Source organism: Rhinolophus sinicus, linkage group LG05 (genome assembly GCF_036562045.2).
Source record: "Rhinolophus sinicus isolate RSC01 linkage group LG05, ASM3656204v1, whole genome shotgun sequence".
Lineage (NCBI taxonomy): Eukaryota > Metazoa > Chordata > Mammalia > Chiroptera > Rhinolophidae > Rhinolophus > Rhinolophus sinicus.
The window spans coordinates 71,238,773-71,310,861 of record NC_133755.1 but is presented as its reverse complement, the minus strand read 5'-3'; the positions used below and the strand labels follow the sequence as shown (position 1 = coordinate 71,310,861).

Sequence of the window (72,089 nt, the reverse complement as noted above, 5' to 3'; positions counted from 1 at the left end):
TCTTGACGCACCTCCCTTCAATGCCTCCACAATCATATTGTAATATGTTAGCACTATCTGTCAGTTTTACCTCTGTGAATCTCATTTCTATAGCCACGCTTCTGGTTCAGAAACATATTTCCACTTGTCTAGACTACTGTGAGCTTCCCAACTCATTTCTCTGTTCATCACACAACTGCCAAAGTTATTTTCCTACAACAAAACTCTGCTTATATTTCTCTTTAGCTCTAAGTTCTTCAACGATTCTGAATTTTACTACCTGAAAGATAAATCTCAAACTTTTTAGCCATGAATTCCAAGACAGCTGTAACCATATGCTAGTTGATCACATCCTCCAAACCAACTTTCCAGCTTGATTTCATCTTCTAAATCACCTCCACACTTCAGCAAATTACCCTGTGATTCACTGAGCCCTGATCACATCCTGCAGGTTCCTACGCTATGAGTTTCATTTTCATTGTGCTTCCACCTGAAATTGTCTTTCCTTTCTTTCTACCAAAACATGTAACAGGCGTCACTAACCAGCACGTGCCCTCCATCCCTCCCATCCCTCCTATTCCTGAAGAGATCTTTTGCTCTTCTGAATCCACTACACTTGGTATAACTCTTTTTTTAAAATTAAGATTAAAGTATATTATAGTCTTTCTTGTGCTTAATAAATTTTGTTTTGTTTATTTTTCTCCAAGATAGGGACATTGCTATATACTTCATTGCACGCCAAACAGCATATACATGCTCAAAAATAAGTAACTGAAGGAATACACCACTCAAGAAAATTCTAAAAAGCTTACTTTTTATATTCTAAGTAGTCCCTATAACAGCTGTCATCTATAGCTGTGCTGTCAAATACAGTAGGTACTAGACACATGTGGCTATTTAAATTAATTAGAATTAAACAAAATTAAATTTCAGTTCCTCATTTGCAGCAGCCAAATTTTAAGTGTTCAGTTGCTGTATGTGACTAGGGGCTATCATTTAGACAGTGCATAATATAAAACATTTTTATAATCAAAGAAAGAGCTATCAGACAAGACCTTTTATTTTTACAAAAATCCTTTGAGTGTGGCATTATTAACCCAATGAGAAAACCAAAACTAAAGTTAAAAGGTATTACGTAAGTCATTCAGATGGGAAATACTAACGTGTAGTTTCAAACACAACTCCAGTGGCTCCAAATCCTGGGCTTTTAACTGCTCAAAATAGAGCCTCTCCCTTCCTGTTCCTGCTACAGTCTCAACACAGGTGTCCATCATAATAATCTAACTAAAGACTTCACAACCCTGTCCCTGACCTGAAACCAGCCCAGACTGACAAGATGTTGGTCATTCTCCATCAATGATCAAGTGAAGTTTAACAATAGTCTACTTAATGGCTACACCATTCCTATTGTTAGTATGTTCTGAAGTAGATAGAGCCCTAAGCTGACTATTGCCTCCCACTTGGCTCCCACTGCATGTGTCCAGTCTAAAACCTGTCCTTTATAACTTATATCTCTAAGCTCACCTCCTTGAAATTGGGTACAGCAAGGATCTGCAGGCCCTGATCTGTATGTGATGCCTTCTGTGGCTGTGTTCCTGTTTTCCCCTTCACACCACCACTCCCCAGGACACCAAAATCTATGTTCTACACTGCTGCTTTGGATAAACAACTCAGGGGGAGTGGGCCTGAGCTCAGCCCATGGCTCTTGGACTTTTGACCTTGCATTCAAGTGGCTACCTCTTACTTTCCTCCAAACCACCTACACAGCCTTGGCAAGCAAAACCAATCTATACCTTTTGGTTATGTAACCCTAGTCCCAAACAGATCAACTCAAACTGGCCTTAACTTGACCTTTCCCCTCAAGTGTTTTGAAACAGTGATTAGCATATCATATTATTGACCTATTCAAGATAATTTCCATTTGAGTAGAGAATTACAATAATGTATTTGGACTTTGTAACCTTTCTAATTCATCAACTCTATGAAAACATGGTGCATATTCTGTTTTATCACACCTGAGCAATAATCTTTGATTCCTGTGGAGGAAGTCTGGGTATGAGTCAAGAAAATATTTTTAAAAACAAACAACATGTACAGATATGCAAAAAGTAAACTAGTACAAAAAGTCAGTATTGTGATTCTATGTAAAAAATTTTAAAAACCCTCAAATTTATCAGCTATGTTAAGAGATTTGGTATAACTGACAGCCTCAAGAGGCCACCTGGCTCCTGTCCATTTGTGAAGGACCAGTAAAAACACAATTTTAATACATACCACACCAATTCAAACTTAAATTTACACCAATAAAAACTCATCCGTGGATTAGAAATACCACAATGAAATAAGAAATTTGAAATTAAAGCATTTCTGTCTCACTAGACTCAGAGTACTAATGGAAAATGCAGTATACTTTGAATACCACATTGGGAGATGTTCATAACAAGGTAAGTACCACTGCTTCCTACAGTACCAGAGAGATCGCAGTCTGGTAGACAGACACCAAAGTGAACAAGAAATTATAAGTTCCTGAGGGAAAAATAGACACAACCCTCTTTAACTGGGAAAGTGCATGATAAAGACCACAGAGGTTGTTTCCCCCATAAATGATTTGAGAGGTCCCCTGAATTTATAGCTAGACTAATTGGTGAAAGTTTTTCTCTTCAAAGCAAATCTATAAAGACAGGAGAAGTGGCAGTTTTGTTCAAATGCCCAAATCTCAACATAAGATCCCAATACATACAAAGATACAGAGAAACATGGCCCATTAAAGGAACAAAGTAAATCTCAAGAAATTAACCCTAAAAAACAGATATCTATGAATTACCTGACAAAGAATTCAAATAATCATCTTGAAGATGTGTAATGAGCTAAAAGAGAACACAGAAAGACAGCTTAATGAAATCACAAAATGCATGAATAAAATAAGAATATCAATGAAAACAAATAAAGAAAAAGAAAAAAAAAGAATATCAATGAAAAGACAGAAACTATAAAAAAAAGAACTAAACAGAAATCCTAGAGCTGAAGAATGCAATAGATTGAAAATTCACGAGAGGGGTTCAACATCAGACTTAATCAAACAGAAGAAACAATCAGAGAACTTGAAGACAAATCATTTAAAATTATTGAGTCAGAAGAGCAAAAAGAAAAAAGCATGAAGAAAAGTGAAGAGACCCTAAAGTACTTATGAGACACTGTCAAGCAAAATGACATACAGTAATCTCCCCTTATCCAACCAGTTTTGTTTTCTATGGTTTCAGCTAACCATGGTCAACTGCAGTTTGAAAATATTAAATGGAAAATTCCACAAATAAACAATTCATAAGTTTTAAATTGGCCACTGTTCTGAGTAGTGTGACGAAATCTCACACTGTCCCGTTCCATCCTGCCTGGGATGTGAATCATCCCATTGTCCAGCATATCCACACTGTATACACTATCCACCCATTAGTCATTTAGTTGCACCTCAGTTATCAGACTGATTGTTTTGGTACTGCAGTGCTTGTGTCCAAGTAACCCTTATTTTACTTAATGAGGGCACCAAGGCACAAGAGTAATGATGTTGGTAATTCAGATATTCCAAAGACAAGCCACAAGTTGCTTCCTTTAAATGAAAATGTGAAAGTTCTCAACTTAACAAGAAAAACAAAAAATCATATGCTGAGGTTACTGAGATCTATAGTAAGAACAAATCTATCTATGAAATAGCGAAGGAAAAAGAAATTTGTGCTAGTTTTGCTGTCACACCTCATACTACAAAAGCTACAGCCACAGTATGTACTACAGCCACGGTACCTAAGTATATAAGTACATAATTAAAACAGAAAAAGCTTTAAAATTTGTAGGTAGAAGACATGACATCATGGCTTGATGATCCTCCTTCTGACATATTATCAGTCAGTAGCAGCCTAACACCACATCACAATACCTAAGTCATTCACCTCACTTCATCTTATCACATAGGCATTGTATTATTTCACATCATCACTAGCGGAAGGGTAAGTACTGTACAATAAGATTTTGAGAAAGAGAGAGAAACCACATTCACATAACTTTTATTACAGTATATTGTTATACTGTACTATTTTATGATTGTTGTTAATCTCTTACCATGCCTATTTTATAAATTAAACTTTATAATAGGTATGTATGCATACAAAAAATATAGTATGTATAAAGTTCAGTACTATCTGTTGTTTCATGCATCCACTGGGGGTCTTGAAACATATCCACCGTGGATGAGGGGGGACTACTGGACCCATTGTGAGAGTCCCAGAGAGCAAGAAAGGTTATTTCAAGAGAATAGCTGAAAACTCCCCAAATCTGAGGAAAGAAGTAGAAGGACAAATTCAGGAATCTCAATGAACTCCACTAAAATAAACTGAAATAAATCTACACTGAGACACATTATGATAAGCTGTCAAAAGTCACAAAGGGCCGGCCCAGTGGCTCAGGTGGTTAAAGCGCCATGCTCCTAACGCCAAGATCGCTGGTTCAATTCCCACATAGGCCAATGAGCTGCGCCCTTTACAGCTAAGTTTGTGAACAATTGCTCTCCCTGGAGCTGGGCAGCTGTAAGCAGCTGGAGGTCAGCATGGGCTGCCGTGGAGCTTCCATGGGCTGCCATGGGCTACCATGGGCTACCATGTGCTGATACGATCGGCTGGAGGCCATTGTGAGTGGCTGGCAGCCAGCCAGCGAGAGCTGCTGTGAGCTGCTGTGAGCATCCAACTGACGACCGGTGACTGACTGCGTCAGCAGGGAGGAGTGCAAGGCTCATAATACCAGCATGGGCCAGGGAGCTGTGTCTTACACAACTAGACTGAGAAACAACAGCTTGAACTGGAGTGGTATGTGGAGGGTGGGCAAAAGAAGGGGAGGGGAAAGTCACAAAGAGGGAATTATGACAGCAGACAACAACCCATCACATACAAAGGAGCCACTATAAGATTGTCAGCATATTTCTAGGCAGAAAACTTGCAGGCCAGAAGACAGATGATATATTCAAAGTGCTTAAAGGAAAAAAAATAACAAAAAAACCCTGCCAACCGAGAATACTATACCTGCAAAAAAAAAAAAAAATGAAGGAGAGAAGGACTCTGGGAAGATGACAGAGTAGGAAGCACTGGGAATCTGTCTTCCCACCTAAAGAACAACTGCACTGACAGAATCTGTCTGAATTAACTATTTTGGAACTCTGGAATCCACTAAAAGCTTGGAAGATGAATTGTGGTTAATTTTAGTCAATTTCAGTTAGTACAGTAGTAGTTCCCATGGCAAGCAACTATACATATGTTCCTAAAGCAACATGCACACAGGTTGTGGGGGTAGCCAGAGTGGGCAAAAATGCTCCTCTCCTCCAAATATCAGGTGTCTGATTGCTGCTAATGATCAAATAGGTGCAAAGAGGTAGGCAGCCATTGTTCTTATACCTCCCCCACTGTTGTTAGCCTTTCCCTGTCTGGATAAAGTAATTTCCAGGGGTTTTAAAGGGCCATTGCCCTTTTTCCCCTTCATTTTTATTTTTCCTCCTTTGGGACTCAGACATTAAAGACTAGAACATTCAAAAGCTACTACAACTACTGGGAAAATTAGAAAGTGGTTGTATATGCCCAGGGAAAGGTGCAGGCTCATAAAAGACCAGAGACAGCTTAATACAATTAAAAGACAGTAATAAAAAAACAGAATACCCTAAGGAAGAGGAGAATCTGATATCCAAGTTATCATAGCATTAAATTCAAATGTCTAGACAAAAAACAAACAAACAAACAAATTAAAAAAAACCCACAAAGTATGGCCCCTCCAAAAGAAAAAAATGAATCAACAGAAACTATTCCTGAAAAATACCTGATAAGCAGCTCTAGTAGACAAAAACTGTAGTCACACAACAGCCTAGCCAACTGTCCCCCCATGTCTTTCCTTAAGGAAAGAAGAGTCTGTAAGACTGTGCCTTTCTGGGACTCTGTTCCATCCTTGTGTTTACACCTTATGTCTCTCTGTCTGGTCCCCAAAAGATGGTTTGCAGACAAAGATGGGTAATCTCACGGGAGATACAACCTAAGTCAGGCGGAACTGAGTGGGGACCCCCAATGAGCTGCCTTAGAAAAATATGGGAAGGAGCCTTGCCTCCCCTTCTCCCTGCCTGGGAAAAGCTGTTGCCGGCTCTGGCTTTTCCCTGGCACCTGTTTGTGAGAGAAGTCATGAGGACAACAAAGATCAGTTCTCTCCACTTATCTCAACGGAGTTGTTACAATATGAGAGACTTGACCCTGAGAAGGTACATACCTTAGGTAAGACATTTTGGGACCTTGTCCTTTGGCTGTTTACAAATAAAGGGTGATTGGAATAAACATTTTTCTGCTATGATGTATGAGTCTCACAGACCGTGTAAGAAACAATGTTACTTTCTTGTTTTTGTATACCTAGCAATAAAAACCTTTAGTTGGCCTTATTCTGGGCTCCAGTCCTCTGAGACTGAGAGACCCCTGGCCTCCTGAGAGATTTAACTGCATTAAGTTTCTGTTTGTTTCTTTCTTAAAAACTTAACCCAAACCGCCACTTCTCACACCCTCACTGCCCGTGTTGCTCTGGATGCAACAAAAAAACGATAAAACAAGTATATTAAAGATTCTCAAATAATTTAAAAAAGATGTGACTAAAGTCAAGAATGTGAGTTCTGAACAAAATGAAATATCAATAGATAGAAAACCTAAAAAGAAAGGAAAAAACAAAAACAGAACTTCTAGACCTGAAAAGTACAATAACTGAAATGAACAACTCACTAGAAGTGATCAAAGACAAATTTCAGAAGGAAAAAAAGAGAATCAGCAAATTTTCAGACAACATGATGGAAATTACTTAATCTGAGGAATAGAAAGACGAAGAATGAAGAAAAGTGAACAGAGCCTAAGATACCTGTGGGAAACCATGAAGAGAACCAACATACATATTGTGGGAGTCCCAGAAGGAGAAGAGATAGAGAACTGGTCAGAGAGAATACTTGAAGAAATAATAGCCAAAAATATCCCAAATTTGATGAAATACATGAATAGGAATATCACCAAAACTCAAAAATTCCAAGCAAGCTTAACTCGAAGAGAACCATGCCAAGACACTTTACAATCAAACTTTCTTTTTTTGTTGTTGTTTTTGTTTTTTTTGTTTGTTTGTTTTGGTTTTTTTGTTTTGTTTTTTTCATTAAATTTATTGGGGTGACAATTGTTGGTAAAATTACATAGATTTCAGGTGTACAATTCTGTATTACATCATCTATAAATCCCATTGTGTATTCATCACCCAGAGTCAGTTCTCTTTCCATCACAAACTTTCAAAAGAAAAAGACAGACAGAACTTTGAAGAAACAAAAGACGAGAGACTCTTAATATGTAAGGGATCTTTCATAATAGTAGATATGTCATCAGAAACTTCAATGGCCAAAAGGCAGTGGGCTGATATATTCAAAGTGCTAAAAGAAAAAACTGTCAACAGAAATCCTATAGCCAGCAAAATTGTCCAAAAGTGAAAGAGAAATTAAGACATTCCCAAGTAAACAAAAGGTGAGGGATTTTGTTGCCATTAGACCTGCCCTGCAAGAAATGTTCAATGGAGTTCTGCAGGGTGAAATGAAAGGATGCCAGACAGTAACTCAAAGACATATGAAGGAATAAAGAATTACTCAATGAATGTAAATACATGGGCAATATTACTGTAACAACAGTTTGTAACTCCACTTTTTGTTTCTTATACGATTTAAGAAACTAATACATTAAAAAAAATTTATTAAACTAAGAGCTAGTATTATAGTAATGGTGGTTTGTAATTCCATTTTTTCCACATAATTTGAGAGAGTAATGTATTTAAAAGAATTAGTTGTCTATGTTTTGGGGCAAACAATGTATAAAGATGTACGTTTATGACAACAACTAATAGGGGGATTACAAACTCTGCTCCTTTCACAGTTTCATCCCAACAACACAGTTGGGATGAAACTGTGAAAGGAGCAGAGTTTGTATGTTATTGATGTTAAGCTGGCATAATTCAAATGAGATTGTTATAACTTTAGAGTGTTAAAGATAACTCCAACGGGGGGGTTCAGTCAAGATGGCAGAGCAGGTAAACGCTGTGCTTGACTCCTCGCATCACTGCATTAAAACTACAACTAAATTATAGAACAATCAATCTGGAAAAACATCTTAAGACTAGTTGAACAGAAGGCCTATAACTAAGGATATAAAGAATAAGCCACATTGAGACTAGTAGGAGGGGCAGAGATGTGAAACAGGCTTGCCCCACACCAAGGTTGGAAGAGATATCTTGGCTACGGAGGTCCCTCCTGAGGAGCCTGGGGTCCCAGCCATACACTGAGCTCCCCAGTCCAGAGCACCACTGCTGGGAAGAGGATTCACCACATCTGGCTGTGAAAATCAGTGGGGATTCCATCTGTCTGGGTGAGATGGAAGGCTGTGGAAACCCAGACATCCTCTTAAGAGGCCAGTGCACAGAAGCTTTCATTCCCAGCAGCCACTCACTCTGGGCTCCAGTGCAAGGACAGTGGACCAGGAGGTGCCAGAGACATATAGGGAAAGATTGATTTATGTGGTTTCAGGGCAAGGGCTGGAGGGACAGCCATCATTGTTCCTGTTTTGAGCCCTCCTTCCCTACAGCCTGTGGGCAGGCACCATCTTTCCAGTGTTGAGTCCTCCCCCAATATCGCCAAGTCTAAATCTCCATTGGCCTGCTGAAATCCACTTGCTCCACCTTTGTAAGTTTCTGGGACTTCATACCACCCAAGTCATACATCATCAGAGGCTCTTTCAACAGTGGATAGACTGTGCTGCAATCTTTCATGGACAACTCTTTGGGGTTCATAGGCCCCAGGTGGGCAAGAGTTGGCCTCAATGTGCTCTGAGCCTTTTGCTGAGTGATCCCAGGTTCAACACTGTTGCCAAACCTGAATCTGCATTAACCTAGTAATCACCACTCACCCCACCCTGGTGACTCCCTGAGATTCCACCTCACACAAATCACGTACTTCCCAAAGCTCTTTCAGCGGCTGAGCCTTACAAACAGCTGGCAGGTAGCATCAGGCCTCAGAGTGCCCTCGACCTTTTGTTAAGCTGCCTTAGGCCAGTACTGGTGGCGGCTGGTCTCGGTTTCATTAAAATGCCAAGGTTAAAGACAAAGAAAGAATCTTAAAAGCAGCAAGAGTAAAGCAGTTATCTACAAGGGAGCTCCCATGAGACTATCAGCTGATTTCTCAACAGAAATTTTGCAAGCCAGAGGGATTGGCACAAAATATTCAAAGTGATGTAAAGTGAGGAACAACAACCTAGGGCTACTCTACCCAGTAAAGCTATCATTTAAAATTGAAGGAGAGATAAAAAGCTTCCCAGAGAAGGAAAAGCTGAAGTTCATAAGCACCAAACCAGTATTACAAGAGATGTTAAAGGGACGTCTTTAAGAAAAAGAAAAAGATAGAAAATATGAATAATAAAATGGCAGTATCTACATATCTACCAATAATTACTTTAAATTTAGATTGATTAAATGCTCATCAAAAAATAGGGTGGCTGAATGGATAAGAAAACAAAACCCTCACATGTGCTGCCTACAAGAGACGCACTTCAAATTGAAAGACACACACAGACTGAAAGGGATGGAAAAAGATATTTCATGAAAATGAAAACAAACAAACAAAAAAGCAACCTGGGGTAGCAATATTTATATCAGACAAAATAAACTTTAAAACAAAGTCTATAACAAGAGACAAAAAGGACATTTCATAATGATAAAGGTATCAATCCAACAAGAGGATATGACCGTTGTAACATTTATGTACCCAACATAAGAGCACCTAAATATGTAACACAAATATTGACAGACATAAAGGGAGAGATCAAAAGTAATACAGTCATAGCAGGGGATTTTAACACCCTATTGACACCAATGGATAGATCTTCCAGATAAAATCAACAAGGGAACAGCACCCTTAAATGAAATACTACACCAGACGGATTTAATTGGTATTTTTAGAGCATTTCATGCCAACGTAGAAGAGTATACATTCTTTACAAGTGCACATGGAATATTTTCCAGGATAGAACACAATAGGCTATAAAAAAAAGTCTCATTAAATATAAGAAGACAGAAATCACATCATACATCTTCTCTGAGTACAATGGCAGGAAACTAGAAATCACAAGGAGAAAGCTGAAAATACACAAATACATGGAGGCTAAATAACACGCTACTAAACAGTGAATGGATTAACAATGAGATAAAGGAAAAAATCAAAAGATACTTTGAAACAAATGAAAATGAAAACACAATGACCCCAAATCTATGAGACACAGAAAAAACAGTCTTAAGAGGGAAATTCATAGTAATACAGGCCTACTTCAAGAAAGAAAAAATATTTCAAGTAAATAATCTAAACTTACACCTAAAGGAACTAAAAAAAGAACAGTAAAACCCAATGTAAGTGAAAGGAAGGGAATAATAAATATCAGAACAGCAATAAATGAAATAGAATCTAAAAAATATATTTAAAAAATCAATGAAACCAAGATCCAATTCTTGGAATACATAAACAAAATTGATAAACCTTTAACCATACTTATCAAGAAAAAAAGAGGACACAAATAAATAAAATCAGAAATGAAAGAGGAGAAGTGACAACCAAAGCCACGGAAATACAAAGGGTTATAAGAAAATACTACAAAAACTTATGTGCTGACAAATTGAACAAGGTCAAAGAAATGTAAAAATTCCTACAAATATAAAGTCTTCCAAGACTAAATCTAAAAGAAACTGAAACCCTGAACAAACTGATAACTATTAACAAAATCAAATCAGTATTCAAAAAGCTCACCAACAAACAAAAGTCCAAGACCAGATGTCTTCATGGATGACTCTTACCAAACATTCAGAGAAGAATTAACACCTATCCTTCTCAAACTACTCCAAAATATTCAAAAGGACGAAAGTCTCTCAAGCTCACTTTATGAAGCCAGCATTACCCTGTCCAAAACTAGACAAAGAGAATACAAAAAGAAAGAAAATTATAAGCCAATATCCCTGATAAGCACACATGCAAAAATGCTAAACAAAACATTAGCAAATGAAAGTCAGCAATACATTTAAAAGATCATATATCATGATCAAGTGAGATTTGTTCCTCAGAGACAAGGTTGGCTCAATATCCACAAATTAATTAACGTGATACACCACATAAAAAAAGAAAAAGGAAGGATAAATATCATGTGCTTATATAAATAGATGCAGAAAAGTTTTTGACAAAATCCAGCATCCATTTATGATAAAAACTCTCAGCAAAGTTGAAATGGAGGGAATATATCTCAACATAATAAAAGCTATATATGATAAACCCACAGCTCACATCATACTTAGTGGGGAAAAGCTAAAACTGTTTTCCTCAGGAATAAGACAAGGATGTCCACTTTCATCATTTTTATTCAACGGAGTATTGAAGGTACTAGTCTACAGCAATTGGACTAGAAAAAGAAGTAAAAGGCATCTGAATTGGAAAGAAAGAAGTAAAACTGTCATTAGTTGCAGATGACATGATACTATACAAAAAAACATAAGAAAATATATAAAGCAGTTTTATTCACAAGGCCAAAACCTATAAGGGCCCAAGATGACTTTTAATAGGTGAACGACAACCAGGCCTGGTACAGTGGGTGGGGACATCTGAGGTACACAAGGGCGGCAGGCACAGGGGAAGGAAACATAGAGTTCAGACGGGTCTAGAGGAACAGGGAAGGGAAGCACTGGTTGTCTAGACGGATTGGAGCAGAGAAAATGTAGACAAGCATGAGCTGATACAGGCTGAAACACTGAAGACGAAACACTCAAGATGGAATGGGATGCAGACACACGGAATGAGACAGGTGAGGTCTGGACTCAGATGCGGGCACAGGAGAGAGAGAAACTCCAGGAAAGAAATGTGCAGCCGGCGCAGGGGAGAGTGACACTAGTTGCCTGACGTGGGTTTTAGGAACAGGAGAAGGAGACTCATATGGGTTGGCCCTGGCTGCAAGAACAAGAAAAGGAAACTTTTGAGACCTGAATGGAACAGGAGGGATGGTGCTACTACACAGAAGATATGAGCTTAGAGTCATGAAGACTGGCACACGGGCTGGAGACACTGTGAGGCAGACATGGCATGCACCTACAGGGTTTTGGAAATACACTAGAGAAGACAAGAGATAACAGCTAAATTTGTGCTTAGAAGGATATTATATATATTCTTAAATGAACATATTAGAATGGAAGAAAGCTCATCAATCATCACTTTTGATATTAGAAGTTTAAAAACAGTAATCAACTGAAAAACACAGAATGAAAGCAATAATAAAGATATGAATCAATGAAAGAGGGAAATATACAACAGAAATAAATCAGACTAAACGTTTTTTAAAAAAATAACATTAATAAAGTTAATAAACCACTAGCAACACTGATTAAGGAGAAGAACAAGAGAAGAAAAACAAATAACCAGTATTAGAAGTCACTTAAGTTTTCTTTATACAGCCCTTAGACCAGAACAAGATACTCAGAGGATTTTGTAAAAGCTTTAGTACTAATAATTAGACCATAGATAACAAAATTTACCATGTTATAAAAATCAATGCATCAAACTGACACACACAAAAATAACATAAATAGGAAAACTCATATATCTACTAAATAAATTGTTAAAATGTCAAACCAACTAACCAACAAAACAAAACAAAAACTTCTCACATGTAAAACTCTAAGCCGGAATTGTAAAATATTCCAAACAATTAAAAATAAAACACCTACATTTCCCAGGTTTGCCCAATGTAAAGAAAAACAGGGAATATCTTTCAATTTCTTTAGTGACGACACCATTACATTGATAGCATAATCTTACCAGGACTCTAAAAAACAAGAAAGTAAAGGGCATGGCCTTCATAAGTAGAAACAGAGCTATTCTAAGCAAAATATTATTATATGAATTAAGTTATATAGGAAACTATATAAGGAAAACAGAATAGATCAATACCAAGTAGAATATACTAGATCAATACTAAGTAGAATAGAATATACTAGAACATGCAAGAGTGGTTAAAATTCAACAATAAATCTTGTAAAACATTCCATTTGCAGAAAAATACAAGGAGAAAAAAATCATATGATCAGTTTGAATAAATGTAAAAACACATTTATAAAATGCAACACCCAGGCATAAAAACAACTCTAAGCAAAATCATAAACGAAAACAATTTCCATATGTGATCGCTTATCTGAAATGAACGTTAAGCAAACATCAAAATTAATCACAATTCTTGAAAGCTGTTTCCCTGGAAGCTGAAATGTGCAAGGTTGCAGGCTTTTCTTACTTCTATTTAGTACTATTCTAAAGGGGAGTAAAGCAAGAAGAAAGAAATAAAAAGTCATAATGATAAACTTGTAAACAATAGTATCATTATTATATATGTATGACACTTCCATATACATAGACAATCCACCATAATCCAAAATGATTACAATTAGTAAATGAATTTCCATACATAGAATCGAACGATTACTATGAACCAGCAAAAACAGAAAATAAAGTTAAGTGAGTAAGACTGGACTAAGAAACATGTATCGACAAGAGAAAGGGCCAGTAAAGGGTTAATTTATGGAATTAAAAAAATAAAACTTCAAGTCAATATAACAAAAGTACATATGACCCAAGAAAAAATGAGCAGAGAATGTGAGGAGAAATAAAGATGCAGAGGTCAAGAAATAACTGTGAAACATTAACTCACCTGAAGCAGGTAATTGCAAGTTCCAGGTGAGAGGATCCCTGCAGGGATTCAGGAGGGTAGGATTCCAGGAGGCAGGACCACTGGGGAGGTAAGAACGCCCTCTGCTGAGGGGAGGGTCCAAGTTCCAGGAGAACAGGGCTGCTCTGAACCTGCTGCCCACAGCCTGTGCCCTCACTCCTCCATCAGGCACCACCCCATGTGACCTCCCCCGTGCCAGGAAGGATTCTGATTGGCCGCCTCTTCTAGGACCTCATGCATGTGCATTGCGTCATCACTGGGATGGATGCCTGCATTTCCTCTGAGTGGTGGCCTCCTTGGCTATTTCCCAGCTCACTCCAAGAGTTCTCTTAGAAGTCCCATTTTCTCCTTACTCTCCTGGGCCGCAACCGAAGCATCCCCAGCTTGGGTGTGGTGAAAGAGCGTCCTTGTCAAGTGCCAGATCTCAGGGGAAAGCTGTCTTTTGCCATGAAGTATGCTGTTAGCAGTAAGCTTTATGGAAATTCACTTGATCGGATGATGGAAGTTCCCTTCTGTTCTTGCTGTAATGAGAGTGCCTACAATGACTGGCTGTTGAATTTTGTCCTATTCTTTTCCCACATCTTTTGAGACAGTCATAGTGTTTTTCTTAAATCTGTTAATACAGTGAATTACATTAACTTAAAATATTGAATCCACCTTCAATTTCTGGAATGATTGCTATTTGATATTGACATTTTATATTTTAATAGATACTGTATACTATATACTCATATATGCTATATACATATATTTAATTAACTTTATTTCAAAATTATTTTAGATTTACATGCTACTGTAAGAAATAATATGTGATCTCGTGTGCCCTTTACCCAGGTTCCCCCAATATAAAACAGTTTGATTCAGACCAGAATATTGATCTTGATACAGTTCAATATACACATTTCCACCACAAGTTTCCTTCCAGTTGTCTTTTTATATTCACAATCAATTCCCTTCAGATTCCACCCTACCTTAAAATTTGGCAACCATTAATCTGTTATCTGTACTTAATTTCTATAAATCCGCCATTTCAAAAGTGGCATTTAAGTGGAATCATGATGTATGTAACATTTAGGTTTGAATTTTTTCACTCAGAATAACTCTCCTAAGATTCATTCATGTTGCCGCATGTATCAATAATTCCTTTGTGTTGTTTAGTAGTATTCCACAGTAGAAAGATACCAAGATTTTTAAACATTTAAACATTAAACATGGTATTAAACTACAGGGAAGTGTATCTGGATTGTTTGTGCCTAAGGTCAAAGTTGTCATCAGAGTAAGAGAAGGAATTAGAAGCCAGAAAATATTCAGTGAACAGAGAGAAGGGTCTAACATCCCCTCAATGTTGTGATTTCTCTCCTCTACCCCACAATGTCTCTTGGGTGGGCACAGAAGATGAGTGGCATTGGCAAGGGGACAGGCTCCCAGGCACTTTTGGACCATGTGGATTGAAAAGCAAACTTGGAAAGACTTTTGTAGGGAAATAAGACTGTACACATCTAATATAAAAATTGCTTGGCCATTAGCTTACATCAAATTCGAAAATGACGTTGCCGTTAGCACCAAGAATTTTATTATATATTTAGGGAACTTTAATAGCAAAAATAAGTATATACCCACAGGAAGTTTGTAAAGATTATTCAACATGACACAGTTTGTATTACCAACAGTAGAGGAAACATTGTTTGTGCCCATCAACTGGGGACGCTTCAAAAATATCAGCCATTCATTACATAGAAGATTATGTGACAATTACAGTTAAATGGGACAGGCTTATAGTATATAAGTATTATAGTATATAGTATATATAGTATATAACTTAATAACATTCTTATATAAAATATACATACTACATATTATAATATATACATATTAGATTTCAAACTATATTACAAAGCTATAGGAATCAAAACAGTATGGTATTGGCATAAAAAGCATACACATAGATCAACAGAACAGAATAGAGAGCCTAGAAATAAACCCATATATCCAGGGTCAATTAATTTATGGCAAAGGAGCCAAGAATATACAATGGTGAAAGGTGAGTTTATTCAATAAATGGTGTTGGGAAAACTGGACAACCACATGCAAAAGAATAAAACTGGACCACTGTCTTGTACCATACACAAAAATGAACTCAAAGTGGATTAAACACTTGAATGTAAGACCTGAAACCATAAAACTCCTGAAGAAAACAGAGGCAATAAGCTCCTTGATATTAGTCTTGGAGATGATTTTTTGTATCTGACTCCAAAAGCAAAGGCAACAAAAGCGAAAATAAACAAATGGGACTACATTAAACTAAAAAACTTCTGCATAGCAAAGAAAACTGATCAAGAAAATGAAGAGGCAACCTACCAAATGGAAGAAAATATTTGCAAATCATATATCTGATAATGGGTTAATATCCAAAATATATAAAGAATTCATACAACTCAAAAGAAAAACAAACAATTCATCAACAAGTGGGCAGATAATGAATGGACATTTAAAAAATAAAATAAAATGGCCAACCATCATGTGACAGATGCTCAACATCATTAGTTATTAGGGAAATACAAATCAAAACCACAATAAGATATAACCTCACATCTGTTAGAATGGCTATCAAAAAGAAAAGAAAAAAGCAAGTGTTGGTGAGGATGTGGAGAAAATGGGACCCTGGTGTACTGTTCGCGGTAATATAAACTGAGGCAGCCACTAAGGAAAATTTAAAAATTTAAAAAATTCCTCCAAAAAATTAAAATATAAGATTCAAGATGGCAGACTAGCTAAACACTGTGTGTGCTTCCTTCCGTGAACACATTAAGTTTCAAACTAAATTATCGAACAATCAACCTGGAGAACCATCTGAAGTCTACCTGAACAGAAGTTTTATAACTAAGGATATAAAGAGGAAGCCACGTCAAAACTGATAGGAGGGGCAGAGACACAAAACGGGCTGGCCCCAAACCTCCGTGTGACAGTTGAGAATTAGGAGGGGTATCTCAGCCACAGAGTTTCCCCACCAGAGGAGTGGGAGACCCCAACCCCTCACCGAGCTTCCCAGACCAGAGTACTGGTGCTGGGAAGATGAGCCCTCACAACATCTGGCTGTGAAAAACAGTAAGGACTCCAACCATCTGGGTGGGACAGAAGGCTGGGGAAAACATAGGTGTCCTCTTAAAGGGCCCATGCACAGACTCTCTTACTTGCAAGCACTCACCCTGCCCTCCAGCAGAGGCACAGTGACTCAGGAGGCATCAGAGGCATATAGGGGGACAGACTGAGGGCAAGGGCTGGAGGACAGTAGCCATGTTCCCTGTGTGTAGTATTCCTTCTGTACAGCCAGCAGGCAGGCACCATCTTTCCTGTGTTGAGCCTGCCCCCACACGGCCAATCAAATGTGATTGGCCTGGTAAGCTCCGCTGGGATCCCCCACCCCACCCAACTCCCCAAATGCAGGAGGCACTTCCTTGAGAGCAGCCAGCCCTGCCTACATTGCACTGTTTCTTGGAAAACTATCAGAGTCCAGCAGGCCCCCAGTGGACATTGACTGGCCTTGGCGTGCTCTGAGACTTTTGCTGAGTAACTCCAGGCTCAGCTTTGGCACCAAACCAGAAGCTACATTAACCTGGTGACCACAACTCTTCCCACTCTTGTGACTTTCTGAGACCCTACCTCACCTAACTTGCATACTACATGAGGTTTTATCAATGGCTGAACCTTAAGGGAGCTGGCAGGTGACAACAGGCCTCAGTGTGTCCTGGCTTTTTACAGAGCTGCCCCAGGCCTGGTACTAGTGGTAGACATCCTCAGTTTGCAGCATGGCCTCTCCCACGTGCCTCTAATTTTAGCATAGGCAGTGAACAACCACAGATTACTTTGTAGCTCCTACCAGATATCCCCAGCCAGCCACAGTCAGTGGGTGACCTGAGCCTGCACTGGAGCCTCTACCAAGAGGCCCCAGAACCAATGTACTTGGAAGTTGGCTATAGACCACAGCAGAGTACTGCCCAATTAGTCCCACACAGCACACCCAAAGGGTGGTTTCAACAGGCACCAGAGGCCCCTGGGGTGAATCCTACTCAGTGGGGTAAGTCCCCTGCACAGCAGCCCATAATCTGTGCATGTGGCCAAACCCCACAGCCAATCAGCCTGAGGGCCAATATTACCTACTGATGTGTCAATAGCAATCAAAGCTCAACTATAACAAGAGGGCATACACAATCCTAACAAGAAAAACTCCTGGAGCACCCAGAGCAGGTGACCAGGGAGCCTGCACCACAGCCCCACAGGGCATCTACTACATAAGGCCACCTGGCAAGACTGGGAGACATAGCACATCTACCTAATACACAGAAACAAATACAGACAGGCAGCCAACAAGAGGAAGCAAAGAAATCCATTGCAAATGAAAGAATAGGAGAAAACTCCAGGAAGAAATCTAAACAAAATGGAGGCAAACAACCAACCAGAGACAGAGTTCAAAACAATGGCTATAAGGATGCACAAAGAACTTAGTGAGAACTTCAACAGAGGAATAGCAAACATAAGCATAGAAACCATAAAAAGTAACAAGTAAAAATCGAAGAATACAATAACTGAAATGACGAATGCACTAGAAGAAATCACTAGCAGAACAGCAGATGCAGAGAACCTAATCCTCCATTTGGAAAACAAGGTAGCAGAAAACACCAAGTCAGAACAGCAAAAAGAAAAACAAATTAAAAAAAAAAAAAAAATGAGGTAGTTTAAGAGACCTCCGGGACATCAAAAGTAACAATATTTGCATCATTAGTGTATCAGAAAGAGAAGAGAGAAAGGAAGGGATTGAGAACCTGTTTGAAGAAATAATGACTGAAAACTTTCATAACTTGGTGAAGGAAATAGACACTACTGCAAGTCCAAGAAGAGCAGAGAGTCACAAACAAGATGAACCCAAAAGGCCCCCACCAAGACACATCATAATTAAAGTGGCAAAAATTAAAGACAGAGAGAATTCTAAAAGCAGCAAGAGAAAAGCAGTTAGTTACCTACAAGAGAGCCCCCATAAAACTATCAGCTGATTTCTCAACAGAAACTTTGCAGGCCAACAGGGAGGGACACAAAATATTCAATATGATGAAAAGCAAGGACCTACAACCAAGGGTACTTTAACCAGCAGGGCTATCATTTAAAAATCGAAACATGGATAAAGAGCTTCCCAGACAAGAAATAGCTAAAGGAGTCCATCGCTACCAAACCAGTATTACAAGGAATCTTAGAGGGACTTTTTTAAGTTGAAAAAAAGGATCAAAATTACGAATCATAAGATGGCAATAGCTACATATCTATCAAAAATTACTTTCAACGTAAATGGGTTAAATGCTCCAATCAAAACATATAGGAGGGCTGAATGAATAAGAAAACAAAACCCTTACATGTGCTGCCTACAAGAGGTACACTTCAGATTGAAAGACATACACTGACAGAAAATAAAGGGATGGGAAATGTTATTTCATTAAAATGGAAGAAAAAAAAAAAGCTGGGGTAGCAATACTTATGCCAGACAAAATAGACTTTAAAACAGAGGCTATAACAAGAGACAAAGAAGGATCCAATAATCCCACTTCTGGATATTTATCTAAATAAACCCAAACGCTATTTCGAGGGAACATGTGGATCCATATGTTCATTGTAGCATTGGCCAAAATGTGGAGGCAGCCTGGGTGCCCGTTGATGGAAGAATGGTACATATATATAATGGAACGTTACTCGGCCATGGAAGGGAATGGGTTCTTGCCATCTGTGGTGGAATGGATGGACCTGGAGGAGATTGTCCTGAGTGGATATGTTAGACAGAGAAAGACAAATACCATATGACCTCACTTATATGTGGAATCTAAAGAACAAAACTCATGTAACTCATAGATACAGGGAACATTTTGATGGTTGCCAGATGGGAGGGGTTTGGGGTGATAAATGCAAGGGTGAAAAAGGTGAAGAGATTAGGAAGTGCAAATTGATAGTTACAAAGTAGCCATGATGATGTAAAGTAAAGCATAGGGAATATAGTCAATGATATGGTAAAAACTATCCATAGTGCTAGGTGGGTACTAGACTAGCCAGGGGTATCACTTTTTATGCTGTACACCTGAAATTAATATAAAATAATATTGAATGTCAACTATAATTGAAAAATTAAAAAGGGTGGGGAAAACGGTGAAGGGGAATAACAGGTCCAAATTTCCAGGTATAAAGCAAATAAGTCATGGGGATGAAATGTACAGCATAGGAAATAAAGTCAATAACATTGTGATAGAATAGTACAGTGTCAGATGGTTGTTGATCACATCTTTTTTGGGGGGGGAGAATTGGGGAACAGTGTGTTTTTCCAGGATGTCAAGTCGTTGTTTTTTCAATCTAGTTGTGGGGGCGCAGGTCAGCTCCAAGCTCAAGCAGTTGTTTTCAATCTAATTGTAGAGGACGCAGTTCACTGGCCCATGTGGGAATCGAACTGGTGACCTTGTTGTTAAGAGATCACGCTCTAACCAACTGAGCCATCCGGTCGCCCCAATCACTTCTTTAGGTATATAAATGCTGAATAACTATGGTGTACACCTGAAACTAATGTAATATTGTATGCTAGCTATATTTTAACAAAAATCTTAAAAAATAAATTTAAAAATTCAAAATATAACTACCTTATGACCCAGCAATTCCACTTCTGGGTATTTATCTGAAGAAAACAAAAACACTAATTCGACAAGATATATGCACCCCTATGTTCACTGCAGCATTATTTACAATAGCTCAGCTATGGAAAGAACCTAAGTGTCCATCTATGGATGAATAAAGAAGAATAAGTGAGAAACACACACACACACACGCACACACACACACACACACACACACACACAATGTAATACTATTCAGCCATTAAAAAAAGAAAGAAATCTTGCCATTTGTGACAGCATGGATGGCCCTTGAGGGAATTATGCTAAGTAAAAAGTCAGACAGAAGAAGACATATTCTGTATGATTTTACTTATACGTGGCATCTAAAAAAACTAAAAAAACAAAAGAAAACTCATAGACACTGAGAACAGAACTGTGGTTGCTAGGTTAGGAGGTATGGAGGTGGGCGAAATGGGTGAACAGGGTAAAGAGGTACAGATTTCCAATTATAAAGTTAGTGCTAGAGATGTAAGTACAGCACAGTGACCACTGAATACTGTACTGCATACCTGAAAGTTGCCAAGAGAGTAAATCCTGTAAGTTGTCATCATAAGAAAACAATATTTTGTAACTTTGTATGATGATGCGTGACACCTAGATTTACTGTGGTGATCATTTCACAGTGTATACAACTGTCAAATCATGTTGTTTACCTGAAACTAATGTAATGTCAAATGTCAATTATACCGCAATAAAAACAAGCAGTTGTGATCTAGAAGTCAAAATCACGGAGAGCAAAAGTAGAATGGTGGCTGCCAGAGACTGGCGAGCAGGGAATGGGGAGTTATTGGTCCATGATTATAGTTCCATTTGGGACGATAAAAAGTTCTGAAGGTCTGTTGCAAAACAATGTGAATATAATTAACACTACTGAACAGCACACTTAGAAATGGTAAGATGGTAAATTTTACGATATGTGTCTTTTATTACAATTAGACTTTTTAAATAAATGAAATAAAGTAAAATAAAATATATCCCTTTTAATTTCCCAGAAGGGGCATATCGCTGCACTGGGAGATTTCTGGCTGGGGAAAGTGACCTCAGAGAATGAGTTATTCAAAATATGGCTAGAATAGTAATTTAATTAAAGAAGCTTTATGAGCCTCCTCCCCCAAAAGAAGTAACTGAGACAGAATTTTATTTTCACAATCACATTTTCTTCATTTTGAATAAACCTTGCATCTGAAAGCTACTGTACTAGAACGTATTCATTACCATATTTAAATATTCAAAATTCTTTCACCTAACACTGTAGCATAGTATTTGTTTTCAGAATAGCAAAATACCATATAAGAGCAAATGAAACGCTTTCATATACCCACTGAAAAGACTTTACACATGTACATGTATGTGTACAATGTGTGCTGCTCACAATCTCTTCATGAATTTCTCTCCCCACTTCCATGATGAGACCTGAGAATGACTCCAGCTGGGGCACACCTTTCAGCTGAGTCAGGACAGATGAGGCCCATTCACAGGCTGATCAGAACAGAGAAGAAACCTGGGCAGGAAAAATCATCTCTCGATAGCATATGTAAAAGGGACGACAGCTTAGCTTATTTTGGTTTCCAATTGTGGACCCTTATAAGCCCAATGTCATGCACTGTTTTCAAAGTTGGGATTCTTGGGATACATGTCACTGGAAGAGAAACTCAGAATCTCATCCAGGGAGGGGCCTTCATCCTCTGGAGCAATTTCAGACTCAAACATCTGCTGCAGCAAGGTGTCCACAGTTCTGTACTCTAGGAGGAAGGAGAAATGTTGTCACGCAGCAGCCTAACTGTCTGTCCCCTCGTGCCTATCCCTAAAAAAAGAAGAGTCTGTGAGACTGCTCCTTTCGGGGACTTTGCTTCACCTTTGTGCTTACACTTCACGTCTCTCTGTTTGGCCCCCAAAAGATGGCTGGTCAGTCAATGATGGGTAAGATTCCCCACGGAAGGAACAATCCAAGCCAGGAGCAGCCACATGGGAACCAACAGAAGAATTCATGGGGTCGACAGAGGTGGGCATAGCCCCTACCTTCCCCCGGCTAAGGAGAGCTTCTGCCTATGTGTCTATATTCCTTCCCACAACCTGCTTGGGAAGTGAGTCAATGATGTGATAACATCAGTTCTCCTTCCATTCTTGTCAATAAGTTTCAGCATAAAGGATTTGTCCCTGGGGAGGCACATACCACAATTGTTAAGACATCATGGGACTTTCTATTCCAGTTGTTTGCAGGCAAGGGTGATTGGTTTGAATCAGTTTTCTGATATGATGTATGAGACTCACAGACCGTGGAGAAAACGATACTACTTTCTTGTGTGTATATCAATAAAAGCCACAAGGTGGCCCAATTCAGTCCTCTGAGGCTGGGAGACCCTTGGCCCCTGTTTCCAAACTTTTTTGATTTCTGTTTCTTTCTTAACCCTTCGCCAGCCTTTTTCTTTCACTCACTACCTGTGTTGTGCTGGACACAACAGAGACAGAGGCATGTGGAACCTGCAAGTGTTGGGGTCCGAGGGGAGCATCCAGCCTGGGCAGAGCTGGGCTCTCCTGAAGGATAGCCTCTGAATGGAATACAATGCTCTGGGCCTGCTAGCCGAACACTGTGAAAGGAAGGAGAAAGAGTCGGGAAGAATCATTCATGTCTCCTGGTGCGGACTCCACTGAGCTCTCCAGCTATTGCAGGCTCTGGAGACCAAGGAGAAGGTCTTCCCTGGAGGATGGAGGAGGACGGCCACCTCACAGGGGCTGCATACTCATGCCACTCCACCTGCAATCTCTGCTGCAGTCTTCAGTCTAAGATTATTAGAGGAACTGCAGCCAACACCCAAACTAACACCCAGCTTGGTTTGGGTTGACTCAGCCAATCGTTAATTCAGTAAGAATTAATAAAGAAATTACACAAATAGTTGTGAAGGCCCCCATGTCCCAAGCACATTGTTGGACCTGGGCATACAATGGAGAAGAAAAAAGCCATGGCCTTGCACATGTGGAGACTTGAGTCTGCAAGAAAGACAGATGGCAACCAAATAGTGACTCAGCGATGAATGTGCCCCTGCTGTGCACTGAGAGCAGGGGAAGGTGTGAGAAGCAGCATCTGCAAGGCCCTGGGCAGGACCAGAGAGCAGAGCCAAGACACAGAAAGCTGACGGGCGTGGTGGGTCACAGGAGGGGAGAGGCTGAGATCTGAGAGGAAACAGGCATGCCCTGGGAGACCACGGCACGGGGCCTTGTCTTTATCCCTGAGAAATGGGAAGCCACTGAAGGTCAGATTTGCATTCTCCACACATCCCATTGGCTACTGGGAGGAGGATGGATTGGAGACAGTTTTGCTTTGGGTTAAAACTTACTTCTGGATGCAATTCTGAAGTATAATCCTTTCAAAGCCTCCCTTTTGTTGTCTTCACCATCCCCACTAAAGCCACTGTCCTTGGCATCCATGTTATCAGTGAGCTTTCCGTCCTGCACATCTTCCCTTCAAGAAGAAAGAGACAACACAAACATGGTCGGGTCCCTGAGCCAAGTCCCTCATGTGCCCCCCTGGCCATGGCCCCAGGTCACTCTCCAGACACATCCAGCGTTCTCATTCAGCCAGCAAGGATCCCTGAGAGCTGGCACAGGACCAGCTGGACACACGGGGATTAAACATGGTCAAGGCATTTTCTGCATGTTCCACTTCTAAATGTCTGTGAGCAATATCAAGGGGCACGGGCTACTCACTCTTGGACTCCTACGCCGAGCTCTTGGATCTTCTTCTCAATAGCAGTTTCTACTTCACTTTTTTCTAATGAATATGCCACAAAAAATGCCTCCAAGATGAATGCTATGAAGATACTGAGAAAAAGTAAGAATACAGGGTGTAAGATGGTATCAGCAGTGGCCCAGGTGATGGGGAATGCTGGCTCCAAGAGCATCTGAACCCCAATGAAAAAGCCGCCTCCGTTGTAATATCCACACGGAAAGGGGAGGGTGACAAATACATATAACCCCTCTCAAGGACTGGACACACTTTTGTTCATGTGCAAAACCATCTTCCCATACATCCTATTTAATTAATGAATACTAGGAAGAAATGCAATTTATTCTAAGGGGAAGCTTGGGCCAAACCATTGCTGAGCGATGATTCTCCAGGAATGTCTCAGGTTCCTGCAGTCTGGGTCCTCTGAGCAAAGGCCCCGAGAGCCATCTTAGGAATGTCTGTCTCAGGAGACATCCCAGGACAATAAAGCACAGTGATGCCTCCCTCCCCAGACATCTCAGGGCAGCAAAGACAAAGCCCTCCCTTTTCCCTTCCTGGAGACATGCTCATATTCCAGAGAAAAAAATCAAGTCTCTCACTCCCTCTCTCTCCGGAGGGGACGGTGGGCAGGTCCAGCAGCCCTACAGAAGATGGGAGTTCCCTTCCGGGCTTGCAGCCACTCCAGCCCCTTGGTGGGGGTTAGAGTTCAGGGAAAGGACACAAAACTTGCTCCGCTGCAGCTTGTGCTGTGAGTAATAACCACCTTTGTCTCTGACCCAAAATGTCATGCTTCTGTCAGTGCGTGTCTGTGGCATATACACGCAGACTAACCTGTTAGCTTGCCAGGAGGGGAGACTCTCCCCATTCCTGACTTAACAATGATGCTGAAGGAGCCCAGAGCTGTCACAGCACCCCATGCTTTTGAGAGGAGAAAAGCAGAAAAAGCCCTACAGCCTTTGCATGTTCTTGCCTTGGCCGGTCCCAGCCGCTGTGTGCCATTCAGAGGGCATTTCTGTCTTGTTCCCGCTGCACCTTCCACTCAGGCTGCATAGGACAAGTAGCCTGATGACAGCCACACAGGGTTCCTCCTCCCAGCCCTTAGCTGGGACATTGTCAAGGCAAAGTCAGCAGGGTGGTGGGTGGCCAAAGCAGCTCTGATGAGACAAGGAAGGCACTGATGCTGAGCTGTCACCCCAAGAATTGCAGGCTCCGGGCTCTGAGAGGGGTTTGACAACCAGAACGCACCTTTCAGAGAGAATCCCAGTGATCGGGGACTCATACGCAGGTCCCTGAGGATCCAGGGAGCTGGAACCAGATGTTCTTAAGCAGGAAGGAAAGCCCTTTGGAGTGGGGACGTGTCACAGCTGCTTTCAAACAGTGACTGAGCTATACCCTGACAGAGGGTCAGGATGGAACTGGACCCAGTGAAGGCGTCTCCATGGGGCACATTTCCCTTATACCCGGGCAAGATAGAGAAGGACTTTCTTAGGTTCTAACACGTCCCAGCAGGTGGGCGTGGTTAAGCAGAGAGTGGACACAGTTCACAGGGCTGTTGTAAAGGTGATTCAATCCAGGTGGGGAAGGTGGGGAGACTGGCCAGGACCCAGAGTCCTTCTGACGACAACTGTGAGGCTGTGAGATGTGTGCTACCCCCTGATGCACAGGGCACTGGGGACACTGTGACGAACATGAGTGCGAACAAAAGTAAGAGCCCTCTTCCAGCACCTAGCACCCAGCAGGGGGATGGCCCTGGAGAGGAGCCCGGGCGAGGGAGGTCTGAGCAGTACACATTCCCGGGGAAGGTATGGACTTGCCAGCATGGCAGGAGTGAACTCACTTCACCACGAGGATGACGCCCACGACGTGGAAGCCGATGAAGTACAGCTTTGCCGCCTGGTGAGTCACCAGGGCGAAGCCGTCGGCCAGGAGTAGGAAGCTAAGGAACTAAACCTTCCAGAAACGCGCTGGTCCCCGAGCTCAGGGACACCCAGGCGGACCGTCCTCTGCCCCGCCCATGGAATGACTGTCAGCGGTCCCTGCAGCCGTCCCTCTGTCTGACCACTTCCCCCGGAAGGATATTGTGCCACTGGTTGACCACCGTGAGCTCCATGAGCACAACGAGTGAGGAGGCGAGGTCATTGAAGTTGTTCCTGCAGTACCTGTCCCGGGCAAACGCCGAGTCTTTGAGGGCCGGGTTCCCACACACCAGGGCATCAGGAGCAGTGAAATTCGGGTCAAAGAACCGGACTTTGCCATGGAACGCTTCCATCCCAATGATGGCAAACACGTAGTAGACCACCTAGAGGGGTACACGGTCAGCAGTGGGCACATGCGCTGCAGGACTGCGGGCTGAGAGTGCAGGGGCACCAGGAGCAATGGGACACCGGTGGGCCCAGCCCAGGGCCCAGCAGGAAGGGCTGTGGCTCTCATTCCGGGGGATGGCTCCTTCCCAACCAAGAGCTCCTGCAGCACAGGGAAGAACGTGGGGGCCGCGGCCGATGGGCTGTCTGCTGGGCAAGCACAAGCTATCCGCGCAGGGACAGAGGCCAGCTGGACCACACCCTGACCTGTCCTGTGGGTTCCATTGACAAAGTCAAAAACAAAGCTGCTAGCAAGTTGGTGGGTTAAATACTCAATAAATAACATCTAGTCCACTAGGGGAAAAATTAATAAAGTTGGATCTCTAACTTTCTTTTAATAGCAAAATAAATTCCAAAGGTACAGAAAGGTCAAATATTACAAACAAACAGTAAAGGAAATAGAAAAAATCAAGTTGAAAAAGGCCTTACTGCAGTGTGGAGGTTCCTCAAAAAATTACAGATAGAATTGCCATATGACCCAGCAATCCCTCTCCTGGTATCTACCCAAAAAATCTGAAAACATTTATACATAAAGACACGTGTGCTCCAATGTTCATTGCAGCTTTGTTTACGGTGGCCAAGACATGGAAACAACCAAAGTGTCCTTCAATAGATGAATGGATAAAGAAGTTGTGGTATATATACACAATGGAATACTATTCGGCGGTAAGAAAAGATGATATAGGAACATTTGTGAAAACATGGATGGATCTTGAGAGTGTGATGCTGAGCGAAATAAGTCAGACAGAAAAAGCAGAGAACCATGTGATTTCACTGATATGTGGTATATAAACCAAAAACAACAAAAGAACAAGACAAACAAATGAGAAACAGAAACTCATAGACACAGACAATAGTTTAGTGGTTTCCAGAGGGTAAGGAGGGTGGGGGATGGGGGGGGTGGGAGATGAAGGTAAGGGGGATCAAATATATGGTGATGGAAGGAGAACTGACTTTGGGTGATGAATACACAATGGGATTTATAGATGATGTAATACAGAATTGTACTCCTGAAATCTATGTAATTTTACTAACAATTGTCACCCCAATAAATTTAATAAAATACAAATAAAAATAAATAAAAAAGAAAAAGGCCTTACTATGCATGACACAGAACCTACAAACTATAAAAGATTGACAAGTGTGACTATATCATTAAACATGTATTCAGTCGAAAAAAAAACTACCTTTATGTAAAAAGAAAAAAAAAAGAAACACAAGTGACAGACCTATTTCCTTAATGCACAAAACACTTGGACAAACCATATGACAAATAAAACTAATCAAAGCATGGACCCAGGATATGAATAGGCTGTTTACCAAAAAAGAAGCATAAGTGGCCAAAACACATGGGTAAAACATTCAGCATCAAGAAGCACCAAAGAAATGCATGTCCTAACAACACAGAACCATTTTCTCACCCATCAGATTGGAACATATTGAAAATGTTTTTTTCAACCCCACTTGTGAGAAACAGAAGCTGTCACACTGTCATTTGGAATATATAGGGAACACATATTTGGGAAGACAACTTGCCACCATCAATCCAAATTTTGAACACGTGTCACTTGTAGCAGTTCCATTCCAGGAATGTACCCAATAGGCTTACAGCAGCACAGGAAGGTGCATGCATGAGGACGGTCTCCACCACATTATCTGTGATGGCAAAAGGGCAAGACCGCCCAGTGATCTGTCAGCAGAGGGACTGGGCAGACATGTTCTGGAGTCTCCCTCAGGCGGACACTTTTGGTCACAGCAGAGTTTACTTACATGGATTCATGTGACCTCCAGGATGTATGACAAATACATTAGGTAGAAAAAAGTTGTGAAACATTTTGTACCGATTACCCCATTTGACACAACAATAAACTGGATATATACATGCATGTGTATGATATTTTTGCTGTATGCATAGAAATATTTAGGAAGAGTAACAAGAAACCATTGATAGTGGTTGCCTGTGGGAAAGAGGTGTGTGGGGGGTTGGGAATGGGTGACTTGCAGTGTCCTTCATTCTTCTGAACTTACTGAAGTGTTTACCCTTACAACAGAAAAGAAAACAGTACGCTGTAGTAGAGTGTCCACCACTATCCGAGCTCTCTCATCTGTACTGTGCAATCACTCCTGAGTGGAGGCCACAGCCACCTTGCCACCTGTGTGGCTGTGTTCTCACCACTGGGGTCTTCAGGAGCAGGTGGGCTTTCCGCATGAGTGGAACAAAGAAGATCTGAGGCCTGGGGGGGCAGTGTCACGAGCTGGAAGGAGCCTGCATCCCCGAGAACCATCTGCTACCTAGGAAAACCCACCTGGACCACGGGTGAGAAAGAAACTGCAATGGGATGAGCCCACTAAAGTTCTGGTGTTCATTACAGCACCCAGTGTCTCTTAACTTACACCTGCCCAGTGTTTGTAGACACTTGATACTTCTAAAAACTGCTACAAGAAACCAGTGAATTTCATTTACTTAATCTCCCTTTCTTTTCCTCACTTAAAATAAGGCTCACTGAGACTTGCTATGAATGAACGTCTTACCACTTATCTCCCGTAGAATAGCAACAGGAACACCACTTACTAAGACAAGTCCACCAAACGTGAGCATCGTGGGGCCAATGTTAATCAAAGTGGTCACGATCACCCGGAATCTAGGATAAAACAAAGTTTCCAATGCAGGCAAAGAAACGCTGACAGCGTGCTGGCACATCTGGTTCAGTGCCCCTCCCCCAGCCCTGGACCTGCACTCCAATGCTCTCAGGAACTGGCCTTTACATCAGTCCATCTACCATGCTGAAGGGGGAGTCAATTGTTTCCCCTGAAGCAGAGCAAGGCCGGTTTGAAAAATCATAAGAAAGCTGGTCACAGAGTCCTTTCCTGGTACGACAGATGGGCATCCAGGCTGAAAAGCTAGTGAACCCCGCTTCTCCTCTCTCCCAGGTTTTCTCCATCGAAATCCAGCCTGTTTTGAGACTGACCTGGGGTCTTATGCTGACACCAGAAGCCTTTCTGGGAAGCAGGCCCGTCTTCGGACAAAGGCATCTCCCACACTCCTTGAAGGCCCTGGCCTATCAAAGACAGAGTGGGGCTATCTGGACTTTGGGGCTAGACTCCGGGGTTAGCTTCCTAGTTCTGCCTCTTCCGGGCCATGCACCACTGAGGCAGTCACTTAACCTCTCTGAGCTTCACTGTCATCACCTGTAAACTAGGGATAACAAAATCCCCCGTCTGAAAGGTTGTTGGAGGGCTGTAACAGGACAACGGCGAGCACACCACTGGGTTAGCCTGGGCTGCCGTCACGACCACTGTTATTCAGTAAGTGCAGCAGGCACAGCTGAGGAGCCCACCCACAGGGACGAAAGTGACCTGCAGAAGCCCTGCCCTCAGGCAGCTGCCATGCGAGCACTCTTCACCATCCTCACGTGCTTCCCCCAACTCCCACCTCCCTGGAGAACCCCATCCTCTATACAAGTTACATTCTGGGTTCGGTGGGGCATGTTTTATAGTTCCAAGGCAGGAGTGTTTCCACCAGTCCCCAACGCAGGGAGCCACTGAGGTGCAGTGTTTCATGTCACTCCATTTTTACCTCTGAATGCTGACAATGACCCTTAAGAGCCGGAGTATTCTCAATATCAAGATCATATCCAGGACCTGCTGACTGCTGTATTTCCTTGCTGGAAAAAGAACACAATCATTGAACATTCCATTTTCTGAGCACCCCTGGATCCTCCCTTTTAACTGATGATGTGTGAGACCCTGTGGGTACTGGGGAAAGATGGGGCAGCACTCGAGAACGGGACAACGGCTCTGAGCAAGAGGAAGCCAGTGCTGCCCTGAATCACTCATTCCTCCAGCAAATCAAAGATGAGCAGGCAAGTGTACAACCCACGTGTTCCCTCTGGTCCCGAGCTAAGGAATTCTGAGTGCAGGTGTGGGCTTCAGACTGTCATCAGGAAGGAACTGTGGATCCAGTTCTACAGAAGAATACATTTCCATACACCCTTCTTTCCCAGAATTCATTTCATAGTTATGTTCCGAAGTGGCATTCTCTGTAATAGCCCCCTCTGCCGTCTACAGGAGGAGTGTGTGGGCCGTGGGGGGCCCCACATGCAGGTGGGGGCAGGAGGGTGATGGGCCTGGGACATGCAGAATTCTTGCTATGCCTGGACCCTGCGTGGAGGCCAAGATGGGGTCAAAGATGTGGAGGTTAGCCCTGAGACCAAGGGCAGTGGGGAGAGGGATGACCAGGTGAGTACGTGGTGCGATGGACGCCTACAAATGAAATCTCTGATATGGAGCTCAACACAGACAAAGCCACCACGCCCCTCCAAAGCATGGAACATTTTTACTAATTTTCTTGTGTCCCCACTGCCTCACCCCAAACAGCTTAGTGGTGCAGGTGAGTTGAAGGCCGGATCCCAGGAGGAGGTGAAATTGAGAGCCAGTGACACTGACCTGACTGAATGGTGGTGTTGGCCACTGTGGCCAGAAGGGCTGCGATGATGATGAGCGTGTCAAACCTAACAGAGCAGACGCAAAGGCCGAGTCAAGGGGAGGGCCTGCCAAGCCCAGGATACCGGCTCCCAAAGAAACTTCACATCCAGTATCACACACAGCAACGATCCAGCCAAAAAACAGACTACCATAACGGTTAGCATGGTGGATATAAAGCAAGAAACACCACGTCTGAGCAATCCAGTCCTCACTCACTGGCTGCTCCAATGAACCAGCCACGGGAATTTGTAGGAACCGCCAGATCGTATCATTCGATCTTCCAAAGTAACCATATACTCGCAAGAACACTTTGACGCACTTTCAGAATACATAGTATAATCTTTCTTGGTATTAACCTTATTAAATGCATTGTAATGTTTTAATTAAAGAGAAAATTCATCTCTGTTTTTTGACAACCGTGTAAAAGGACAACAAAACATTGAACAATACTATTCAGTTTCCCTTCAGCCACACACTCCTCCCAGCAAGTTTCCTGGCACTGAGAGCAGTGATGACATCCAACCCTGCCAAGCTGTGTACTACTTAAGTCAGGCCTGCGCCTTGTGAGTTTTGTGCGCAATGTCTGACACCCACCACAGCGCTCGCGACGGATGGGCTGGTTTCCAGCATGTGGGTGATGGCTTGAGACGGGGTGAGGCGGGGTGGGGTCAGTGCAAAAACTGGAGATTTGAAGGCCAGAGGGAGACACATCCAGTCCAGGAAAGAGCTTGCTAACAGTGCTTGTGGTCCTGCCAGGCAGGCTAAGTTTTCTGATAACAAGATTGGGGAATAGCTCAGGGAACTGCAGAAGGAATTGCCTCGCTGGGTGTGATGTTCTAAGATCCTGCCCAAATCCAACCTGTCATGGTCTGTGGTTTTCATTTTAGCTACACTCAGTTCAAAGTGACATCAAGAATTACAGCTTTTACTGAACCAGATGCTCCCCTGCCCCCAGGATTTCACTATGCTTCAAAACCAGGCAGGTGGGAGTTGGAAAACCACCACCATATTCTGCAAACGGTGACAGTAGGCCCCTTCCCTTCACCTAGAAAACACATGCTCACCAGTTCCAGAACTGTTTCCTTCCAAAATAGGCTCTGGGCTCATACGTGTACAGTTTCAGGAGAATCTCAATGATGTAGAGAGAAAGGAAAAGCCATTCTGCATCGGAAATGAAGGGGATTTTCTCATCCAGAGCAATGAATATGGCATTTATTAGAATGATGACATCATAAACCCACACAAAAATCCTGGCAGGAGGGAAGAAAAGAAGAGATGCTGTCATCACACATTTCTGAGAAAGGAGCACATCTGAGCCTTCCCAGGGTTATTTCATGTCCCAGGAACGTGAGGAATATGAGCTAGCCCTGCACACCATGCCAGCATCACACACACACACACACACACACACACACACACACACACTCCCCAGGCAAGGAAAGGGTCCAGCATGGCCAGGACCCTGAAATTCACCTGCCTCCCCTGACATTGGTGCAGGCTTTCCTGCAAAGCAGAAAATGAAGACAGAGTGAGAGGGAAAAGAGAGGTATGTTTTCCCAGGTTGCCTTTGGGACACAATACCCAAATCAGAGGAAAGCTGAGGCAGAATCCAGGGCAAGGAGAAGGTTTAGGGTTTAGCATGGGATTGTTACATCTCTACTACTCTTCCCTAGAAAAATTAACATCCTAACTAAGAAAGCTTCTGGAGACCTCTTTACCCCGGACACACACACGCCTTCCAGGGGACCTGGCATGTCCAGCTTCCTCACCAAGTTTGGGATGAAACATGTGATAGCTGGGTTCTGGTTCAACTTTTCAATCACAGAGCAGGCTACCCTGCTCAGGTGCCTGTCCCCTGTGTTCCAGGGACTCCTGGGGGCAACCTGGGCATGGCGATGGGAAGACAGAGCAAGGGCTCTGACCCCATTTTCTCCAGGAAGCTGTAGATTTTAGGGCCCAGTCCTGTATGTCATGTGTGGACATGCAGACATCCACCATATGAAATACATCAGTAGTTCAACGTTATGACAATCAGAAAGAAGCCTCTATATAAAGGGCTTTGCTAAATATAAAATATGGGCAGCTAACAGGGAAATCTACATACATCATAGGCTGAGCTATTTTCAAGGACTTCTGAACCACTCACTTTTATGAAACATTAAATTCAAAGAAAATGAGATGATGAGCCTCTGACCATAGGGGTATTCCAGGCCACACATATGAAAACTATCTCCTACCAGGAGAAATGACTCTTTCTGGAGTCCATCTGCTTGAGAAAAAAATAATTAACTGGCCTTCTTAACACTCATTGCAGGAACTCTAGCTCATGAGTTCTTATCCACTTTAACAGAGTGAAAGTGCCATGTTTAACATCAGCTTCCTAGTAATTCTGATGGTGCTGGAACCTCCTAAATTCAGAGAGGTCAGCTTCCCCGGCTTAGGGAGCACGGCTAGTCCGTGATCCTTGAGCAGCTCAGGAAACATCACAGAAGGGAGCATAATCTAGAAGCCAGTCCTTTTGGCTAAGATCAGACAGACTATGTCCAGAACCCTTTTCATGCCTTCCTAAGATACCAAAAACAGTAAATGGGAGATAATTTATAGCTTTGATGACGAAACACATTCAGTCCAGGCAGCGTGAACAGATTCCTCTATTTTTAAAGCAACTTGAGAGAAAACTGGCCCCGTCTCACTCACCTGTGCCGAACCATCTTCTGGACCAAGAGGCTTGCGGAGGACTGGTATACCCGAGGCATCCAGGTTTCCAGCGGGTGTCTCTTGATGTTGATGGTGACCACCTGGATGTTGAGGAGGTCAGCCAAGCGTAGAAAGTTTGTTTTGTCTGCAATGACAGATGACCCCAAGATACATGGTGACTCTAAGGTTCAAAGGGCAAAACCAAGTCAGCACAGAAGCTTGGGTCTCCCCCAAAGAGTCTAAAATGGCTGGAAGTTCTCACATTCCTCACCCTTATCTCATGGGTCATGATCTCAGCTGACATTTAGGCATCTACACACCTAAGCCTGGACTAGAACCATGACCATGTGGCCTGACTTAAACTGTGTTGTGATGTAAAAACTCAGACCTTTATTTACTGCCTTGTATGAATCCCACACGATGTTGTAAATCATATGGACCTAAAGAATTACTCGCTTAACTGATGTCAATAGCATTCACTTTTATTCTGCTATGACAAATCCAGTGCCAACAGTGAATCAGCTACCTGTGGTTTCTTACATGTATTTTCTAAAATTACTAATTGAGTTCAGGGCATTGGGCTAATGAATATCGAGATAAATTTCAATAATCTCCATTTACCTAAAGACTTCCAAAGAAATTAAAATGCCATGGCTCTATGTCTAAATATATTTGTTCTTCATGACACCCCAATTAAAATACAACAATTGTCTTCTGCTATAAAATGAATTTTGTTAAGAACTGGTGTTTTCAAGCTTTAGATCATATTGTCATTAAGCATGCCAATTGGCATGACTATACGTGTGTGTCTGTAACAAAGTATATTAACATTACTAGAGAAAAACCTAGAACAGACTCATCAGTTCTCCAGGTGAAGGACAAGGCTGGTCTTTAGTTGCAGGGGGCGCTGCCCACCATCTCTGCATTTTGCCCAGGGAGCTGGATGCAAGCAGCGTCTCATATTTCTCTCAAGTCTGCAACAATTATGCTGATTTTCATGCTGGGATGACCACAGACCCCTCTGAAGATCTGAGGCCTCTCACTTCCGGAGGAGTTAAAATGTCACCTGGTCCACATATTTCCCTGCTGTGGCTATTCCTGGTCAGAGTAACAATGATTTATGGCACTGCCAGAGCTTCGGTCAGGCCTCATTCTGAGGCTCCTCTGCTCCCCTTTGTCACTGACCAGCCTACTCTGGTAACTCTTGGAGATGCAACCCTGCCCAGGATCACAGCCCACACTCAGAGAAGAAGCCCAGCAGACAGGCAGCTGTCTTTTGTACCCAGATCCTCAATGGCACTCACCAGACAGCTGCGTGGTAGCACCAAAAAACTCCCCTTCCTCTTGCTCACATAATTCATGGAATGGTACACCTGAATAAACAGGGGTGCCAGGAGAGGTGCTGGCTATGCTCCATGTTTATCCTATGCACTAAAGAGTACAGTAAAAGTCCCACGTGAAGCCCAGAACTTGAGAGAAGCTGTCAAGACAAGGAAAGCAGTTCATCCTCCCAACTTGGGAAATACATGTCTATAGTTACACTGACCTTATAAACAGACACGTTGTTCATGTGAGTATGTCCTAGTGACCAGGTGTCACTTCTCTAGGTGAGTAGGAGATACCTGTGTGTAAAGCCCTCACCGTGCCTGACAAAGACTCCTAAAAGCCTCTGTCCCTGGGTTTGGAACATCTCACGTTTTACTAGTGATCCAGGAATTCACTTTACAGAAGGAACTGCAAAGCAAGTTTGTAAAGTCCTGCAGATTCCCAGTCATCTAGAAGCAGCAGAGCAGGTAAATCATTAAAAGAAAATTCTTGAAAACACAGCAGCCGAAGTTTAGAGACTGGACTGATATGGCTGGCCACACCACCCTGGTTCTTGAAGTGGGAGATCCAAGGGGGCATAAATACGGATCCTCTCCTCTAAGTGCCAGATCAGTGCTCCATAAAGGTTGGTCCCTGAGCCAATGCTGGTTTTGTCCTTCTGGACCCACCCTCTACAAGGTAAGTTATGAAAATTTAGAAACATGTAGAGAAATTGACAGATCACTTCATGTCTGCTGACCCTAAAAATGAAACATTGGGTCTTGTATTTTATACCTTTTTTCCACTTCATTTTTCTGGTTATTCACTTGTGCTGTATTTCACCAAAGCATGGGTCTGAGACAGACTGGAAATTAAAAAGCTCCTGCTCAGAGCTTGAGAAACACTGCTGCCCAGTGAGGCACCGTCGCCCTCCCCACATCAGCAGAACCCTAATCCTGACATTCTGGATGGTACAGCACATCACTGCCCATCCCTAACAAGGGCACAGAGGTCAATTGTCCAGTTTTGAGAAGGCTGGCCTCCTGACCAGACACTTGGTACCACAGCATCGAGCTGGGTGGCTAAGGTGACACACTTGGGACTCCCTGAGAGGCACCCGTCCAATCCTGCTGACTCCAGTGGACAAAGCCTTCTTCCATCCTGGATCCAAAACTCACTGGGAGATGGTGGCACCACCCCTCTGACAGGGTCTTGCTGTACATGTTTCTTGTTTCTCTGGACACTGGATTGACTTCTCATGTAAGTTCCAGAGAATCACTGTCATCTCCTTCTTCCCACAGATGCATGGAGTCCAAATCAAACCTGTGGCTCTGCTGGGCTACTTTGAGAGTCTTGTCTCATTTTAACTTACCATTACTTATCTCTCACCATCTGATCAAAGCTATCATTCCATTCTGGTGTGTTTCCATCTAGATGTTTCTTGAAACTGGTGAGATGTGAGGGTATTCTACAGCTTGGGGCATATTTTACTCACCATGTATCTTTCCACATTGCTCTGGTCTTCATGGTCATTGTTAAAGTCACCAAAATTCCCCACTAAGTGACTATCAGAATTGGGGGCAGTTTAGCACAGCGATAAAAAAACACAGACCTTAGAGTCAGATGGCCTGTAGTACCACTCTGCAGCTGAGTGGACTCAAGCAAACTACTTACCCCCTTTGATTCCCTGTTTCCATACTGACAAATGAGGACAACAAAAATACACCTAACTGTGTCAGAACACAGTGAGGACTCTAATTCCACTGCACAGTTGCCAGCAGGGAGATCAGTATACATTTTGATAATTTAAGAAAATTAAAAACCAGGACTGCTGTTCTAGCCAATACTTTAGAAGCCCCCGTAGGTGAATGCACAGGGAAGAGGAATATGAGAGGCCCCAGCTCCTTACCCACGTGCCCCTTCTGTCCCTCGTCGGAGATTCTCAAAAGCAGCTCAAGGTGGGATGTGCTGATGTCTGGTACCACGACCTTGGCCAGCCGCTTCCACTGGGCCTCCTTAACCACAAATTCTGTGCCCACCTTGACTTTCAGGATGTTGAAAGCCTCTATCATTTTGTAACGTTTCAGGTGTGCCAGTTTGCAAATCTCATTCTTTAAAAAACAGAATTGTGTTTTTTAAGAGAAAGATTCCAGAAAGCCTCTTTTCTTTACCCTAAAAATTTCAAGGTAATGGAAGTGCCAAAGAGAAGTCAGTGATGGGTCTGCTGAAAAGCAAGGTACACAGTCCCCCTTGGCTCCAGGTCTACACAGGTAGCCCTGTCTGCATAAACAGATTCATCTTACCACGCTTACATGAGGTGGCCTATGAAGGGTGATCTGTGTGGTGAGATACAGAGCCACAAGAGACAGACAGGTCTCACTCTGCTTGCCCAGGAGGAGGGGAGATTCCAGAAAGGCAGGCAATCAGTTTTGCTGCTGAGAGAGCGGGAGACCAGGAGAGCGAGGAGACAGATCCACCATTAAGAAATCAGGAAAGAAAGAAGGAAGAGAAAAGTCGGGGAAGTAGAACCACGCTAGAAGTGGTACAGAAAGAAGAGATCCCAGGCAGGAAGGACAGCTGGGGCCTTTTAGAAGCTGCCTTCTGGCCTGACCACCATCTGGAATCTTCCAGAAGAGGAGAGGCTGGACAGCCCTCCTCAGGTTACAATGAGTCACTTGATGCCCACCTCTACTGTTCCCTGTAAGGCCATTATCCCATATCATCATCATTTGGTTGATGAAATATCCAGACTGTCAATTCTTAAAGGGCATGGGATGTGTCTGAATCATCTTTAACTCCTCAGAACTCTGTGCGATACTGAGCCATAAGGCGTGTTTCAGATATGTTAGCTGACTGGTCCACGTTGCAGAAGATTATGAAAAGAAACACTTCCTCGGGGGTGGGGGATCACAGCAACAATTCTGCCCATCGGTGAGAGAGGAGAGGCACACCAGACTCTGGGCAGCCTCTTTCTGCGCAGAGGGAGGAAGTCAGAGAACGGGGTCTCCGCGAGGCCTGGCCTTGGGGTCAAGGGTAGCTGCGTTGCCCACAGTGCGTAGACTTCTTGGGACCTGCACAGGCCAGACCCCTTCATAGGCCAGTTGGGCCAAATCTCAGGCTCAGACCGACCACCTGCTTTTCGTCAGTGCCAACATTAAGTTCCGCTCAACTTTCCACTTGCCCTCGGTGAGAACACCCCTAAGCAATGAAAATTTCAGAAAAGAACCAAAGGATCAAAAGCCCAAAGCCTATTTCTTTCCTTAAGGAAAATCATCCTTTAATGAAAGCCTTATCTGTGCAATTAGTTTCACAATATGAGAAAACACCCAGCCCGGGATATGTGCCTGTGGTGGAAGTGGAGGACGTGTGGGCAGGTGAGATGGCTAAGGTGTCCCCAGGGATCCCAGGCTGCAAATAAACACCCTTCACCCCAAGTACTCAGGAGAATCTGCCCACTCAACACCTCCAGGAATTTTCTAGACATAATCAAACAGGCAGGTACCAGGGCAGAAGCTGGTGGCTGTAAGAAAGCTCTGCTTCTGTTGGCAGGAGAAAAGGAGTTGGAAGCCTAGAGAATCCCCACAATCCCCGATCCTACACAAAACATTTCAAGGAGCCATGAGCTCTGTGAGACGTTAAGAGCAGGAGCAAAGCCAGGACCCGCCATTGCACACAGCGCCCGGGCACTATCAGACCCATCACAGAGACCAGGAAAGAACCGCCCGCCTAGCAGCACAGAGCAAGACACCGAGTAAGTCTTCAGATTCACTAAAGCGAAAAGGAAAACAACTTTCAAATATTTAGCAAATGCACTTGCCAGCCTCCCTGCCACTATGCCCAGCCCAGGTGCCTGCCCTGTCTGACATGCATGTTACCTTCAAGTGCTTCCTGTAATTGTTGTAGACCACTGCCAGAAAGACGGACATGAAGATGTAGGTGTTGATGATGGTGTAGGTTATAAAATACAGAGAATACCACCAGTTGAATTCATAGGCAGGCATCCTAGAAGGAAATAATTGTTTCATGGTTTTTCATACCATAGGTCCACACTGCATAAAAGGCTGAGCTGAGGTGACATCCCACATGGATAAACGAGGCACAGGAAAACCTTCTCTCACTCTAACACTCCCCCATATGATGCAATGGGGCCCCAAAGCCATCACCACCCCTCAGGTAAACAGCTCGCTCCAGTCCTGCCTTCTGCAATTCTTAGCGTCTTATAGAGGTGCTGACTTTCAATGCAGGCAGGACCTTGGAGATCCCCCATCCCACTCCCTCCCTTCACCATGAGAAAATCAAGGCCTAGGAAGGAGAGTAACTCACCCAGAATTACAGCGGGAACCTGACGGGTGGCTCAGGGTTACACTCAAGGCTCTGCAGGGACACCAGGCTGCCGTGCTCGAGGGCCCAATAATTTTCTATCCACATTGAGACGATGTGAATGAAAGGGGCACCACCGATAATCATGCCAGGACAAGTCATAAGTTGGGACGCATGCTCAGTCCATCTTTGCCAGAGACTGGCTTTCCTACAGGAGGGGATATTGGGGTACCTGCATGTGGCAGCCCAGGTCTGAGCAGGTCCAAGAGAACTCAAGGAGGGCCAGGACTTGACCTTGCTCATGTTGGCCAGAGCCCGGCCCAAGAGTGAGCAACAAGGAAAACAAGTTGAAGTGCTAATCCTCCCCCAGAGGGCAGGACTGCACGAGAAGGGATTGCATTTGCAGTGAGAGCTCTGTCCACAGTGCAGACCTGAGAAGGTGTCTACACAGCATGGCACCGTTTAATAATCCTACCGTGAAAAAGGTAAACCTGCAAGAAGGACATTAGAATGTCCACACGTGTACAAAACTGGCATTTCGGTGAGAAGGTGACACCTATGCATCTCTACATTTCTTTTCTGTTTCTTTTAGCCAGAAACTACACCATTGCTCAGGAGAACAAGCCACAATTCCTTTAAAAAGATGGCTCAGATGTTCACCTTCAAGAAAAGTGCAGAAGGGAGAGCAAGCTCAAATATTTAACAGTTGTATCCCAAGTGATGTGTCCTGTTGTTTCCAGTTTAAAAAATAAAAAATTCACCTAAATTTAGTTTTAAATAGAGAAGCTATGCTATCGTTAGTGAAAAAATGCTGTATTCCTCAAAAATGTTTACAATGAATATGAATAAACAGCTGTAGGAGACACGTGCTTTTAACAAAGTGAATTATGTTTCGGTAGCAGAGGTCCGTGCAAGTGACTTGGGGAGACACGTACATGACATCGGGGCTGTTTGCAGTGGTGACCAGCACGTAGAGCTCGAACATTATTTCCAGGATGTTCGTGAAGTAGGGCGATCCTTCCACGGTTTTCAGTCCTCTAAAGGGGAACCAAAAACACAAAGTGAAAAACTGCACACATAAATGAAGTTGTGGTTTCTGATACACTTTTCCCCCTTCAAGAGCACTCGAGGAGTGTCTGAAGGAGGAAGATAGCAAAGGGTGACAGATTCTGCTACCAACAGGCTGAACCCCAACCTGGAAGAACTCACAGGCGGAAGCTCCCAGAGCGGCGTGCTCACCTGTCCCCAAAGAGCTTCAAGCCCATAAGGGAGAAGATGAGCACACTGAACATGAACAGGAGGAAGACGTAGAGGATATCGGGCAGAGCGTTCCGGATGCTGCGGAAAGTCCTTCGGATCTGTGAAGACAAAATTTCATTTCACTGACAAGAAACCAGCTAACTTTCTGCAAAAGCAAATCCGAGCCCCTGCGAGTTGTAATCACATCCTTACCTGACGACTTTCAGGGAAGTTAATTAGGAAGACTGGCCTTAAGGCCCTTGACCACCGCACGCTGTGGATGTTCGCAGCTTTCAGGGACCCGTAAGTAATCAGATCAATCAAGGTGAGCTGTGAGACACAGGAAAGCGATGTCAGCCCTGCACTGCAGCAGGGCAGAGCGAGTGACCTTGTGGATGCCTGTTCACTGACACAGAAGGAGAGTCACAGACGTCAGGGAAAACAGCAAGTTTCATACACAGCACGATTCCAGCCTTGTAGTAGAACATTAGTAGCCGCTCCATTTGCATGTTTACTGTGTGCCATGGAGCATAGTACGCACCTTCCACAGATGACTCCACTTTATCCTCTTCACACACATCACGTGGGCATTATTCCTAGAGGGAGACACTTGAGGCCTGGAGAGGGTGAGCACTGTGGCCCTGGTGGTACAGCTAATAAAGGGCAGATGGGACTGGAACCCAGGCAGTGTGACGTCAGAGCCCTGCTGTGGGTGGCACTGCAATGCATCCCCACACTGCTGCCTGCTTCACTTTAACTTTACTTCAGGTTCACGCATAAGACAGAGGCTGTCTAGCTTAGGGACAGAGGTATGACCATCTAGATGTGGGGACAGAGCCCCAGAGAGCAGTTTCCAGGCTCTCGGTCTCACGTGGAAAGTTGCTGGCTCAGGTAGTAGATGGCCGTCAGCTGTGACTAGTTGGCCGTCAGCTGTAACCAGTTAGCCAATTAGCCACTGATATAACTGCCATGGCTGAGCTAGCAATCGCGGATTGCAATTAGCAAGTGGTGTTGGTTGGTTGGCAGAGAAGCGGACGGCAGATTATGGATCGTGTGGCTCCTGCTTCCTGTGTCTCCAACCCAGCTGCCAGCGAGACTATAGTGTGGTATGACTCCCCTATCTATGGCTCCATTGGCATTCCTTTTTGACCTCACCATATGCTGCATTCTTATGCAGGGAACGGGACCAGAGACCCTGCATGACACATGGTACAGCAGGGTATCGTGCCGGCCAAAGCTCTCGGAAGGGCAGTGGAGCAGTTTGTATGTATGAACACTCAGTCTCAGAAGGACCAGGAGGAGTGGCGCCGGGAGCAGGAGAGGATGTGGACAGTTCTCCGACCAGCATAGAAAGAGCCGTGCAACTGCCAGAGACCCCCGTGGAGGGGTGGGAGGACATAGATGGTTCCCCCACCAGCATGGGCTGGAGAAAGCAAAGGTCGTTCCGGCCTGGGAAGTGAGGCAGCCCAGATGCGGGACTTGTAGTCCCAGGAGGAAACGCTTGCTGAGTCCTCAGTGGAGGATGCAGGTGAGGTCAAGGTCCCTCACGCCCAGGTTGGGGAGGACTTGGAGCCCTCGCCCTGCATAGAGGGCACACATTGTGAGGCCAACGCACAGACCTGGAGAATGACTGTGGACTATGGAGAATTGCCCTCCATCCCTGATTTGATGGACCGCTTGACTGTTTGCTTGGGAACGTAACACCATGTAGTAGAACTGGCGGATGTTTGTTTCCTGTGTCTTGCTCGGCCACCAGCAAGACTGTGTGTGGTACAGGAAGACCCCTTGTTGGGGTGTAGGTGGATGTTTACTTCCTGTGTCTCGACCGGCCGCCGTTGAGAATATGTAAGCACCTTGTCTGTGAGCCATCGTTGTTCCAGCAGGGTGCCCTGAGTACCCTGGCTGTGCCCAGGAAGTTTGGCTGTGTCCAAAAAGACTAGTGATACCCCGAGAAACCCTGGCTGTGCCCAGAAAGTAGGTGGACATCGAGGGACACCCCCTGAGACATTACTTGAACTGGACTGAAACGTTTTCTCGAGAGCTGGGCTCCTGACCCAGGACCCCTCATGGGAGACGCTTGTCGTGTAGACTGTGAGGCGAGACCCTGGAGGGGTGGAGTGTAGGGACAGAGTCCCAGAGAGCACTTTGCAGGCTCTCGGCCTCATGTGGAAAGGTGCTGGCTCAGGTAGTAGTAGATGGCTATCAGCTGTGACTAGTTGGCTATTAGCTATAACCAGTTAGCCAATTAACCACTGATATATATCTGCCATGGCTGAGCTAGCAATCGCGGATTGCAGTTAGCAAGGGGTTCGTTGGTTGGCAGAAAAGCGGATGGCAGATTGTGGATCATGTGGCTCCTGCTTCCTGTGTCTCCAACCCAGCCACCAGCGAGAATATCGTGGTATGACTCCCCTATCTATGGCTCCATCGGCATTCCTTTTTGGCCTCACCATGTCCTGCATTTTTGTGCGGGGAGCGGGAGCTGAGTCCCTGCATGACACTAGAATACAAAAAAATCCTTGATCCTGATTAATGTCAGGCTTGTGATCAACTGAGGACAGTTAGAACCCAGTGTGTATTAGAAAAAGATAAGTAAAAAAGAATAATCTACCATCACAGAACATGTTAGCTCAGTCCCTTTGGTGGTGAAACACAGAGGACGCAGTGAGATCCAGTGCAGGGACAGACACAGGAAGAGCTGGCAGTGCTACTGCCCTGGCACTGACTGGAGGGCACTGTGTGACTGTCCCAGGGGTGCAGGGATGGGCAGATCACGCAGTGTGATGTTGCTTGAGGAGGCTTCATGGAGGAGGCGCTCCTGGTATAATCTTAAAGCAAAGACAGCTTTTACAAAGATAAAACTCAAACAGGTCAAGAGCCAAGGCAGAAAGACACAGTAAAGGGACTCTAGGGGGAGCTGTCTCTACATGTCTGGGAAGCAGAGGGTCCTGGGGGTGAGGGCAGAGGGGAGCAGGAAGTGACAAGGACCTATGGCAGGTGACTTGGGGACCAAGCTCAAAAGGTAAGTTTTCCCAGGGCCTGGAAAAAGGCTTGCAAATCAGAGCGATGGGGGCACAGGAAGGAGATGCCCCCTGGTAAGAGGTGCAGGACGGATTTGGATGCAGGCAGATTCACTCCACACACCGGGCCTGAGAGCCTCTTAAGTGAGGGAGTTGCTCCAGCTCTGGAGAGAGAGAGCAAGATGCTGAAGGGAAGTGCTGGCAGGCCAGTCCACAGGGGGCGCATTTTCCTGCAGGAAGGAGAGCAGAACTTAGGGTAAGTGTGCTCCCTGTGCAGCAGGGGGCCTACAGCCCCGGGCTAGGGCTGAGGGCCTGAGGGGAGCCTCTGAGGAGGGGGCAAGGGATGAGGCCTTGCAGAACGGGGCGGGTGGCAGGGGGGTAATGCACCAGGAGAAGGCTCTGCAGAGCAAGGCTGAGGTGGCCCCACCTCAGAGAGAGCAGAAGAGAGGAACAGAACCTTGGCCATGACAATGACCGTAGCTTTTCTCTCAGGTGAGAAAATGGAAGCTGTTGGATGATTTGAAGCAGGGGGCATGATGACCTGATTTAAATGTTACCAGTGCTGTGTGCCCGACCTATTCTACCCACTGTGCTGGAAGTCTGAGGGGATAAAAATGAGCATCAGAGCCTGGCCTTGTGAGGGCCACGCAACAGGAATAGCCATGAAACAAGTATATTCTTTCCAGGGAGGAAGACAGTAAGGTGCCTTTTTCTGTTTTATATACTCTGTATTGTTTGGATTTCCCTATTATTTTTCTTTTCCTTTTTTACCATTTTCCTGCCTGTGCCATCCCCCACCTTTCCCTGTCAGGCAGCACTGAGCCCAAGCTACAGTCGCAGGTACCATTCCAGATCCAGTGTGTTTGTATCACTTTTTAAATAATGAATATGAAGACATTTCTAAAAATAAGAAAAGTACAGAGAGAGAGTCTGAATATTCTGAGGGTTCAGCAGCTGTGTGAAGGGAAATCAAAACAAATATTTAGAGAAAGGGCAAGAAAAGACAGTGGATAGGCAAAAGAGATGCTGCAAGTGGAGGCAAGCCAGCAGTGCATGTGGGCAGTGGGCAGCTGGGTGCTGGAGTGACGCAAGCCTGGGAGACCTTTGCAGGACAGGGAGCCACAGCGCTCACAGTCTGCGGGGCTTGCAGACATTTTGAGCAAGGGAGGAAATGGATCTGTGGTGTGCTTCTGGAGAACTAATCCAGCAGCGGCATCTAAACTGTCTCTGGATCAGGGATCTGAGGTTGAAGTGACCACAGCAGTTCCCGAAAGGGGTGGCAGGAGCCTGGACCACATCATGGGAGCAGAATGGCATGCGGCAGAGAGCAGGTGACGGCCATATCAGAGACCACTGCCATGGGCCAAATGGGAGAACAGGGAGCAGAGGGCTACAGAGGAAGCTGGAGTCACCCAGAGGGGGTGGGGAGGCTGAGGGGACAGACAGGAGGGGGAAGCTTGGTGAGGAGGACTTGGCACTGGGTAATGGAGGACAAAGTAGAACAGCCAGGGGAGCTGTGGGGAGGAAGAGGGTGGGCTTGAGTTGAAACACTGATGTGGAAACGACTAGTCAGCTTTTGGCAACTGAGAGGAGAGCAACTCAAGGGGAAATGAGGATCAGCTACAACATGGGGACCCCTACCAACTACGTGTTCATGGAAGCTCTGAGAATGGATGGCCCCCCAGGAAAAGAACGTCAAGTGAAAAGGGCACAGGTGAGGGGACTGAGCCCTGGGTGAATTAGGAAGAACCACGGTTCAGGCACGCTGGCTGTGTGCTGACATGCCAGTTACATAAAGTACCCTTAGCTGGTCACTGAAGTGGCCTTTCTGCTCATTACAGCAGCATCTCAGAATACATCATCCCACCTCACTTGGCATCACTGTTTAGTATATATCTTTCCAAATTCTTCTATGAATGTATTAACGGTCTTCCCTTTTTTCTTAACAAAGATGTGATCCAACTGTATTGAAACCTGCTCTTTTGACATAATAGCTAACAAGCATCTCTCCTTGATAAGAGACAAATGTGCTTTAACACCCTTTTAAAGGACTGTGTGGATGTGCCACATTTTATCTAACACACATCTTTCGTCAGGAAGTGGTGTTGTTTCCAGTTTTTCATTATGAGCAGCTCAGCCATGACCAATTTTGTGGCTAACGCTTTGAGCACATTCTTCTGTCCTAAAGATCAGTTCCCACCAATGGAAGCCAGGTGCAAGCGTACACACATTTAAGGTTTTCAAAGGAACTGCCAACCCACCTCCCAGAATGACAGCTATTCCTCCCTCCAGTGGGGTAGAAGTGGTTCTGTTTTCTCTAGACATTGCTAACATTGTTTTACAGGCAAACATATGGTATTTTATTATTGTATTAATATAAATTTCTTAATTAGTGAAGTTAATCATTTATTTTCATATCTACCAGTATTTATTTCTTCATTTACGAGTTGCCTTCACCTGTTTTCAGCACATTTTTCCATTGGAGTTTCTGCCTTATTTCTTGTTCATTTGGAAGTGCTCTTAGTTCAAATGTTCAAATGTTCACACTGTTACATTTCGCCCTGTTAGCTCACTCTCCAGCTGTGGTTTGCTAGCAGTTCTGCTGATGGTGTTTGTACTGACATCTGTTATTGATGCTTGACTCAAGTCAAATGCATCGAGTCTTTCCACTGTCTGCCTTGGACCACAAACTCTTAAAGGCACCATACTAAGCACTCACCACGATGGTTACCATGATGCAGATGTTCTTTGTATCCTTCCAGAAAACCATCTGAGGAGTGACATTCGCAAAATGTACAAGTCTCCCAAAGAATGCGGTCAGACAGAGTAGTTCTGCTATCGAGGTCACCTGCATGCAGAAAACAGAGACTGAACACAGTGCCCTGCCACTGGAGGCTCAGCTTTAGTTCTCTTACATGCTCCCCATGCCATGTGGATGCCACCCCTGAGAATTAGCGATGTCCCTTCATTTTACTGAAAGTTGCAGCAAAATTCTTTGCTGGTTGGAATAGTTTCTTCCTGTTAAAAGGAAACCTGCCCTTGAGCCACAAATTCCATGACCCAACCCCCAGGGCTTCCTGGGAGGGGCTGATTGAGCAGGCAGAGGCATTTTCTCAGAGAAGGGGAGGACAGGGATGGTAGAGGCAGGAGTCTTCTGTGCTCTCAACCCCATGTTCACGTTCAGAACAGACATCTAGAAGCTCAGTCTCTCCAATGTAAGAATAACTCCCCAAAGATGTGTTTTGAAATGGTGGGTCATTCCTTAGACATCAGTGCCACTGCTGCCCTGCTTGGCTGGTTAGAGGAGAGAATGGAGGCCACTGAGACTCAGTGCAACGTCCTGACCACCTCCTCCACAGGTTATGGGTCACGGACTCCAAATTCCCTGTGGGCAGCTAGATTTCCAAACTGAGACTGCCGCCCAGGCTTTACCTGTGATTGTTAGGAGGCAGTAACTCCTCCTAACGAGGATGCTTTCCTCCATCAATGGGGAGAGAAGAGGGGAAAAGTAGAAAGAGTTGAGGAAAGGGGCAACCTGGCTTAGGCTAGGAAGACAGAAAGGTCTGGGGTGAGGGCTGCAGGGAGTGGACTCCCTAATGGACAGGGAGGAAGTGTCTGGCCCTGGGCCCTGACAGCAGCAGACGACACAGTCCTCTTAGCCCTACTCTAGCCCTCATGGGTCCTAGGCGCCGATGTGGGCTGCAGCCCCTTGCCAACCTTCCAGCTCTCAGTCTCTTCATCCTTTAACCTCAGAGATTCACTGTCAAGGCCAGGCTTGCAAAAGGGCCTGGGGCAATTCCAGGACACCGCTCCTCAAAATAAGATTTGCTTGGTAAAGTTGGATGTGGGCCAAAGCACCCCCACCTCCATAACTCATTTGATTTTAGAGACTTCAAGTGCAAATGCTGGCTAAAGGAACACTATGAAACTGAGACAGGCAGCCCAAAGCGGTAAGTGACCAATAATAAACAGGGGTAAGGACTCAGGAAGAGAGAAAGGGACTGAGGAGATGACCCTGTGGAATTGTGCCCTTGGCCGGGGTGGGCTGGTGCTGGCGAGGAACTGACCCTGCCCAGGTCTGGGAATGCACAGCTCTTCTTCAGACTCTGTTTGTTTTGACAGTCACTGGGCTAAAATTTTTCTATACAGACAATTCATTAATTGTGGACTCCTGGTCACATGGAAGTGTGGCAGACCACCACTTTGGTGGCCCCCACTGAACCTCATTTCCGGTTCCTACCCACTAGGGCAGTGTCCCCCCATGTTGACTTAGGGCTTGGGTAGTTGACGGGCTCTGGCAAATGGGACATCAGCAAGTGTGATGTAAGCAGAGGCTGATGGTGCTGGCACCTGGAATGCTCCTTCTTGGGCCCCCCACCCACTGGGAGAAGCCTAAGCCATGTGGAGGGGCTGTGTAGAAGGGCGCAGGACGTGCTGGTCCCCAGCTCCAGCCAGGAGCTCCTGGCTGACAGCCAGCAGAACCTACCAACCTCCAGAGACATATAGAGCTTCCCCATATCTACCAGCCCAGCCAATGGCACGTGTGGAGAAAGTCTGCCCAGTTGAGCCCAGTTACTCACAGAATCATGGAAGATAATGAAAACCTGTTTTTTAAAGCTAGGGATTGATTAACTTTATCTGTTAAAGGACCTGATAGTAAGTATTTTAGGCTTTGTAAGTTATACGGTCTCTGTTACAACTACTTTCAGAAGCGAAAGCAGTATTGAGTCGGGAATTAACATGAACAGGGCATCAATTTATTATTTAGACCCATCTGGAATAGTTGGTTAATTTGATGTATTACTTAAAATCACATGTGATCAGCTACAAGCACCAATGATTTATGACTATGAAAAAAGATGGAAATGTGACAAAAACAGGAAGTCACATATCATACTGTGTTACCACACTGTCTACCTGCCATTAAATAAGTATGCTTCTCAAATACCAGTTGTGTATCTGATCCATCCCTGTGTGCACTGAAGACAAAAACCTCCCACTAATTCTACCGGCCTCATGATTGAAGCATCAGCTCGGAGAAGAGGCAGAATTCTCCCAGCCCCCAGCAATAAAAACAAAACCAATTTCACATTTACTGAAATTTGGGGGGAAAAAAGGAAGAGACACAGGATCCAACTGATGTATGAACAGGTGTGGTTAGCCACCCGGTTTCTGACACTTACCAGGAAAGGCAGTGGGAACAATGCGGGTTCCTCAAAGAGGGCGAGAGAAAGGTCCACGCAAATGAAGAAGTATGTGGCTCCTTGCATCGTCCAGTGGTTGTAAAAATAGTAAAGTCTGTAGAGGAAAAGAATAGAGGTGGTTAGAAACAAGGAATGGGAGTTAAACGGCACTCCAGCTCCCCAAGACTAACGGTGAATGAAATACTCAGCGATGGCTCTAGGCTCATTTCCCTTGACTCCAGGGAGCAAGGGGCCGCATGTAATCGAATTCACACTATAAAAGGCTAAAGAACAAAATCGGAATATTATCGTAACTCAAAGAACGTTCCCTGAACAGGGCCAAGCTAGGATTAGTACCTTCCTCATGGGGCGGCTGTGACAATAAGAGAGAGCTGTTAGAAAACTCTGATCAGCGCCTGATGTGAGCCAACCCTCAGTCACAGGGACCTACAATTGCGGGGCATGATAGCCTATCTCGACGTGGGAGACTCAGAGAGATCCCACGGTGACGCTATCTTTCCTCCTGGGGGCACAGTCCCTCTAACCTGAGGGACGGCATCCAGGAGGGAGGCATGTGCTGCTTTTAAAGGCGCTGGTGCTCAGGCCTGATGGTTAGAAATGTTTTGTCCTTATTTTGAGCCAAATTCTTGGCCTTAGTGGCTGAGGGAGAAAAAAAGCTGAATTCTCATGAAAAGAACAAACGTATGAATTATATTAAAAGGCATCATAAAAAAAAAAAAAAAAAAAAAAGTCTTTTCACAGGCAGCTCTTGGAAGACACCGATGTCTAAGAGGAAAAGGATGACACGTTGTTAACTTGGATGCCCTGCCTCCTGTCCTGGGTGTTATTCATTTCCTCATTTATCCCTTCTTAATACATTTGTGGAATGCTTCCCTACACATGAGGCACCATGCTCTAGTACTTTAAAAAAAGCATCGGATTTTATCCAAATCTATGTCATACCTTAACTATGTGTGGAAACCATGTGCTCAGTTTGGGTTTGACCTCAAGAATACTAAGTGCTGAAGGACAGGTGGTTCCACGTGACAATGTAACACTTGCATTACCTGATAGCCTGAGGGGATGTTTTGAATGGGACATTTCTGTTGTACTGGGCATCAGAAACGTAGGCAGCTGCCAAGAGAAGGTCCTGCTCCTCCTAGGGGAAAGTCAGGGGAGAACACACGTCAGAGCAGCAAAGGACACTATTGAGTATCAACGGAAACTCCCCCCAACCCCACCCTGGTAGAGGTGACCGGCATTAACCAGACGGCATGTACACCTCCACATGGTCTCCTGGGCACTGAGAATTTCGCAGCAGCACTGAGCCACAGGCTTGCTTCACTTCCTTGAATTCAAATATAGGCTCTCAGAGGAAGAAATAAAAACAAAAGCACTGAATGGTATATATACATGTACTTAAACAGTGTATTTATACATACACAGGGTTATGCACACAAATGCACATATATGTGTACATATATATGTATATATACAAAATATATATTTATATATGTGTGCATGTGTTTATATACATATATATATACATGTATATATATACACACACACACACACACAAAATTATACTTAGGCCACTTGATGGGTAGTTAGAAGGTTTTTCAAAGGTTATTTTGACAAGCAAATTATTGCCTTTTTCGATGATTGTTGAACTCCTTCCCAAGGTACGAACCCCACTCTATACATATAATTTCAAAATAATAAAATAGTTTTCATATGATATGAAGCTTATTTTTTCACTCAATATACTCTGGATATATACGTGTGTGTGTGTGTGTGTGTGTGTGTGTGTGTGTGTGTGTGTATCCCATTCTTTTTAATAAATGCCTCTTCCTTTAGGTAGTTTCCTTTTTTTTTCTATTTTGAACACAATTATATTGAATATTTTAAAATATATATATAACGTCATGCAATATGAGTGTTTTTGTAAGATAGAGTATAACTTATAGATAAAAGGTACGTGCATTTGCTGTTTTGGTAGGTACTACCAGGGTCTCTTCCAATGTTAGACATTTTATATGCCTCAAAATCTTACATGAGCACATATATGTTTTCCTGCTTCCCACCAGCATTAATATGATCTAAAATAGTCGATGATATCCAGTCAGCCAAAGGAGCATTTTAAGATTTTAGTCTACATTTCCCCAGGACCACAACAGCTGAGCCCTATTTGTAATGACCCTCTTCTGATTCTGTCTAAAAGAGATAAAGAAGACATACAAAGAGACTCGCTATTTAGACCTTCTTATGTACTTTGTAAGGAAACACAATCTGATTAGCCAACTGATTACCAGAGTTACCTCCTTAAAACATAGCACACCTTCCCATCTGGAAACCTGTTAATGTCCAAGCAAGTCAATTCTGAAAATGAATGAAGTGTTCAGAGATGTCCAAAGATTCCAAACATGATATTTAATTTTCATCTCCAACATCCATAGTAGATATTTATGGACATAGAATTGTGTTTCCTAAATTTATTTCATATTGCAACACTTAAGAAAAAGAAGTTACAGTGCATTAAAAACACAAATATTAGTTACTAAATCTTTTAATAGACATTGCACCGAAGAACATGTATGGATGGTAAATAAGGACATGATGAGATGCTTAACATTATTAGTTATTAGGGAAATGCAAATTTAAACCATAATGAGATACCACTACATATCCACTACAATGGCTAAAACTAAAGACTGAACATACAAAGTGTTAACAAGGACGTGGAACAACTGGAACTTTCATACGTTGTTGGTAGGAATGGGAATGGTACATGTACCTTGGAAAACAGTTTGGTAGTTTCTTGAGCATTCCACTCCCACATATATACTGAAGAAAAAGAAAGCATATGTCCACGCAAGATCTTGTACATCCAGCCCAATAATGTGGCTTATGTTACACATGCCATTCCACAATTGCACTTGTACACACATTCATAGCAGCTTACTAGCCCCAAACTGGAAATGACCAAAATGTCCACAAGCAGGTGCATGGATAAACAAAATGTGACATAACTACACCATGAAATATTACTTGGCAATATAAAGGAATGAATTAGTGATAAATGTAACAAAATTAATTGTGCTGAGTGAAAGAAGCCAACTTTTGCCCTCCCCCCAAAAAAAGTATGTATTTATGATTCTATCTATACAAAACTCTAGAAAATGCGAACAAATCTATAGTGATAGAAACCAGATCAGTTGCCTGGGGATAGGGGGAAGAGCGGATAAAGGAAAGAAGGATTGCAAACAGGCACGAGGAAACTTTCTGGGGCTGATGGGTACGCTCATTACCTTAAATGTGGTGTTAATATCATAAGTGTATTCAGATACTTTGACTTATCAATCTGTCCACTTTTAATAAGCACAGTTTAATGTATATCAATTATAGCTCAATAAAGATGTTAAAAATTGCCCCAAAAGAATGATAAATGTTTGAATTAAAAATTGATGTGGAACAATATTCTCACAAATGAATTAACTGCTTTAAGAAACCATCACCTTTAGACTCATGTGAATTCTCAGCACTGGTACGGCAATTCTTAAAGGTAGCTTATTCAAACCTAAAGAGCACGATATCAATGTGTTAAACATTTATCACACGTTTTTCTTTTGCATATATAAAAATATTTTAGAAGAAAATCTGTTAATACCAATTTTTTTTCCATTGATCATCTGGAACATTGAGGAACACCAGAGTTCCCAATGATTTGTTTATAAATCTATTTCAGGCATAAAATGCCTAGCATCAACAAGAAATTTCTTTTCTAGTGATCACACACTAATTTACATTTCTAACACCTGTCTCCTCTGCAATCTCATCTGCTCTATCTTCTGGTACTAGTTGTCTTCCCACCATCCCATTTGTGTGCAACATCCAAGTCTAGCCTGTTTCTGCCTGGGAAGTACTCTCAACAGACTGCAATGAGTACTCTCATTTGTATTAAGGCCTGTTGTATCTTCTCATAAAGCAAATAGTTTTAATTCAATGCAAGAACGTGACTTACGTTAAACATGCTGTTCCAAAGCTGCACATATTTTTCAAGTTTACATGGGAACCATTGCCTATGTATACCATGAAAATGGCACAGACCAAATTGTGGTTGTTTCCTGATTTGCAGCTTATAAGGGATTTCATACCTTGAAACAGCAGCCCCAGAGTATGGGAGGCACTGGTGACTGCCAGGGCAGTAGTTCTCAACTCCCACAGCACATTAAAATCACCTTCAGAGCTTTGGCTTTTAGAGGTGCACATTGCCCAGATGAACTGCACCAGAATCTCTGGGAGGTGGGACCCAGGATTGAGTTCTTAAAGTTCCCAGGTGATTCTAACATACAGTCAATATTGAAAATCACCAGTCTAAATATGACTATTTAATTACTGATTCTCATATGTATGTGTTTTCATTTCAGGATGACAATAATCGACTTCTCTTGATTTTCTTTTTCTCCTTTTCTAGTAGCTGTGACATTTCCTTTCCTCTCCCCAAGATTTAAAAATGTATTTAAAGAAAGTGATATCACCAAGATGGCAACATAGGTTGATCCTGACTTTGCTCCCCTCACAAGTATAACAACTATTCATGAACAAGATACCACTGAGAGAATCCTAGAACAGGAGTGAAGCTGAAGCAAGCTCTGCACCTGAAAGACCAAGACACACTGCATTAGAAGGGTCAGAGAAGTGGCTACACATTGACTGTATTGTCCCTCATGGTAGTCACAGGGACAGTCCTGTAGTAGTAGTAGTAATTACACAGAAGAACATGATACAGAAGTCAAAACATCCTCATACCAAAAGACATCAGAACACACAAAAGGCAGCAGGATAAACAAGGAAAAATGGACTTTCAAAACAACCAGAAAACAATGAACAAAATGTAACAACAGTAAGTCCTTATCATTACTTTAAACATAAACATATTACATCTCCAATTAAGACAGAATAACCGAATTGATTTTTTTTTTTTTAAATCCAAAAATACACTGGCTATAAGAAACTCACTTTAGCCTCAAAAACACATATAGACAGAGGGAAGGGATTCAAAAAGACACTTTAAGCAAATGGTAACCAAAAAAAAGCAGGTGTAGCTATACTTATATGAGGCAAAATAGACTTCAAATTAAAAATAGTAAAAAGAGACAAAGAGTCTTTTGGAGGAAAAATGGCGGCGAGAGGTGAGCTTCTGTAAAGTTCCCCTGGAATTTACAACGAATCGACAACAAAAACTCTACAAAGGACTCCCTGCACAGCAGACAGGCAAGACAAAGAGGCCCACTACCGACTGAAATCACCTACAGGTGAGAGATTCACGCGAGTGGAGGGAGGAGGAAAGGGAGAAGTGCGCGGAGACGGAGCCGCGCGGGCGCAGGACGCAGACCCAGCTCAGTGCGCCGAGCTCGCTGCTTCCCGGAACCACCGCAGCTGCGAGAGAGGGAAGAACTCGGACTGCTAGGGCTCCGCCAGGGCTCCACAGGGCTGAGGGGACAGCATATAACACGGCTGAACCCAACGCTCACGGCAGAGACCTCGGAGAAAAGACTGAGGGAAAAAGGCTGAAAACGGTGGTTTAAGCCCGCACTGCCGAGCAGAGAACGGAGCCTTAGGCACTGAGACTAGCCGCCCCCTCCCTCCCCTCCCAGAGCTCGCCCCGCCCCCACCTGCCCGGTGCTAGAAGCGAAACAGTAGCAGTGTCAGATAAAAAGAACAGAATATTTGCTGTTCTGAGAACTGTGGGACACAGACACAAATTCCAAGCCCAACTGGTTCCAGCAAAGGGGAGAGAGCTGTGGAAGCAGGACTGAATGTGGTGGTGGTCGCCGCCATTGCTCTGGGCCACCTCTCACAACTCACCCCGCCCCTGGCCCCACCTATCTGGGCGGATCCCTGCAGGAGTAAACAGAACTTCTGAAACATACGGGCTCTGAATCAGGAGCTGGAAGAGCTTTGGAACATCAAAAGCGCTCCGCATACCCACCGGGACACTGCGCCCTGTGACCTAGATGAACTATTAACAGAGGAGAAGCCCATCTCCCAGGGAATCCCCCCATTGTGTGAGAAGCTGGAATAGTGCAAAGAAAACATAGCACTACCGTGTGGTAGAAGAAAAATAAGCTGCTATTGGAGAAAAAATAAAAAATTCTACCAACAAGCACTGGAAAACAAAAGAAAGACCGCTTCCTATCAACCTGTTGCAGAAGCCACTCCTGTAGATGACTAGGAAGAGAAATAGTAAACCAGTAATCGCCATGAATAACCAAGGCAACAAGATAGCTCAGAAAGAAAGTGAAAAAATCTCCAGAAAAGGCACTTAAAGGTACAGAAATATGTGACTTAAATGACAGAGAATTCAACATTGCAGTTCTGAAAAAACTCAACGAGATGCAAGAAAACACAGATAGGCAGTTAAATGAACTCAGAAACACAATCAAAGAACAGCATGAGCATTTTACAAAAGAGATTGAAATTTTAAAAAAGAACCAAATAGAATTTCTAGAGATTAAGAACTCAATAGAAGAAATTAAGAATGAAATACCCAGCTTAGGTAGTAGAGTTGACCAGATGGAGGAAAGAATCAGTGACATCGAAGATAGAAACCTGGAAATGACACAGATAGAAGAAAGAGACTTGAGACTTAAAAGAAATGAAAGAACTCTACAAGAACTTTCTGACTCCATCAGAAAGAGCAATATAAGAATAATGGGCACACCAGAAGGAGAAGAAAGAGAGAAGGGAACAGAGAATATATTCAAACAAATTGTCGATGAGAACTTCCCAAACTTGTGGACAGAACTGGACCCTCGAATCCAAGAAGCAAACAGAACACCTAATTACCTCAATTCCAACAGGCCTTCTCCAAGGCACATTGTATTGAAGCTGTCTAAAATCAACGACAAAGAAAGAATCCTCAAGGCAGCCAGGGAAAAGAAGACGGTAACGTACAAAGCAAAGACCATTGGATTATCATCAAATTTTTCAGCAGAAACTTTACAAGCCAGGAGGGAGTGGAAACAAATATTCAAACTATTGAAAGAGAGAAATCATGAGCCAAGAATAATATATCCAGCAAAGAAATCCTTTAGATATGAAGGAGGAATAAAGACCTTTCCAGACATACAGAAGCTGAGGGAATTTTCTAATACACGACCTGCACTACAAGAAATACTAAAGGAGGCTATTCGACCACCATCAACAGGGACAATTTGTGGCAACCAAAACTCAAAAAGGGGGAGAGTAAAGGCCTGAACCGGAATATGGGAATGGAGAAAGTAAGCGTGCTGAAGAAAATGGAATACTCTAAATATCAAACTTTCTTTTACATAAACTTAAGGGTAACCACTCAAAAAGATCCAGAACTGAAATATATACTGAAATAAAAGAAGAAACAGAGGGAAACATCATAGAATACCACCACACAGAAATAATAGACAACAACAAAAGGCAAAGAAACAATGGAGACACAGCCTTACCAGAAAACTAAAGATAGAATGACAGGAAATCCTCACATATCAATAATCACCCTAAATGTAAATGGACTGAACTCACCAATAAAAAGGCACAGAGTAGCAGATTGGATCAAAAACTAAACCCAACCATATGCTGTCTCCAAGAGACACATCTCAGCTACAAGGACAAGCATAGACTCAAAGTGAAAGGGTGGAAATTGACACTCCAAGCAAATGGTACCCAGAGAAAATCAGGTGTAGCCATAATGATATCAGATGAAACAGACTTCAAGGTGAAAAAGATAACAAGAGACAAAGATGGACATTTCATAATGGTGAAGGGGACTGTACAACAAGAAGACATAACAGTCATCAATATTTATGCCCCCAATCAGGGAGCACCGAAATATACTAAGCAACTACTAACAGAACTAAAGGGAGAAATTGACCAAAACACAATTATACTAGGGGACTTAAATACATCATTGACAGCTATGGATAGATCATCCAAACAGAAAATAAATAACGAAATAGTAGCCCTAAATGACACATTAGATGAAATGGACATAATTGACATTTATAGAGCACTTCATCCTAAAACATCAGACTATACATTCTTTTCTAGTGTACATGGAACATTCTCAAGGATAGACCATATATTGGGACATAAAATCAGTCTCAACAAATTTAAGAAGATTGAAATCATACCATGCATATTCTCTGATCACAAGGCTTTGAAATTGGATATCAACTACAAAAAGAAAACGGGAAAAAAACACAAATACATGGAGATTAAACAACATACTTTTAAAGAAGGACTGGGTCAAAGAAGAAATTAGAGGAGAGATCAAAAGATACATAGAAACAAATGACAATGAAAATACATCCTACCAAAATTTTTGGGATGCAGCGAAAGCAGTTTTAAGAGGGAAATTTACTCATTCCAGGCCTATCTCAAGAAACAAGAAAACTCCCAAATAAATAACCTCATGTTACACCTTAAAGAACTAGAAAAAGAACAACAAGTAAAACCCAAGGTCAGCAGAAGAAAGGAAATAACAAAAATTAGAGCAGAACTAAATGAAATAGAGAACAAAAACACAACAGAAAAAACTAATGTGACAAAGAGCTGGTTCTTTGAAAAGATTAACCAGATTGACAAAACCTTGGCTAGACTTACTAAGATAAAAGAGAGAAGACACTAATTAACAAAATCAGAAACGAAAGAGGGGAAGTTATCACGGACACCACAGAAATACAAAGGATCATCCAAGAATACTGTGAAGGACTATATGCCACCAAGTTCAATAACCTAGAAGAAATGGACAAGTTCTTAGAAACATATAGCCTTCCAAAGCTGATCCATGAAGAACTGGAAAATCTAAACAGACTGATCACCAGTAACGAGATTGAATCAGTCATCCAAAACCTTCCCAAAAGCAAAAGTCCGGGACCAGATGGCTTCACTAGTGAATTCTACCAAACCTTCAAAGAGGATCTAACACCAATCCTGCTCAAACTCTTCCAAAAAATTGAAGAAGAGACAGTACTCCCTAACTCATTTTATTACCCTGATACCAAAAACTGGTAAGGACAGCACAAAAAAAGAAAACTACAGACTCATATCTCTGATGAATACTGAGGCAAAAATCCTAAATAAAATTCTAGCAAATCAAATGCAACAATGCATTAAAAAGATTATTCATCACGATCAAGTGGGGTTCATCCCCGGGGCACAAGGATGGTTCAACATACACAAATCCATCAATGTGATACATCACATAAACAAAATAAAGGACAAAAATCATATGATTATATCAATTGATGCAGAAAAAGCATTTGACAAGATACAACATCCATTTATGATTAAAATACTTAATAAAATTGGTATAGAAGGAAAATACTTTAACATAATAAAGGCCATACATGACAAGCCCTCTGTTAATCTCATAATTAATGGTGAAAAACTGAAGCCCTTTGCTCTACATTCAGGAACACGACAGGGCTGTCCCGTATCACCTCTGCTTTTCAACATAGTGTTGAAAGTCCTTGCCAGAGCAATCAGGCAAGAGAAAGAAATAAAAGGCATCCAAATTGGGAATGAAGAAGTTAAATTATCACTCTTTGCAGATGACATGATACTATATATAGAAAACCCTAAAGACTCCACCAAAAAGCTATTAGAAACAATCAATGAATACAGTAAAGTTGTTGGCTACAAAATCAACGTACAAAAGTCCATTGCTTTCCTATATACTAACAATGAAATCTCAGAAAAAGAAATACAAAAAACAATTCCTTTTGCAATTGCAGCAAAAAGAATAAAACACCTAGGAATAAACTTAACCAAGGATGTGAAAGACCTATATGCTGAAAACTATAAGACATTTTTGAAAGAAATTGAAGAAGACACAAAGAAATGGAAAGACATTCCGTGCTCATGGATTGGAAGAATCAACATAGTTAAAATGGCCATATTACCCAAAGCAATATACAGATTCAATGCAATCCCCATCAAAATCCCAATGGCATATTTTAAAGAAATAGAACAAAAAATCATCAGATTTGTTTGGAACCACAAAAGACCCCGAATAGCCAAAGCAATCTTAAGAAAAAGAACAATAATGGAGGTATCACACTTCCTGACTTTGGCTTGTACTACAGGGCTACAATAATCAAAACAGCATGGTATTGGCAGAAAAACAGACACATAGACCAATGGAATAGAATTGAGAACCCAGAAATAAAACCACATAAATATGGACAGATAATTTTTGACAAAGAAGCTAAAACATACAATGGAGCAAAGACAGCCTCTTCAATAAATGGTGCTGGGAGAATTGGATAGCCACGTGCAAAAGAATGAAACTGGACTGCTATTTGTCACCATGTACCAAAGTTAATTCAAAATGGATCAAAGACTTAAGCATAAGACCTGACACAATAAACTGCATAGAAGAAAACATAGGTACTAAACTTATGGACCTTGGGTTCAAAGAGCATTTTATGAACTTGACTCCAAAGGCAATGGAAGTAAAAGCTAAAATAAACGAATGGGACTATATGAAACTTAAAAGCTTCTGCACAGCAAAAGAAACCATTGACAAAATAAAGAGGCCACCAACTGAATGGGAGAAGATTTTTGCAAACAGTGCCTCCGATAAGGGGCTAGTATCCAGAATATACAAGGAACTCATGCAACTCAACACAAAAAAACAAACAACCCAATTGAAAAATGGGCAGAGGACTTGAAGAGACATTTCTCCAAAGAGGACATACAAATGGCAAATAGACATATGAAAAAATGCTCAACATCACTAATCATCAGAGAAATGCAAATCAAAACCACAATGAGATATCACCTCACCCCAGTCAGAATGGCTATCATCAACAAGACAAATAGTAACAAATGTTGGAGAGGCTGTGGAAAAAGGAACCCTCATACACTGTTGGTGGGAATGCAGACTGGTGCAGCCGTTATGGAAGGCAGTGTGGAGGTTCCTCAAAAAATTACGAATAGAATTGCCATATGACCCAGCAATCCCTCTCCTGGGTATCTACCCAAAAAATCTGAAAACATTTAGAGATAAAGACATGTGTGCTCCAATGTTCATTGCAGCTTTGTTTACGGTGGCCAAGACATGGAAACAACCAAAATGTCCTTCGATAGATGAATGGATAAAGAAGTTGTGGTATATATACACAATGGAATACTATTCTGCGGTAAGAAAAGATGATATAGGAACATTTGTGACAACATGGATGGATCTTGAGAGTGTGATGCTGAGCGAAATAAGTCAGACAGAAAAAGCAGAAAACCATGTGATTTCACTGATATGTGGTATATAAACCAAAAACAACAAAACAACAAGACAAACAAATGAGAAACAGAAACTCATAGACACAGACAATGGTTTAGTGGTTACCAGAGGGTAAGGGGGGTGGGGGGTGGGAGAATAGGGTAAGGGGGATCAAATATATGGTGATGGAAGGAGAACTGACTCTGGGTGGTGAACACACAATGGGATTTATAGATGATGTAATACAGAATTGTACACCTGAAATCTATGTAATTTTACTAACAATTGTCACCCCAATAATTTTTTTAAAAATCCAAAATATGTAAAGAACTCATAGAACTAACTCAATAGCAAAAAGACAAATAATTCAATTTTAAAAATGGGAAAAATACCTGAATAGACATTTCTACAAAGAATACATACAAGAGGCTGACAGGTATGTGAAAAGTACAGTATGGGGAATATAGTCAATAATATTGTAAGAACTATGTATAGTGTCAGACGGGTACTAGACTAATCAGGGGGATAACTGCATAAATTATATAAATGTCTAACCACTACGCTGTACACTTGAAAATAATATAAAATAACACTGAATGTCAACTATAATTTTAAAAAAGTCATGAAGCTGTAAAGTATAGCATAGGGAATATAGTCAATAATATTGTAATAACTATGTACAGTGTTAGATGGGTAATAGAATTATTGGGGTGATCACTTAGTGAGACATAGGTCTAATCACTATGTTTTTTTGGTACACCTGAAACTAATTTAAAACAAGATGCTCAACATCACTAATCATTAAGGAAATGCAAATTAAAGACACAATGAGATGTCACCTCACACTTGTTAGGAGGGCCATCATCAAGAACATAAGAGATAAATGCTGGCATAGATGTGGAGAAAAGGGAACCTTGTGCACTGTTGGTGGAATTGTAAATTGGTGCAGCCACCATGAAAAACAGCATGGGTGTTCCTCAAAAAATAAAAAATAGAACTACCATATGACCCAGCAATTCCACTTCTGGGAATATATCCAAAGGAAATGAAAACACTAATTCAAAAAGATATCTGCACCTCCATGTTCATTGCAGCATTATTTATAATAGTCAAGACATTGAAACACCCTAAGTGACCATCATTAAATGAATGGTTAAAGAAGTTGTAATATATAGCTACAATGGAATATTATTCACCCATAAAAAATGAGGAAATCCTATTTGCAACAATGTGGATGGACATTGAAAGCATTATACTAAATGAAATGAGTCGGACAGAGAAAGACAAATACCTTATGATCTCACTAATATGTGGAATCTAAAAAAACAGCAACCAAAAAAATGGATCAAAATTGTGGTTACCAAAGGCGGGGGTGGAGGTGGGAAAGGGGAATTGGAGAAAGGAGTTCAAAAGGTACAAAGAACCAAAAATAAAGTATCTTGGATGTAATGTACAACATGATGACTATAGCTAACACTGCTGTATGTTACACAGGAAAATTGTTAAGAGAGTAAATCCTAAGAGTTCTCACCAGAGGGAACTTTTTTTTTCTTTCTTTCCTTTCTATTGTATCTATATGAGAAGATGGATGTTAACTGAACCTACTGTGTAATCCTTTTGCAATGCATGTAAATGAAACCATCATGTTGTACAGCTCAAACTTTTACAGCGATATATGTGCAGAGGGTGCCAAAAAATGTATACACATTTTAAGAAAAGAAAAAACTATTAAAATTGCTGATGATAACCACTTTGAGCACCTCTTATAACTGCAGATGTCAAACGTGACTTGTATTCATCTTTTGTTATTGGTATATATTGAGTATTACAATTTTAATACAGTTTTTCCCTTTCTTAACACATTGCGTACGGCGGGGTTTAAATCCCTCGTGAAGATTCTTGTGATCCGTACGCAACGTGTTAAATGTGTAAACATTTTTTATATAAATTATTTAAATTATTTCTCAAAACTGGAAAAAAATAACTATTGAAACAGAAGAAAAGATGTACTTAAAACTTTTGTGTGTTCTGCTCCCACCCTTTCAACTTTGTGAGCCTTCATTCTGAGCGAGAGGACTCCTCTGGGGAGAGAGAAAGGGAAGAGCAGGAGGGAGGGAGGGGAAGATTGAGTCCAGAAGCTCTGGAAGGAGGGCAAGGCAGTGATTTCCCTATGTCCTCAGGAACAAACAATTGTAAACCTTTACGTCAGGCAACAAGGACCTTAACAAAACACGAAGTTGTTGATAGAAGTGCTCTGAAAAAAGCCAGTATGTCTTCTTTAGATATCTGAGAAAATGATAATAACTAACCATAACTTAAGATAAAAAGAAGTTACCATAAATCTTAAGTTAAATTCTGTTCAGGGTCAGTTTTTCCTTCTGTCAGTACAAACAGTGTACCTTATGTCTGTCTCTCTCTTCTCTTCCCTCCCTTCTTTCCTTCCAGAGGTTAGGGGTGCACTGATGCCCAGAACAGGGATAGAGCACTGCTTTCCCATGCAACACCCATCAAAAGTTTCAAGTAACTTCTCTCTACCTAGAATGCCCATAGAATCAAGTTTGAAATCCCTGGCTTGGCATTTAGGGGCTCCACAATCCCCCCTCTATCTCTCCAACCCTGTCTCCTGCTTCTCTGGCCCAAACTGGTAGACTCCACTGTCCCCACTAGCCCCAACTTCCATGCCATATGTATCTCTTGCTCACCTAAAACCAGGAGTATCCTTCCCACTTTCCTTCACTGTGGGCCCATCTTCGAATTTCACTTTCTCCATGATGACTGGCTTCCAATTCCACATGGAAAGACTGCTAGAGAAGCTGGGGTTGTGACATATGAAAGGTTGGACAATTAAGTTCACGAACTTCCTACCGTGTAAGTGCACGGTGGAAAGTTTGCGAACTTAATTGTCCAACTATCGTGTATTGTGGGCATTCCACACAAAGAAACAGCTGCTAAGAGTAAGCTGGGGCACAGTAGCCATGGCAAGAAAGGTGGGAGAACAGGTGGCAACTTGGTGTTGGTATAAACACTTCATGTCCCACTATGCAGAAAGACCAGCAACCCACAGACCAGGTGCAGCCACAACATATGTTTTGTTTGGCCAGAGAGTGCTTTATGGATGCAGACTACTAATTCAATCTAAAAAAAACAAAAGCAAAAAACTGGAGCTTGTACAAAAATGTGAGCTTCTGGTTTCTCCTTAAAAGGTCATAACATTTGGCAATATGTTATTGCTGCCTACCATGATATTCAGTCACCTAAACAAATACTTATTATTTTCCAAAATTTTGTGGGTCAGCCGGGCAGTCCTTGTTCTGAGCCACGTTAGGTGATCTCTCTGGTCATCTGGGGCTAGACGGTCTCAGAGAGCCACACTCACGTTCTTGGCCATGTGCCTCAGGCTAGCGTGGCTCTTTCCCACGCTGGTGGTCAAAGGGTTCCCAAGAGCATCAGGAGAACAGCACCAACACTCAAGTATTTTTCATACCTCTGCTTGTGTCACACCTGCTTTTGGCCAAAGCCAGTCTCATGATCAAGGGTCTCAAGGGCTGCAGAAATGTCACTACCTGACAGAAGGTGTTGCAGAGGCCACTATAAAGGGGGAATGTATCCAGGCCTGGGAAAAGTTTGGGGACGCTTTTGCTATTTACGACAGCCACGCAGTCACACCAACTGGAAATGGGTAGGTGTGGTCCTCTTTGGGCAGGTGACATGCCCTCCAGGAGGTCACCACAAGCTACTCTCCTCTCCCCAGCTAAATAATCCCTACCTAAGCCACTGGTTTGATGTTGCCCCCTGACCCCTGTGGGTACATCAGCTTGTGACCACCTGATTAAGTTAACACTCTCCCAAGCCCTCCTGGTTACTGCCATTTTCCTCCTAGAAAGAACCCCTCTGCAAATCGCTGTACGGGAACACCAGGGGACCGAGAGCCCAAAGACAGGGTAATCCAAGACCTGGACAAACATGTTTAAGGATAAGAACATTCAAAAAGAAGCACATAAAGTATCAAGAGGTGATCACATAGAGTCACAAAGAAATAGCAGAGGGGGGTTCTCAGCAGGGCTGCACTTTCCAATCACTAGGTAGTTCTAGTTACTTTTGCCCAGACCATACCCAGGGCAATTGAATTAGAATCCCCAGGGTCAAGTCTGAACCCAGATACAGTTCTGAAAGTTCCCCAGGTAATTCTAACCAGGAGTAAGGTTGGGAATCACTAGCATTGGTTATTTCTACTTCAAAGCTGAAAGTGTCGGTAAGTACCCCAGAGGGAGGGGCGTGCCATCTTAGTGCTGCCAAAGGAAACTCCAGGCAGGAATGGGCTCTAGAAAACTATTGAAAAGAAGAGAGTGGAAATGCAGTTCAGGTGACAAGGCAGTTTCTTGTTAAGTGACCCTAAACTAACTTTTCAACAGGTCAATAAGGTCACGGTAGCCACCAAGTGGGAGGTCACAGCCTGGGAAGGAAGATTTAAGCGCATCTCTGGCTGAATGACTCGATCATCACTGCAGTCTCAGAATACAGGGGGTTCTGGTGAGGATTCCCCCTGGGTACTCAGCTCTCACCTTTTCTGTCTGCTCCATTGGTGGGGGGGAGGGTTTCTTTGAAGTATACAGGGACATCAACATCTGAGTCCTGCAGGCAGCATTCAGCCAAAGGACTCACAGGCCCCAGTCAGGACTCTGGGCCATTGTCAGCCCTCCTTGCATTTCTTGAGGCCTCAAACGATTAGTTCTTTACATTGTTCTCTTATTTAGAACAAGAAGCATTAAATCCACAGAGGGAAGAAATCGAGAGTCTCAAACTAAAAAAATTTTTTCTTTGCAAACAAGACTAGCCATCTCAGTGAGGCCCATCATTTTGTAGATTGAGGGGAGCAAGGCCTGACTTGGGTAAGAGCTGGGGACCAAGAATCCTTCTCCTTTCTCTTTGGCCGGCTCTCTTCTGCCTGTTCCCTTAAGGAAATTCTCCTTTTGGACATGGCCTAACCCGTTCGGAGACCAGCAGGCCAGAGAGGGAGGCCAATGCTCCCAGCAGGGCTTTTAACCACATGCACAAGGCTACCCTGTGGACCATCTTGAGCAGGCTGCAGGAGCCCACAGAGAAGAGGCAGGGACCACACTGCAGCAGAGGGGGGCTGAGGGAGTACAGCTAAGAAGAGGAAGACAGGCTAAAACACTCTCAGCCCCCTCACACTTGCACAACAACCAAGGGGAAAGGGAGACACATGAATGGACCCAGACAGGTCTAGAGCCTGGCTGTCATTACATGTGCCAGGCACTGTACCCCAGACTGACCCACACAGTATTCCCAACTCCTCCAGGGCTGTGTGATTTATCACCCCTGCTTTTCAGAGGGGAAACCAGAGTCTCCAGGAGATGACAGTCCCAGCATCTTGTAAAATCCCAGCTAAGATTTCCTGTATCAGAGCTGAGGTTCCCACCACTGGCACCCAGCCTCCCTCTCCACTGTGTGTTCTTGTCCAGCAAAAGGAAGAATGAAGAAGCACCGCTTTGAAGGTCCAAGTCTTCCAACTAAGTTCAAGCTGTTGGAGGTAAAACGGAGCCCAGCCAAGGAACTTGCAGCCCACTGCTTGGTCGGAGGGGATCAGAGCAGCAGGGGCTGCACTGGTGCTCCCAGCCCATATCCTGCAACCTTCCTCCCGCGCGGGCTTTTCCCTGCGCAGGGACCCTTGTTCGTTTTCCTGCCTTCACCGAGCGCACGCAGGGCGGTTGGCACAGCCCCTCAGGCGTGGGGCACCGGGGCTGGATTCCACCTCGGCCCTGCCTGTGGAAACGGCTGTGATGGGCCTCCGGGTGCGGGCTTGACAGCGCCCCTACCGTGTGCCCAGTCAGCCGTGCGCTTCGCGGGACAGCGGCCCCGAGGGCGCCGCGACCAGAGGGCTGAGGAGCACCGAGAAGGTGCCCGCGCGCTCCCTTCACACAGTCCGCCCCCACACGCAGCCGGCTCTGGCTTTGCGCGGTTGCTGTCACCGGGAACCTCCGAGTGCCCTGCGAGCGCAGCGCGCGGCCCTCCTTACCTCCGGGGCCCGAGACAGATCCCTGGGCTGCAGGCGAGGACCAGGAAGGCGGGTCCCGGGCATCGCGGGGACAGATGTGAGCGGCCTGGCGCCCGGCGGACTCTACGCGATTAGCGCTCCACTAGGTCTTTCACGTGACTACACGGACCGCCCCAGGCGCGGACTGGCTCCCTGCTCTGGCCCCCTCCCCACTAGCCAGGGGCGGGGCGCCTGAGGGTCTGAGGCAGGGTGGGACCTCGGGCTGGCGGCAGAGAAGAGGCCACCTGGCAAAGGGCACTGCCCTGTGCTCTGGGCCGGTGACCATACAGAGCTTTCTGTATCAGTAAAGCGGGATAAGTCCTGCCTCCCCGGGTTGTTTGGGGGAATTAAATGAGTTAATAAATATTAAGTGCCTGCCACTGGCGGGTGTCCAGTAAATGCTGGTTCCCTCCCCATCTTAGTGGAGCCCAGGGAGAGCTGGGAGTGGGATCAGAGTGGGGCTTCTTGGAGCAGAAAGGAGGAGAGACACTCTCCTTTCCCCTGGGGTGCCCCCATTTCCAGCCCAGCCAGGAACTCAGGGTCAATAGAGCTCCAGAATTTAGAAAAGAAAGCACAAATCTCAATTTTCATGAGACCTCATTTTTTAAAAATGTTGGCCACAAATTTAAAATAATAATAATAATAATAATAACAATAATAATAAATACTTGGCAGGCCACTTCTCAAATGGGCCCTGGCCACAGGGCTGGTGGTTCTGGGCTTCTGTACCAACCAACTTCACTGACACCTCCCAGAGGAAGAAGAGGCCTGGTGGGGCTGGGACTGGCCCTGGTCACCTGGCAGGAGGTCTGGTGTCCCTCTGGGTGGTTCATCAGGACTCTGTACTAGGTATTGATGGTTGCCACGGTCCAGGTCCAGGGCTGTGGCAGGCAGAATTATGACTCCCAAAAACAATTGCAGCTCCTAATCCCCTGGACTATAAATCTGTTACTTTACTCCTCAAAAGAGACTTTGCAGATGCACTTCAGGTGATTAATCAGTGGACCTTAAAACAGAGATTATCCTAGGTTATGGAGGTGGGTCCAGTGGGATCACACGAGTCCTTAAACGCAGAAGAAGGCAGAGCAAAGTCAGACAGAACAAGCAGAGAACCATATGATTTCACTGATATGTGGTATATAAATAAAAACCAACAAAATAACAAGACAAACAAATGAAGAAACAAAAACTCATAGACAATAGTTTAGTGGTTACCAGAGGGTAACGGAGGCGGGGCTAGTAGATGAGGGTAAGGGGGATCAAATACACGGTGATGGAAGGAGAACTGACTCTGGGTGGTGAACACACAATGTGACATATCAATGATGTATTACGGAATTGTACACCTGAAATCTATGTAACTTTACTCACAACTGTCACCCGAATAAACTTAAAAAAAAAAAAAGAAGAGAAAGGCAGAAGGGGAGGCAAGAGATACCAGAAACCCAGGAAGGCCTCAGGGCCTGGCTGGGATTACCACCTCCAACATAGAAGGGGCTGTAAGGAATTTAGTTCTGCCAACAACCTGACTGAGCCTGGAAACAACTTCTTCCTCTGAACCTGAGAGAAACATGGCCCTGCCAATACCTTGATTTCACAGTGTGAGACTCTGAGCATTGGACTACCCATGCCTTGCTGGACTTCTGAACTACAGACTGTGAGATAATAAATGGATGTCGTTTTAAGCTCCCAAATTTTTGGCAATTTGTCACACACAAGAGAAAACGAATACAAGACATTGGCCTACACTCCAGTTCAGAGTCTAGCCATGATGCTGGCCTGCAGTGAGAATGGCCTGCAGGTGGCCCCGTTCCTCGGTGGGTATGCCAGGCACCCACCTCCTGTGATCGTTCCCACTCAATTCTGACATCATGCCCCCTGCAGCCTCTCCTCAGCTTCTCCCAAACCCTGGATCACTTCCTCTCTGTGGCCCTGTACTTTTCATGAAAACAGACACGTGGTGCCTCAGTTCTTTTATTTGCATGTGTTGTCCTACCCCAATAGGCCCCACGCACCGTTGGGGGAGAGGTAGAAAACTTTCATCTTTGAATCCCCAGCTCCTAGCACAGAGCAGGCATATGACAGGTAGATGATACGGCAAAGCAGAATTCATACCAGCTTGCAGTCAATGACCCATGTCTCAAGGGTGTCTGGAATAATTACTTCTTATAACGTTATCATAGGGATTACCATAAAACTCTGCATGCTCACGGGAAAAGACAATTATCCTATTTCTATTCTAGGTGGTGATTTGTGGAATGGTGGCTTTATGGTGGGACATTATTATTTTTGTTTTGTAAAATGTAAATGTGTTCATTGTAAAGAGTGAAACGGCTAACGAAAGATAACCACTGTTAGAGAGCTTCACGTCGCTCCTACCTGTACACACTTAAACACACATATATGCAGTTCTGTGCAAACAAGATACATCCTACCCTGCAGATACTGCTGGCCCCGACCTACTCTCCATACCCCTTCCTCCCAGGAACCCACACTCAGGCCTCCCCTCCATGTCTCACTAGAGGAGGCTCCTTTAGGCCAGTCTGCACAGGGCGTTTCCCTGGTAGCAGTCATGTCTAAGGGAAGTACATGACTTAAGTTAGCTCGGCCTGACTACAAAGATGCTATGCACTCAGAGGGAAAGGCTACTTTCTCTCTCTTCTCCCCCCTTCTCCTATAAATGTAAATTCACACACACACACACACACACACACACACACACACACTCCTGACAGCCACTGGCGACATCTTGCAGCCACTCTCAGGTGAAGATGCTTCTGGGGATGGCAGAGCAGAGGGGTACAGGCAGCCAGCCAGGTCTCTGAGGACCTTGTGGAGAGCCTGCATTTTGTCCCCCTCCCTGGAAGCACCTGCCCTTTGCATTGAATGATGTGAGTTACCTTGTACAACCCAGGAGACCGAGGCAGATCTGTATGGCTGATAGGAAAAGATCTGCAAGAGATTAAGGGAGAGGGGTGGTACTCCGCACAGAGTTTGATGCCTTTTGTGTAAAATTTTAAAGGATTCAAACACCTGTGTTTTCTGATAAATGAATGAAACATTTTCCTGGCAGGGTCCATAAGTAACCTGTATTCGCTGCTTACCTTTGAGCACACAGCAGGGGACAGAAGCATGGAGAGAGGGATTCCCCCACCCCGCCCCCGATTTATACTTTTCTATGAAGTTTCATTGTTAACTATACTTCTATATTACTTTTATGTGCTTGCATATAGTAAAATCAAAAGGGATGTGCAGATGGAATTTAAATTGCAATCTTGTCTATTTTATGAAAAAATATTTTCCATGAAGGAAAAAGTCAAAACTGGCATTTATGCCTGGGCGTGCCTGTTCCTGGCAGGATCTCTGCCAGTGGGGAGCATGTGCCTCTGAGGGGAGAACAAATCTGATCTGGGAGCCAGTTACCAAAAAGCACAACCTATTACAACTCTTTGGGGTCCTGGATTAGTCTGCAATGGCTGCCATCACGAATCCCACAGACTGGGGGGCTTCAACACTGAAAGTCATTTCCTCACAGTGCTGGAGGCTGGAAGTGTGAGATCAGGGTGTCAGCAGTGTTGGTTTCTCCGAGGCCTCTCTCCTTGGCGTGTGGATGGCTGTCTTCTCCCTGTGCCCTCACATAGTTTTCCTTCTGTGCATGATTGTGTCCAAATTTCGACTTCTTATAAATACAACAGTTGGATTAGGGCCCAGGCTAATAACCTCACTTTAATTTAATTACCTTTATAAAGACCCTAACTCCAAATAGGGTCACGTTCTGAAGTGGGGCCAGGACTTTAATATACACGTTTGGAGAGAACACAATTCGGCCTATAACAGATACTGATTATTATCCCCACTTTAGAGCTAAGGAAACAGAGGCTCAGAGAGGACAACCAACCTGCCCAGGTCACACAACTTGAGAGTGATGGCGCTGGGATCACAAACCCAGACCTACTGGCCCCGAGGCTAGGAACTTCCACTCCACTCTGCTCTGTTTAGAAGTTGTTACTGGGTTACTTCAACTGAGAAAAATGAATAAAGTCCACATTTAGCCAGAGAATTCTGCCTAATTCTATTTGCTAATCACCTCGTACAATCCCCCAAGGAATTTTTTTTGTGGAAGTGTTTTTGAGACTGTGATGCAGCAATCAGGATGTATGGGCAGAAATGACAGTTGTGGTGACAGTAGAGGGCAGACCTTCCCAAACTCATTCCCGAGGCAGCTCATCCACAGCTCCGCTCAGTCTCGGACCCATCTCTTTCTCCTTCCCCTCACTCACTGCACTCCAGACTTACTGACTCCCATCATGTTTCTCAAACATGCCACAGGACTTTTGCTCCAGCCTTTCCGTCAGACTGGTTCATTCCCAGCACCCACCTGCCCAACTCCCCACCCCTTCAAGTGCTTCTCAGATCCCACCTTCTCAGGGAGAGGGACATAAACCATCCTACTTAATTCTTCAATTTACTCCTGCCCTCCTCATCCCCTCTTCCCTGGTCTCTTAAAGTATTGCATTGTCCTTATCACCTTTACCATAGCACATAATTTTTAATCTCTTATGCTTATTATTTATTGTCTATCTATGCCTGACAGCATGTAATCTCCACAAGGGTAGAAATCTTTGTTTATTTTGTCCACAAATACTTCCCAAGCATATGAAACAGTGTCAGGAAAATAGAAGATTCTCAATGAAGTACTTGTTGAGTGAGCATTTCTGGAAGTGGGGGGAATGGTTTCCATCAATACATTTCAATTGACCACAGAAACAAGGATGTGAGAGGCGGTTTTGTGCTTCAGGTTCCCAGAGGACACAATTTTCTCAGGGCTCTCTACTTCCCTTCCTTCTGCCCCCTGGGAGGCCCAGAGCCTCACTGTGCATCTTACCTTTGCCCTGGTGGGGAGATTTTCACTTGTTTATTCTGCCCCAAGCAGAAGGGCTATTGCCATAAATCCAATCTGAGGTAGCTATGTATCCTTTAAAGCTACGTGGGATTCCAAAAATAAAATCTGAACTCTAAAATGTAGGTCTGTTATAAGTTGAAGACTCTAAAAAGAAAATGGAGGCCCAGTACTAAAACAACAGGTAAACTAAGGTATTACTGTACATCTTTTCACTTAATGAGCTGTTTATACTTCTACTTCACTTGAGTGACTTCTTCCTTTTGAAAAAACTAGTTCTGGGGCCGGCCTGGTGGCTCAGGCGGTTGGAGCTCTGTCCTCCTAACTCCGAAGGCTGCCGGTTCGATTCCCACACGTGTCAGTGGGTTCTCAACCACAAGGTTGCTAGTTCGATTCCTCGAGTCCCGCAAGGGGTGGTGGGCTGTGCCCCCTGCAACAGCAACTGGACCTGAAGCTAAGCTGCGCCCGCCACAACTAAGACTGAAAGGACAACAACTTGAAGCTGAACGGCACCTTCCACAACTAACATTGAAAGGACAACAACCTGACTTGGAAAAAAATCCTGGAAGTACACACGGTTCCTCAATAAAGTCCTGTTCCCCATCCCCAATTTAAAACAAAAGAAAAAAGAAAGAAAAAAACTAGTTCTTTCAAAATACTTTCGTTTCTTGTTATGACAGGTTAACGAAATTGCAAAGTCTGAGGAACAGTCCCCATAAGAACTTCCTTCACTTCTGACACCAATCGCAACTTTTTTGGGGAGAGGGGGTGGGGGGGTGCCAAAGCCACCTCAGGTTGATAACTTGCTCAGAGCACTCACAGAGCTCATTGAAAGCTGCTGTGCTCATGTTTTTCTACAGGTGAGCATAGAGATGAAAATCGGCCATGGGAAAAGATGCATAGGACCCAGTCCAAAAAGGGTCCAAGAGCAGAAATTCCAGCTGACTAATGGCTTGAAGTCCTGGACAGTGGTACCTCCTCCTGGCCATGATGTATGACAATGAGCACAGATGACTGCCAACCAAGAAAGCTTATCTGAGGCTT

The 72,089-nt window shown here is 43.5% G+C and overlaps 2 protein-coding genes across 2 annotated transcripts in view; one reads left to right on the top strand and one right to left on the bottom strand.

Annotated features, from left to right (window-relative positions):
- Positions 1-642, top strand: part of LOC109458246 (sulfotransferase 1C4) — a 9,384-nt gene extending 8,742 nt beyond the window's left edge. Inside the window, exon 7 of the mRNA XM_019751702.2 lies at positions 1-642. This exon is cut by the window's left edge and continues 672 nt beyond it. The gene's annotated coding sequence lies outside the window, so the exon portion shown is untranslated.
- Positions 643-15,181: 14,539 nt separating this feature from the next.
- Positions 15,182-66,250, bottom strand: LOC109458224 (two pore channel protein 2). Its single transcript, XM_019751678.2, has 19 exons — positions 66,128-66,250; positions 49,898-49,989; positions 48,831-48,945; positions 46,367-46,495; positions 40,841-40,957; positions 40,628-40,746; positions 40,324-40,425; positions 38,944-39,070; positions 36,978-37,179; positions 33,764-33,908; positions 32,131-32,316; positions 31,028-31,092; positions 30,159-30,246; positions 29,154-29,223; positions 26,301-26,520; positions 26,059-26,149; positions 24,203-24,316; positions 23,833-23,957; positions 15,182-22,239 (listed from the first exon to the last, which is right to left on the bottom strand). The coding sequence occupies exons 1-19, from the start codon at positions 66,188-66,190 to the stop codon at positions 22,094-22,096; spliced, it is 2,316 nt and encodes a 771-aa protein (XP_019607237.2). The 5' UTR covers positions 66,191-66,250; the 3' UTR covers positions 15,182-22,093.
- Positions 66,251-72,089: the final 5,839 nt, after the last annotated feature.

What these genes read in the sequence shown, in the direction of transcription:
- LOC109458224 (XM_019751678.2), bottom strand. Translation starts at nt 66,190, where the DNA reads ATGCCCGGGACCCGCCTTCCTGGTCCTCGCCTGCAGCCCAGGGATCTG. An exon ending in TGTTCCCACTGCCTTTCCTG is followed by an intron (nt 46,496 to 48,830) that starts GTAAGTGTCAGA and finishes TTCTGCATGCAG; the next exon opens with GTGACCTCGATAGCAGAACT. An exon ending in CGTTTGGTGGACTTGTCTTA is followed by an intron (nt 26,521 to 29,153) that starts GTAAGTGGTGTT and finishes GTACCCCTCTAG; the next exon opens with GTGGTCTACTACGTGTTTGC.